The following is a 71,559-nucleotide window of genomic DNA, read 5'->3' on the forward strand; positions in this document are numbered from 1 at the left end:
TATGGTACCATTCTTGAACAAGTCTCAACAATAATATCACCCCAAATATATGCTTTCAAGGGTCTTTAATTCCGTATAGCGGGATAAGGATCGGATACATGCAGCCTTATTATTTAGTAGTAACAAAGACGGTTTTCGGGTGACCAATAATGAAAATTGAGAGCTACACTAATCGACTTTAGTGTCACTAGGTAAGGGTTGCAGTCGATTTAGCGAGTCATTTAACTTTGATTATATTTTAAGTTAAACAAGACTAAAAGAGTGAGTCTTTGTTTGATGGAAATGAATAACAAACTAGGTAGTGCAACTATTGCAGTCATACAACGGTCTTACATGATAATTTGTGATTGTATTATGTTACGCATTTTGCATAAATTTGTTGGGACTTAGTGAGAATCATTTTTTAATTAATTGTAGCAGATGAAGGGCAGGATGATGAGAAAAATACTGAGCATCACAGTTTAGGAGAGGTAGAGTCAGCAGAGCTACATTCCAAGCTAAGAAGGCTTGTTAATGGTAAGTTAATCACCATCACTACCTTTTTTTTTTTTTTTGTTCTTTTGAAATTCATATTTTCATGATAATCATTCTCATTCTCATAACTTTTGATTCGTGATTGGGTTGATAATTGATGTACATGTGTGAAATTTTGGAATCTACCAACTTTTTCAAGAAAACAACTAACACTATTTGGGCACCATTAAAGTGAGTGTATTAGATTCTCTTAAAAGAAGTGCCTTAAATATGATGGGTATAGCTTTTACTTAACCACATTTTATGCTTAACTTCCAATATCATTTTCATTGTTGTAAAAAATCATATAATCAAGTAGAGTGAAAGGGCAAGAAATTATGTAACATTGATCTTTCATTAAGACAAGAATTTGTAGTATTATAAAGGCGATTTAAAAGTCCGACCTATTATCAACTTATACTATCATTGAAAGTACAAAGAATTTGATATGTACTCCGTAGCTAGTTTATAAGAATAAGAACATCTCACCATAAGTTATCGTCTTATGCCATGGCTAGGTTACGAAAAGTTGCAACCTTATCTTTTACTAAGTCGTAGATCCGCCTCAGATCACCATATGGTTCGTTGGTTGTTTTTTTTTTTTTTTTTCTAATAGAACACAAAGGTAGTGGTAATATACTATACATTATTTGATTTGCGAGTTGTCATATGAAACCGTTGAGGTTATTAGGACAAAAATCATTCTGTATTGTTTAGGTTAATAATAGGCCATGGGAGTGTTTCTAACATGCAATTGATTTGGCTTATTGTTACAAGATTCAAGTGGATGAGTCTCATATCTTTTGTTGTATACTTGTATGGTGGAAGAATATCAGAAATATAAATTTGATTAAATGGCTAAAAACTGACAGCTTTTGAGCATGTGACATGTTAAGACTGTTATAGTCTTCTTCAATCCATTATTCATCTTTCTTGTGTCCACATATTTTTATGCTTCTTACTCCTTGCTTACTTGGTAGGCCATCTTCTGTCACTTTCTATTTGTTTTCATCTCTTTACAACTCTGGATCACACTATATTAACATTCGTCACAAACTCTTGTATGACATGATCTCGAACTTTAATAGTTTTTTTTATTTTGTCTAAAAATCAATTTATAGTAATTGTATATCCTTGTTCTGTTTTAGAATGATTTTGCTTCAAGCTGGGATTGAACCGAGCTGAACTGCATTGAAATTAAATTATCTTACTTTGTGGATCGGTCGTCTTTTTGTGGCCCATCAGTGCTGGCCAAAGTGCCAATAATGCTTAAAATACTGTGCGCATAATGTCGCATTTTTTGTCACTTGCTATTTGTAATCAAGGTTTGAAACACATTACCGCAATAACATTTTGAAGTGGTATATGCCAATTTTAATCAACCGAGATTAGATATCACGATGATAGAGTGGTATATATACCCAAAAGTTCACCCCATATATTTGAAGTAAGAGTATGATGGAAGTGCCGAAAGTTTACCCATTCATGATTCACTAATATTACTATGATAGACGTCTAGTCTAATACATGGTTGCTTAATGATGAATCAGGGAACGATCTGACTAATTTTGATGCAACCGGGATTTCTTATGACGTTGATGACTTCACTGAAATAAGTGTAATAAGCAAACCAGTCATATTCGACCAGAAATCTCTAAGTCTATATGTACCATCAAATGATGCAATCCAACCAGGCAGAAGGAAAGTCAAGCCATATCCAAGGCGAGAAGATCCGACTGCTATGGAATGGGTTACTCCCGTGGATATAATCACTGGAAATGCTACCCAAATCAGACCTCCATCATGTCAGATAATGCACCATGTACCTGCTTTGTTTTTCTCATTTCAGGGATTTGTAGAGAACCCGTTTCACGCCTTCAATGAGGTAGTAATACCGTTGTTTCTCACCAGCTGGCATTTCAGATCTCAGGTCCAGTTTGTGCTCACTGATTATCGATATGAGTGGTTTTGGAAATATACACGGGTCATTGAGAAGTTGTCGCGTTATGAGGTCATTGGCACAAAAGATAGCAAAATGGTTCATTGCTTTCCTGCTGCTGTTGTTGGGCTCAGGTATTTCTTCTTCGATTTGGTTTGTTTAAATACATTGGTCATTATTGTAAACATAAAAACGTATGATCATTCATGAGAAATAGAGCAGCGGTATCTTGTTTAGTCGAGGAAAAAAACCAATGTATTCGAAATTCACGGGAATTCTATTTAAAATGGAAGAAATTGTTTATGCAACACGTAAAATCGTGGGACATTTTACTTCCTAGACCATGTGAATTTCTATGCTAAACCAAACGACCACATTCTGTCTGAAACCTGCGAGAATTTGAGAGTAGTTCTGGACTGCTAGATCAAATTAAAGCCCTCTTTGTATTCAATCTTGTAGGTACCATGAAAATCTCGCGGTGAACAGCAGCAAAGTTCCTCTAGGATACACAATGCAAAACTTCAGGCAATTCCTGTGGAAAACATACAAGGTGAAGGTAAAAACGGCATTGAATCTTGAAAAACCAAAGTTGCTTCTCATATCTCGCAAAGGATCGAGAATGTTTCTCAATGAAGACGAGATGGTGAGAATGATGGAAGAAGAGTTAGGCTTTCAAGTGTACAGAGCATTGCCAAATGAGACATCAGACCTCAGCAAATTCGGCTCAGTTGTAAACTCATGTGAAATAATGCTCGGAGCCCACGGGGCCGGACTCACAAACGGGTTGTTTTTACCTACTGGTGCGGTCATGATCCAGATGGTGCCGTTGGGTCTGAACTGGGCTTCGGATAACTATTTTGGCGAACCAGCTCCAGGCATTGGACTTAAATACATTAGGTACAAGATTTGGAGGAACGAAACCTCACTTTACGAGAAATATGGGCCTAATGACCCGATTGTATCGGATCCTGGGTCGATTTGGGCTAAAGGATATATGGCAGTTAAGAAAGCCTATGTTGATGAACAAAATTTTAGAATCAACCTAGTTAGGTTGAAGAGTGTCCTTATTGAAGCCTTAGAACTCATGGGACGATCTTCTGCCTGATTAGAGTGTGTATATACATTACATTTGTAAATGTAATTATATTCATTTTTCAATTGTTGCTTGGATCAACTTGATGTGAGCATGGATTTGGTCTTAGGATAGGTTGGATTGGAGCTTACACGTTCAAAAATTTTGTGTACAACTTTATCCCGTTGCATTAGAGACTAGTGCTTTAGTACTTATTTAAATTGATGGGCAAGTAGAACTGCCTAACCATCCCAAGTAAAGGTCACCATAATTGGGTGACTATCTATTTTTACTCTTAATTCCACTTTATTAATCTTGACCTAATTTCACCCTCCCATAAAGAAGGTCACACCTTAAGTCATCAACTCAATCATTTTCCATCTTCCAACATTTTTAATCATTTCCTACATTCTCTATTCCAACAAAACTCCTCTCTTATAAATAAGTTAATTTTATAAATTTGTAAATATGTAAATAAAACAATAATTACTCCAATATGTTAAGTATATTATTTTTATTTCGTACATTTGTAAAAAAATAAATTAAAATAATAATGTTGAAATTTTAAAAAGTGAAAACGAATTTATTGACAATAAATAAAGTTAATTGAAAACATGATTTAACATATAAAAATACCGCATACATAGGATAAAAAAACATGAAATTTAATTTTATGAGCTAAAATACAACAAAATAATAAAATGCAATCCAAACAAATTCTAGTTTCGGAAGTTTTGCCAAATATAATCAACGAGATCATTTTTCAAAGTGATATGAGTGGCACGATCATGAATCTCGCCATGAATTTCTACGAATCGTTCTTGAGCAGACCTTGTAAGACGATGAAATTCATACGGATCATCACTAACTAAAGTCGGATTATCTTCTTTGAACTCTGCGATTATGTTTTCATAGTTAAGATAGGTTTCTCGTTCATCTTCAACTAGCATCACAAATCACTTTTAATAAGTACAAACTACTATTAACTATTAAAAATCTCCATTATAAATATGATAATGGAGATCTGATGAATTTTAGTTAGATTCGTATACTATTTGGTGGATTAATGGGTACTTCGGCGAAGTAATAAGTAAATGACTAGGTTATCTAGTAACTGGAATGGTAAGTTTAATAGATCAATTATGAAACTAAGTTAGGAAAGACAATAAATAAGGTTATGTTATATACTAATGTATATATTTCAAAGGTACACCATATAATACTCCCTTCGTCCCAGTCAATTGTTGTCCTTTGGTTTTGGCACAAAGACAGAGAAAAGGGGAGGGGGCCAATTATAAGATGACAAGTGTACTAAATTAAGTGTGAATGATCAAATTGCTTGTAATACAACGGATTTTATAGGCTGGTACTCGACCGAGTATGGCCTACTCGGTCGAGTAGTGTGAGTCGTGTAGTCTATTTGGCAACTGCCGAGGAACACTCGGCCGAGTATGATGAATACTCGACCGAGTAGAGGATACTCGACCGAGTATACTCTATACTCGACCGAGTATCCGGTCTGGCAAGTAATATTTCAGCGGTTTGATTCGGAAGTAATTAGAGGTTATTGTAATACTACGGTTTTATGAGTCTCTGGGTACTCTATCGAATGGGCCTTACTCTGTCGAGTAAGAGTGTTTTGCAATTTAAAATAGTTTCTGACCTGTAGGGTACTCGATCGAGTAGCCTTAGTACTCGATCGAGTAAGCGGCACTCGATCGAGTACGTCAGTTACTCGATCGAGTAGCCCGGTTTACGGGTAATGTTTTGACGGGTTTTATTAATAATGCGGGAATGATATATAAGGCTTTCGTCACTTTTCTCAAAACACTTTTACAATATAAAAACCTTCAAGAGAAGATTAGAAGTTACGTTGAATCATCCTCGCCGCATTATTAGCAAATCCCGGAGCTAGAAGTGTCGGATCCTATCGTTCTTTATACCTTTGTGATCCGTGCGTCGAGGGTAAGATCTACGTACCGAATTTGTTATATTTAATTAAGTTTCGTTAAACCCTAATTTTGGGAATTGGGGATTTGTGTTAGTTTTGTGTGGTTAGTGATATATGTGATGTTATGTTAGGAGGAGGATTCGTAGAAGAGGCTTTTTGATAACAACTATTGAGATCGTCTGACTGTATTGCTTTCCAGGTAGGGTTTCCCTACTCAGTATTAGTCCCATAATGCATTGTTGATGTTTTGTGATTGTTGAATACTATCGTATTCGTATTGTGACGGTTGTTGGTTTTGATTGTTGTTTAATGGTTGTGATTGTTTGTCTCTGGTTCTCGAGATGCGTTCTCGGCTGAGTGGAGTCACTTGCGGGAGTGGCTTCACGCCCTAGTTTCGCCCTCCGTGGAACCCGCCACGGGAGGGGATGTGCACATTAATGGAACAAGGTTATCGCTCGGTATGATGAGCGGGGATTTGGTGGGTACGGTGCCGGTCCCCCATCGGGCGTGGTCGGGTCCAGTGGACAGTCGGTGACGGAGATTGATTGGAGTGGGTGTGATTGTGTGTGTGACCGTTTGAGATGCTTGTTTACTGTGTTGTTGGTTATATAAATTGTGTGATTAGTACTGACCCCGTTTGATTGTTTTAAAAACTGTGGTGATCCATTCGGGGGTGGTGAACAGTTATTGAGCAGGTATGATATGACGCGTATGGGATAACTGGGATAAGTCATCACGTGGCAGTTAGAAGTCTTCCGCGTGTCAGACGATGTTTTATAGCTTTGATAGTTTTAGCAGTAGACCGTCTGAGAATCTTGTATTTCTTTTTATCAGTTTTGGAGTTGGTATGTAATCACTTTAAACATTATTTACTTTTAAGTATGTTTCGTTATTGTTTTATGATTATCATTGCCTCGGGAAACCGAGATGGTAGCATCCTTATACTTGAGTGGTCCTGGTAAGGCACTTGGAGTATAGGGGTGTTACAAAATGGTATCAGAGCGACGATCCTGAAACCTGTAACCAATGAATCTAATGAACCTGGGGAGTCTAATTAAAATGAACCCGGGGTAGAAGTTGTAGGAGCTAATGCAAAGATTTGGGAGACGTCCTAAAGTTGCGAACTCGCCCTACAATTTTGAACTGGTCACCATGGGATATGAGTCGGGATCGCTATGTGTTTATCTTTTGAATTGTGTATCTTTGTAGCAAAGTGTGGAATAAATTGGTGGATGTATGTATATGGAGAATGGGGAATGTGTAGAGAAAGATGATAATGAGGTGATGTTATATATTATTGATTGAAAGCCTGATAGTTGTTTTATGATATGGCATTATAGAAATATAGAAGGAAAAAGTGTTTGATTTGAGTTATACATAGAGTTATGTATACATATATGTTGTTGGTAGTGTTGTGCGAATTTATATAGCTGAAAGTTTGAGTAAGAGCATGAATAATTGGTAGAAAAAGATGATAATTGTTGCATGATAATATGATTTCTAATAAAGCATTTTGGTATGATGGAAGAGATTTTATAATGTTGATTATGCTAGTAACATGTTAATAGGGGACTTGATGTCATGTATTTGTGATTTTGTTTACGAAAAGTGATAGAATAAAAGCATGTGGGTAAATCATGATTGGCAAGTTAAATAAATTATGTGCATGATGAATGTCGTTGCTTTGCTTTCGAAAAGGGTAACATGTGATTGGGACTACTAGTTTCATGAGTATTGGGTTGTTTTTGTTTACCTTGTTGTCGTTTAAGTTGTTTGGAAGTAAAATCAAGTAGTTGTGTTTTTCGATTATAGAGAGGTTGTCTTTAAACTGTTATAACTTGAGATTCATAAATGATTTTAATGTGATTCCACTTGGAGGTGATAGCTTGTTCTTTTACGATTCTAACGATAGGTCACACGCCCAAAACGACCAAGAAACGAGTGAATTATGACCGTTTTACGAAAACTGGACAGTGCTGAGAAATGCGGGTACTCGATCGAGTAGCCCACACTCGATCGAGTGCACCTTGGTACTCGATCGAGTACCCCTTACTCGATCGAGTAGCCCTGGTAAAAATTTTATACGTGTCTCTGACTTTCACCTACTCGATCGAGTGAGTCATTTACTCGATCGAGTGGCCTGTACTCGATCTAGTGACCCCTATTTTGGGTCATATGCTTATCTTTTGACTTCGTTGCATATTATGTTTAATTCAAAGGCGTTATTTTGCTTCTTTATGCATTGTTTTACATGTATGTTGGTCTTGACGCGTAAGTTACCCAATCTTGTGGTTTAGTGAGTGGCACCTGTGGTGAGTATGAATTCTGTGGGAGGACATGAGTTATATGTGGTTGCGATAGATAGTGGAAAAAGAAAAGGAAGATCGTTATGGCTTAATTGAGACATAGAGCATGTTTTCTGAGATGAGATGAGATGAGTGATATGATTGTGTGTTGAGTAACGTAAAAGTAAGTGAATATGGGCAAGGGATGATGTGAGTCTAAGGAACGTGAGAATGAAAGGATTGAGAGTAAGGATGTGGATAGTGGCAACTTGAGATGTGTAAAGAATTATGGAGGGAGATGGTTAGGAGTCGTGTGGGTTAAGAATATACATAGTGAAAGTTCGTTTTAAAGGGGTTGAGAAGAGTGGTATATAGTGAACTTTGTGGAGACATGTCGCGAGGTGGATTTGTAGACAGTGAGTGATAGCAAGATCAGAAAAGATCGATGGTAAGAAAGAGGGAGATGATATCGATATAAAATAATGAGATGTGAGTTTTGGAGCAATGAGAAGGTAACCGGGGCACTAGGGAGTTAGATAGAAATAATGAAGAGTAGAACTACTAAGGGATTTTGTTGAGGGTAAACGAAAAGAATGAGGGGAGTTAAACTAGGAACATGTTCACCGAGGTTATGTGATATAAAAGTAGGGAATTGTCGAGATGTATGATACTATCACGAGGATTTGAGTTTAGAGTATATAGAAGTTCCAGGACAACATGATAATCATGAGTTTCGAGGAATTAAAGAAAGTAAAAGATGGGTAAAGAATTGGCACGATACGAGATTTTGGTGGTGAGTCGGGTGACTATACAATTAAGGATAGTATTGGGAAGAATGTTGAGGTAATGTTGTTGGATTTGATGTTCGTTATTTGGGATGTTAACCACAGATAGGACAGAAATCGTGATGTTTAGAGATGAGTGTAAGAGGTTCGATGCCCGGACAGTGGTAGTGTTATGGTTTGTGACTAGTGGTTAAGGGTGATGGTATATTAGAAAGGTAGCAATTCTAATGAGGTTGATTTTGTAGAGGCCGGATTGATATGTATGGTTGTAAGGAAGTATAAGATGTGGTTAGATGAGGCGGGTGCTAATAGTTGAATAATAATGGTATGGTTATACTTGGCATGAGGTGATGATTATGCGAATGGGGGAATATGTTATGAGGGGCATATGAGTTAAGCTCGGGCGACAGGTAACCTTTATCGAGTGGTAACTTACGTAATCAAGACTGACTAGTTGGATGTGATTACGGGTCTATGATGTGTATAAATGTTTGTGCGAGGTTCTGACCTCACGGGAAGTGGTATGGTGTGGTAGTTATAAAGCTGTTATCTGAATATCTGTAATATATGTTGGACACGGTAATTTAATTGAATGATATTCAAAAAGATAATAATTTGATTGATCTGGCATAATTGGTTATACTTGTATGTATTCATGATATATGTTATTCCGTGATATGGTAAGGGGATGATATTCATGAGGTTATTACCTGTTTAATTCATATAATATGTTGCATTGTGATTTAGTAAAGTGGATTTGAGTAAGTTTTTTTGGTCCGAGAAGTTATGTTGGGTCAGTGTTTATGGGATTGTGTCTGTTGTGATGTCTATCGGTGTGGTTGTGGTGCCTCGGGTGGTGATCCGGGCACGGTACTTAGTGTTGTGATGCGGGTATTTTCGCACTGCGGTGTGGCTGTTGGTGGCGGCGTTGCGATGCCGTCACCGGTTGTGGTGGAGTAGGCGTGATGATTATGATGCGAGTTTTCGAAAGTACATACCAGTTAAACAATAGATTGTTATTTTGTTTGTTGCTATTCCTTGTGAGTTTTGGTTGAACGTGTAGACTGTTGTTTTATTTGTTGATGTTTCTTACCAGTTTTAGCTTGGGTGTGAGGGTAGAGTATGATATGAAAGAGAGTTGTATATGTTTTCGTTGTTGTCATGTTATAGTGATATTATGTTGATGAGACATAGTTGTGAGAAGTTGTTACAGTAATTTTGATCTTGTTTTAAGATGAGGCATCGGTAGTCATAGTCATGGCAAGTGATTCGTGGAACATGTGTTGTAATGATCTGAAAGCGGCAGGTGGTTCATAATCTTTTGTTGAGATAGTGAGTGCAGAGTATTGGGAATTGGTGTCATGTTAAGTTATGTATGAGTTTTGCGGTAATGAAAGAAAAGAACTTGAGGATCTAGTGTGAGTGTACGTAACAAGTGTGGATCGTGAGTTATGCTTTTGACGATGGGAGTTTTATATAGTTATATAGAGAGGTATGTCCTGTTGCGGTAATGTGAAAAAGTTGAAGTTTTGGGTTAAGCTAAAGATTTTGAGGTATAGGTTAGGTGGTGTGACGAGTGAATTGAAGTATGAGAATTGTTTAAGTAAGAGAGCCCTAGATATATGCATGGCGAGTGTTTAGAGTATAGGTGGTTATTTTTGACATGCGGTGGTGATGAAGATAATGAAAAGATATAGCTAGGGTTTAGTATTAGTGAGTTACGAGGACGTAACATTTGTCTTAAGAGGAGTAGGATGCGATAAAAGAGATTTTGATGGTTGTGCATATGGTAATATATTTGGAAGTTTGAGTCTTGATGTAGAATAAAAGATTGATTCGTGTTGTGGGTGATTTTATTAAAGGTCATGACCGTTCTTGTAGTAGGGTGATGTTTAGGAGTGTGAGAATATTTCACTAGTGTTGACAGTTGGATGATGAGGTTATGAGTGTGAGTAAACTTCGAGGACGAAGTTCCTTTTAAGGGTGGTAGAATGTAACATTCCGTTTGATGTCTATGAGTGTCTTGATATGAGATTTGGTAGTGGATGATATATTATGGAGCTAGCAGCGTTAGAGGATGGTAGTTGGTAGTGTGTGGAGTTAGTGTCGGGAGACTTTATGATGTAGTTGATACGACATCGTGAGCAATGTGTGGAGGTAGGAATAGTTGGTGGAGTTGGTGTTAAGAGTTCATGGTTTCATGTTTTATAAGTTGGGGTTTTGTTTTGAGTTCTTAGTAGCTTTGTTGCGTCTTGACTGAGTTAGTATGTTTGTTTTTATGTATGGGTTGAACTTCGGGGACGAAGTTCTTTTTAAGGAGGGAAGACTGTAATACTACGGTTTTATGAGTCTCTGGGTACTCTATCGAGTGGGCCTTACTCTGTCGAGTAAGGGTGTTTTGCAATTTAAAATAGTTTATGACCTGTAGGGTACTCGATCGAGTAGCCTTGGTACTCGATCGAGTAGGCGGCACTCGATCGAGTACGTCAGTTACTCGATCGAGTAGCCCGGTTTAAGGGTAATGTTTTGACGGGTTTTATTAATAATGCGGGAATGATATATAAGGCTTTCGTCACTTTTCTCAAAACACTTTTACAATCTAAAAACCTTCAAGAGAAGATTAGAAGTTACGTTGAATCATCCTCGCCGCATTATTAGCAAATCCCGGAGCTAGAAGTGTCGGATCCTGTCGTTCTTTATACCTTTGTGATCTGTGCGTCGAGGGTAAGATCTACGTACCGAATTTGTTATATTTAATTAAGTTTCGTTAAACCCTAATTTTGGGAATTGGGGATTTGTGTTAGTTTTGTGTGGTTAGTTATATATGTGATGTTATGTTAGGAGGAGGATTCGTAGAAGAGGCTTTTTGATAACAGCTATTGAGATCGTCTGACTGTATTGCTTTCCAGGTAGGGTTTCCATACTCAGTATTAGTCCCATAATGCATTGTTGGTGTTTTGTGATTGTTGAATACTATTGTATTCGTATTGTGACGGTTGTTGGTTTTGATTATTGTTTAATGGTTGTGATTGTTTGTCTCTGATTCTCGAGATGCGTTCTCTGCTGAGTGGAGTCACTTGCGGGAGTGGCTTCACGCCCTAGTTTCACCCTCCGTGGAACCCGCCACGGGAGGGGATGTGCACATTAATGGGACAGGGTTATCGCTCGGTATGATGAGCGGGGATTTGGTGGGTACGGCTGCGGTCCCCCCTTTGGCGTGGCTGGTCCAGTGGACAGTCGGTGACGGAGATTGATTGGAGTGGGTGTGATTGTATGTGTGACCGTTTGAGCTGCTTGTTTACTGTGTTGTTGGTTATATAAATTGTGTGATTAGTACTGAGTCCGTTTGATTGTTTTAAAAACTGTGGTGATCCATTCGGGGGTGGTGAGCAGTTATTGAGCAGGTATGATACGACGCGTATGGGATAACTGGGATGAGTCATCACGTGGCAGTTAGAAGTCTTCCGCTGTGTCAGACGATGTTTTATAGCTTTGATAGTTTTAGTAGTAGACCGTCTGAGAATCTTGTATTTCTTTTTATCAGTTTTGGAGTTGGTATGTAATCACTTTAAACATTATTTACTTTTAAGTATGTTTCGTTATTGTCTTATGATTATCATTGCCTCGGGAAACCGAGATGGTAGCATCCTTATACCTGAGTGGTCCTGGTAAGGCACTTGGAGTATGGGGGTGTTACAGTTATATAATTTCGATAATCAGTTTCTAAACATCGTTTTACAAAACCTAATCAAACGTACGACGCTTTAATCACTCCCAATCTCTCATCTCTGTGTGTGTGAACAATCTTAGCAATCACATTCAATCCTTCATCCTTTCGTCGGCAAGTCTTTATCCCCATGTTTTTTTTTTTGCTAAAATGTAAGAATTCTCATTAATGATCAAAAATCCGCATTACACACTACTCAATGAACACAATTTTAGTGCTAATATTACATCAAATGCACTCTAGACAACCAAAGCTTATCATTATCATTGATAAACTTAGGACTCAAAACTCTAATCCTAATATGGATAGCACGCCAAACTTGCGCAGCTATTAATTCAGGTCGTGAAACCTTAAAGAATAGCCTAGCCTCATTACGCTGGTTCTAGATCAGATACCAAGCTGCCAGAAGAATAGCAGTGGCCACCTGTTTCTTCAGCCTGCTCCATCTCTTCTTCCTGATACACTGCAATTGATTAGTAGCATCTAGCCGAGCACCCAACTTCACAGCCAGAAAACTATAGATCTTATGGCTGAAGCTGCACTCTTGAAACAGATGGGCATGACTCTCAGTAGCAAGAGCACAGATACAACACTTGTCATCATTAGAGATCTGCAATTTAAATAACTTTTCCTTCAGTATTAGAGCGTGACTACCAATAAGCCAGGCAATGAAGCAATGCTTAGGATGAGAAACAGCATTCCAAACAGATTTATGTCAGTCAACCACTGGCCTTTTTTCTCTCAACCAATAATAGCACGACTTCACAGAATAGTCACCAACACCTATACTCCAGACTCCATCAGAAAACCCTTCCTTGATAGTATCTCTAACATGACAAATTTTCCTCCAATGTCAGCTGGTATCAGAGGATGGATTATAGGATTGTCAGGACTGCCCCTTTAAATACACATGATGCACCCACTAGACCCAAAGCTTATCAGGCTTCACTGATAGCCACCAGACCAACTTGCCAATAGTAGCAATATTCCAGATTGAACTGACTCTAAGACCAAGTCCCCCTTCCTTTTGAGGAACACAAACCTTATACCAGGCAAGTAAAGGAGCTTTATTATGCTCAGTACTCCCTTCCCACAAGAAATTCCTGCAAATGGCATCTACTCTATTTATGACTCCTTTAGGCAACACAAATAAAGAGGCCCAGTAACTAGACATGGTAGAGAGCACTGATTTAACAAGGACAAGCCTCCCTGCAAAAGAAAGTTTCTTAGCTCCAAGACACCTGATCCTCTCCACTATTTTATCAATGAGTACCCCACAGTCACTCTTTTTTAACCTACCTGCTGTAATAGGAACACCTAAATATTTAAAAGGCAGGGTGCCTTCTTTAATACCAGAAACAGACAAGATATCCTTTTTTAAATCAGATGGAACACCATTGAAATAAGCACAGGACTTCCGAGGGTTCATCTTAAGCCCTGAAGCTCTGGAAAAGGATTCATAAGCCCTCGGCAAGACCATAATAGACTGTGCATTCCCTTTACAGAATAAAAGTAAATCATCTGCAAACATCAGATGAGTAAGCCTCATAGGTTTGCAAAGGGGATGAAAATGAAATGGCAACTTCTCAGTAGCATAGTCAATGATTCTTGTGAAATATTTCATACACAGAGTGAAGAGTAGTGGGGACATAGGGTCACCTTGCCTCAGACCTCTCTTCCCAGGAAAGAAACCAAAGTTATCCCCATTAAGACTGAGAGTATAAGTAGCACTACTCACACATTCCATGATAAGCCTACTAACAGAAGCTGGAAAATTAAAAGCATCAAGGATCTCAGCTAAAAATTCCCAACTAACTGAGTCATAGGCTTTCATCAGATCCATTTTAAACATACAACGAGCAGAACAAGACTGTCTGTTGTACAATCTCACCAGATCTTGACACACCATTATATTTTCTAGTATACTTCTCCCTTTTATGAACCCTCCCTGATTCTTGCTAATCAACTCAGGCAAAACAAGAGCTAGTCTGTTGCACAAAATTTTGGAGATACACTTGTAAAGAACATTGCAGCAGCCAATTGGTCTAAATTGATGAACATAAGTGGGCATCTTGCATTTAGGGATCAGGGTAACAGTAGTAGCATTCAACTGCTTGAGAAGTTTACCAGAATTAAAAACATCTTGAACAGCAGCACAAACTTCATCACCAATAACTGTCCAGGAGTCCTTAATGAAAGCACTTGAGTAGCCATCGGGTCCAGGTGCTTTATGATCAGTGATTGAAAAAATGGTTGCTTTAATCTCCTGATCAGTCATAGGGAGTACAAGAATATCCTTAAGACCAGCATCACACACCCTACCTCTCTTGATGATATGAAAGTTAACTTTGTCAGTGTGGACAACAGTCCCCAAGAACTCCTTGTAATACTTTAAGAAAGCATCTTTAACAGCCTGGGGAGCAGAATGTTCCTGTCCCTTAATATCTTTCACACTCATGACCTGATTCCTAAGAACACGGCTCCTTATGACTCCATGGAAATACTTGGAGTTATAATCTCCATCTTTACTCCATGCTAATTTGGCTTTTTGACTGAGAAACAAGTTACAGTCTGCTTGTAATTTCTTGTACTCCTCAGCAGCTTGATTCTCCATGGTCAACATCTGATGATTACTAGGATCATCAATGAGCTTGGTCTGAATGGCCTCAAGATTCCTTAAAGCCAAAGCAGCAACATTTTCAATATCAGCAAAGTGATCTTTGTTAAATTGTCTTAGATGGACCTTTAAGCTTTTTAATTTCCTAACCACTTGAAACATCTTAGTACCCTGACATTGCACAGTCCACCAGCCAATTAAATTGGGAATAAAGCTTTTATCCTTACCCCACATGTTGTGATATTTAAAAGGCCTCTTGAAATTATCAGACTGATCAGAGCTCTTAATAATGCAACGAGTATGATCAAAAGTTCCTTCAGGAAGAAAATGGGCATACAAGGAAGGCATCTTCTGACTCCACTCACTGTTAATAAGTACTCTGTCTAGCCTACTGAAAACTCTGGTGCTTGCATCCTGTTTATTATTCCACGTGTAATAGGCCCCTTGGCCAGGGCTATCAACTAGACCACAAGCATCCAAACAACTCTGAAACTCATCAATCTCTGCATCAGTACTAGTACCACCAAGCCTCTCAGTGTGAGATAACACACAATTAAAATCTCCAGCTGCCATCCAAGGCCCATTAATGACAGATGCAAAGTTGATAAGCTGATTCCATAAACTTCTTCTATCAATGGAATAAAACTCTAAGAACACGAAAATGGACAGAAAATAAGCTAAAAACCGTGAATCAAATGCTAAGGATCGAGTGAATTGGATATGAAATAAACCAAGCACAAAGCCAAGGTTTAAGACTAAGAGCTTGTTCAAGCACCTAGCAAAGAACTCACTCAACCCCTAGCACTAAGCATAGGAGGATCTTCTAGCACAAAGCAAAGAATTTAAGAGGAAAAACTAGGTTTTCACTTGTATTAATGTTCAATCAAATCTGAAGTTCTCAAGTGTTTAGCTTGGTTTATATAGACCAAGGCTTACAATCTTGACCCTTGATTACTAGTTACATCTAAGGGCCACAAAAATAGCAGCTAAAGACCAAGAAAAACGGCAGCCAAGGACTATGACAAATATGAAATGAAAAGGACATAAAGCAAAGAAAGTAAACTAATAGTCCAAACTTCCTTGTTTGTAGCTCAACTTCTTATTTATGATTATATGGACTGAAATGGGGCTTGAGGAAACCGTGTAAGAGTCCTTGTTGCAGCCATAAAGTCCCTTGAGCTTTGTTGGTTCAAAAGAGGAAGGTTGATAGCGACATAATGCACAAAAAACTAAGCTTGTTCCAGCCATGGTTCTGATTGCGCGCGGTTCAAAAAGCTTGGCAAACTCTATGATAGGAACGGCTTTGGGATATAAGTTCCTACACAAAAACGTCCCAAACTCACCAAAGATTAATCCCATGCTGGAAAATGGCACGACTTCTTAGACGTAATTCATGTTAGACCTCAATCTAGTGCAAGGTCCAAAACCGGGTGAAATGTGGCCTTTCTCGGTTTGATTTGTTTCAATCTCCCCTTCTTGAAAAGGATTTGCCCTCAAATCCTCGAGCTTATCCTCCTCAATCTCTTCATAATAAGGACTTAAATCCCCAACATTGAAAGTTCCATGGACTCCATATTCTCCGGGAAGGTTTATCTTGTATGCATTGGACCCAAACTTCTCAAGTACTTCGAATGGGCCATCAGCTCTAGGCATGAGCTTATTCTTCCTTTTTTCTGGAAATCTTTCTTTCCTCAAGTGTATCCAAACAAGATCTCCGGGCTCAAAGATTTTGGTTCCCTTAACACCCTTGGATTTGGCCTTGTGAGCCTCATTAGCCTTCTCAATTTGCTTCTTGACTTGTTCATGGACATGGAGCATTTGTTCAACCCTTTTTTTAGCATCATAATCAATGGTATTTCTTTTGATGGGTGCCAAATCAGTAGGCATCATAGGATTCACGCCATATACCACCTCAAATGGAGACTTGCCCGTGGTTGTGGAAGGGGCTCGGTTGAAGGCGAACTCGGCTTGAGCTAGTTTGAGGTCCCAATCTTTCAATGATCTTGCAACCGTGCACCTAAGGATCCTCCCCAAGGTCTTGTTGGTAACTTCCGTTTGCCCATCAGTTTGGGGGTGATGGGAGGTGCTAAACAAGAGCCTTGTTTTGAGTAGCTTCCATAAGGTTCTCCAAAAATGACTCATGAACTTGGAATCCCTATCCGAGACAATGGACTTAGGAATACCATGTAGCTTGACCACTTCTTTGAAATAGAGCTCGGCCACACTAGTTGCATCTTCGGTTTTCTTGCAAGCAATGAAATGAGCCATTTTGCTGAATCTATCCACAACCACCATGATTGAATCCTTCCCTCTTTGAGTTCTTGGTAAAGCAACAATGAAATCCATGCTTATGTCTTCCCATGGCTGATTTGGAACCAGCAAAGGAGTGTAGGGGCCTGTTTGGAAATAGGATTTTGATTGTTGACAAGGAGCACACCTCTTGATCACATCTTGGACATCCCCAAGCATCTTAGGCCAATAGAATTGCTCTTGGAGTATGTCATAGGTCTTTTGAATGCCAAAGTGCCCGGCAAGACCATTGGAGTGAACTTCCCTTATCAATAAGTTTCTATAAGGTCCCCTAGGCACACACAACTTGTTCCCAAAGAATAAGAACCCATTTTGAACCAAGTACTTGCTCTTGAGCTTGATTTGGCCAGATTGAAGAAGCTCCCATTCTCCTTTAAAATCCGGATCTTCCACATATAATTCTTTCATGTACTCAAACCCAAGGACCCTTTGCTCCATGAAACTCAACATAATGAATCTCCTAGACAATGCATCAGCCACTATGTTATCTTTCCCCTCTATGTACTTGCTTGAGAAGTTGAAGGATTGTAAGAACTCCACCCATTTAGCATGCCTATGATTGAGCTTGTGTTGACCATTAATGTATTTGAGAGCCTCATGATCAGAATGTAGGACGAATGGTCGTGGTTTCAAGTAGTGACTCCAATGGGTTAAGGCTCGAACAATAGCATAGAACTCCTTATCATAAGTTGAGTAATTGAGCTTGGCACCACTCAATTTCTCACTAAAGTAAGCAATTGGCTTGTGCTCTTGAACAAGGACAGCCCCAATGCCAATGCCACTAGCATCACACTCAACTTCAAACAACTTATTGAAATTTGGCAAAGTAAGAATAGGAGACTCACAAAGCTTCTCTTTGATAATATTGAAGGATGATTCAGCCCTATCTCCCCATTTGAACTCCCCTTTCTTCATACATTCGGTTATAGGAGCCATAAGTGTGCTAAAATCTTTGATGAACCTCCTATAGAATGATGCCAACCCATGAAAACTCCTTACATCCGTGATATTCTTAGGTATAGGCCATGATTTGATTGCCTTAACCTTCTCTTGATCAACCAATATGCCACGGTCAGAAATGATAAAGCCCAAGAATTGGACTTCATTTTGCATAAAAGAACACTTCTCTAGCTTGCCATACAACTTGTGTTCCCTAAGAGTTTCAAACAACACTTGCAAATGCTTGAGGTGCTCTTCCCTGGAAGGACTATAAACCAAGATATCATCAAAGTAAACAACCACAAATCTGCCCAAATAAGGTCTAAGTACCTCGGTCATGAGCCTCATGAAGGTACTTGGTGCATTAGAAAGACCAAATGGCATGACAAGCCATTCATACAACCCATGCTTTGTTTTGAATGCGGTTTTCCACTCATCTCCTTCTTTGATTCTTACTTGGTGATAGCCTTGCCTTAAATCAATCTTTGAAAACAATTGAGCTCCACTAAGCTCATCCAAGATGTCATCAAGCCTAGGTATGGGAAACCTATACTTGATGGTAATGTTGTTGATAGCTCTACTATCCGTACACATCCTCCAAGACCCATCTTTCTTTGGCACTAAGAGGGCCGGGACAACACACGGACTAAGGGACTCTCTCACAAAGCCCTTGCTCACAAGTTCTCCAATTTGTTGTTGTAACTCTTGAGTAGCTTTAGGATCACTTCTATAGGCAGCCTTGTTTGGTAATGTAGCCCCCGGAATGAAATCAATTTGATGCTCAATGCCCCTAAGAGGAGGCAAGCCACTTGGGAGCTCATTTGGGAACACATCTTCATAGGATTGGAGGAGCTCTTGGACCTCCTTAGGAAGTGAAACATTCTGCCCAAAAACCACATCTTTTGCAATAAGAGCATAGACATCTTCATCACCCTTTAACTCTTGGAGCATCTCGGCCTCATTGATCAATAATACCTCTTTTGAAGGCTCAAGCATGGATGGTGGTGTAGTATGCTTAAGGACGGGTGGAAGTGGTGTTAGAATGACCTTTCTTGAGCCAAACTTGAAGGTGTAAGTGTTGTCTCTCCCATGGTGTACCGAATCCCTATCAAACTCCCAAGGTCTCCCAAGAAGAAGATGACAAGCATCCATAGGTAGAACATCACAAAGGGCCTCATCCGAATAGTTCTTGCCAATGGAGAAGGTTACAAGGCATTGCTTATCCACTCTAACTTCTGCCCCCTTGTTAAGCCACCTTAATTTATAAGGACTAGGGTGGTCTTGTGTGGGTAAAGATATCTTTTCAATGAGAGTACTAGAGGCTACATTGGTACAACTCCCTCCATCAATGATAAGATTGCAAACTCTTCCCTTAATGGTGCACCTAGACCTAAAGATTTGTTGTCTTTGATCCATTTCCAAGGGTTGGGGTTGGGTATGCATCACTCTCCAAGTAACCAAGCTAAGACCCGCATCCGGCATAACCACATCATCCTCTTCATGGTCCGTTCCCTCCATTTCCTCATCACACACAAGAATCTCATCATCTCCCCAATGAACCACTTCAAAGCTACTAAGGGCTCTCTTGGTTGGGCATTCTTTGGCAAAGTGACCATAACCTTGGCATTGGTAACATTTTTTGAGAGGCATGGTCTTTTTTGTGAGGTTTCGGCTGCTTTTCCTTTGTCAAGTATGGTGGTTTTGTTTTGAGAGGGTGGTTCATTAATTTTGAAACTGGTTGGGGGTCTAAAGGTGGCGGTTTTGGTGGTTGGTTTGGTGGTTGTAGCCTTCCCTTTACCCATTTTCTCAACCCTTAAAGCCAAATTAACGGCTTCATCAAAGGACCATACTTGTTGCATTCTAACCCTATGAGCAATCTTAGTATCTAACCCTTCAACAAATCTAGCAATTTTCTGTTCGGGCTTCTCATTGAGTTCACATTGCAAAGTAAGTTGTTCAAAGTCTCTAAGATATGACTCAAGTGGTTGTTGGTCTTGTTTAAGTTGTGTGAGCTTAATGAAAATGTCTTGAGTGTACTCTTTAGGTATAAACTTCTCATTAAGCTTCTTTTTCAGTTTTAACCAAGACTTAATAGGTTCCTTACCATCCCTTCTTCTCTGATTTTTAAGTTCTCATACCAAAGGGAAGCATAGCCTTTGAGTTTCAAGATTGCAACTTTAAAAGCTTTGCCATCAGAATAACCTTTAAACTCAAAGACTCTTTCAATGGTCCTAAACCAATCTAACAAATCCTCGGGGTTTAAACTACCATGAAAATCAGGAATTTCTACCTTTAAGTCTTTGTTGGGCTCTCCATGAAAGGCCTCGGCCATGGACTCCTCCGAATCAGAAAGCTCTTCCTCCTCACGGCCACCATGAGCTCGTCCTCTACCCATGAAGCCACGGCCTCTACCCCTGCCTCTAGGTGGTTGTCCTCCTCTTGGTGGTGGTGTTGGAATATTAGCCATGATAACATTGAGAGATTCTAGCAACAAATCACATTTTTCAGAAAGTTGAGTAACTTGTGTTTCAATTCCAGCAATCCTTTCTTCACTCATGGTTGTTTTTTTGTGTTTTTAATGTGGTTAGGGTATAATGAACTCACAAAGAAAGGATTTTTTGTTGTTAACCAAAGCTCTGATAACCAATTTGGAATAAAACTCTAAGAACACGAAAATGGACAGAAAATAAGCTAAAAACCGTGAATCAAATGCTAAGGATCGAGTGAATTGGATATGAAATAAACCAAGCACAAAGCCAAGGTTTAAGACTAAGAGCTTGTTCAAGCACCTAGCAAAGAACTCACTCAACCCCTAGCACTAAGCATAGGAGGATCTTCTAGCACAAAGCAAAGAATTTAAGAGGAAAAACTAGGTTTTCACTTGTATTAATGTTCAATCAAATCTGAAGTTCTCAAGTGTTTAGCTTGGTTTATATAGACCAAGGCTTACAATCTTGACCCTTGATTACTAGTTACATCTAAGGGCCACAAAAATAGCAGCTAAAGACCAAGAAAAACGGCAGCCAAGGATTATGACAAATCTGAAATGAAAAGGACATAAAGCAAAGAAAGTAAACTAATAGTCCAAACTTCCTTGTTTGTAGCTCAACTTCTTATTTATGATTATATGGACTGAAATGGGGCTTGAGGAAACCGTGTAAGAGTCCTTGTTGCAGCCATAAAGTCCCTTGAGCTTTGTTGGTTCAAAAGAGGAAGGTTGATAGCGACATAATGCACAAAAAACTAAGCTTGTTCCAGCCATGGTTCTGATTGCGCGCGGTTCAAAAAGCTTGGCAAACTCTATGATAGGAACGGCTTTGGGATATAAGTTCCTACACAAAAACGTCCCAAACTCACCAAAGATTAATCCCATGCTGGAAAATGGCACGACTTCTTAGACGGAATTCATGTTAGACCTCAATCTAGTGCAAGGTCCAAAACCGGGTGAAATGTGGCCTTTCTCGGTTTGATTTGTTTCAATCAACAAGGTCATTAAAAGCATAAACCATAGAGACAAAAAATTGAGTAGTAGAAGCAACTTCAGTAACTTTCATGTTGATGCATTGAGCAGAAAATTCATAGAAATCAAGAACAAAAATAGTTGGATTCCATAGTATCCAAACTCTACCTCCTTTGTGCCAACTATTATTAGTAGCTATACTCCAACCATCAACCATTAAGCTATTTATAATATTTAGAGACAAGGCCTTAACCTTTGTCTCAAGGAGCCCAAACAGACCTACCTTATTCATATGCATGAACCACTTAACATGTTTTTGTTTGGTATGATTATTCAGACCCTTAACATTCCAAAACCCAAGGTTATGCATTCCTCACCACAAGGTGAGGAACACTACCACTTATCCCAATGTCTACCTTGGGTGTAGGAGTATTCAAGGTTTCCAGAAAGGTATGTTGCCCAAATCTGTGTACAGTATACCCTTCTTCACTGATATCTTGTCTACTAAGTCTCCCTATTGCAGTAGCCTTAGCAGGAGCAGGAGCAGGCCCCATAGAATAAGTCCCAGAGGATTGCCAGACCACGGGGGTTTGAAGTTGTGTTTCAACAGGGGTAGTTGCTGCTATAACTACAGCATGGGGAGAATGGACAGGAGTCTTGACTGGTTTATCTTTCTGAACATTCTCAGTAGATTTGGTCTTAGGTTTCCATACTTTTGCAGCAGGTTTCTTGGTATTAGGCACCACTGACTGTGTCTTCTTAGTTCTCCTACACTCAGCAGTAGTATGCCCAATACCTTTACAACCAGCACACACCACAGGCTTCCATTCAAACTCAACATCAATAATAACGAGATCACCATGTTCATCTAAAAACTTAACTTTATCAGGGAGAGGGTCACCAATCATTAATTCAATCATAACCCTAGCATACCCAATCCTAGTTTTATCCTCTGTAGCCAAATCACACTTGATAAATTTCCCAATTAGTCCTGAGATACGAGCAAGACCTTTACCCCAGAATTTCAGAGGGAGTTTATGTAACTTGACCCACACAGGTACAGATTTAACTTCATGCTTAAAAAGTTCCACATCAGAGGTCTAAGGCTTAACTATGAGGGGCTTATTGTCAAAAAGGAAGTGTCCTTGCCTTAAGACACCATCTTTAGCAGCCTTTGAGAGAAAACGTACCATGAACACACCATTAAGTAAAAAGGAAAGCTTATCTACCTGATGATTAATCCATAGTCTCCTGATGTAGCCTTCAACAATGTCCCAGGGAGGGTTAGCTCCTAGGATAAAGCAAAAGACAGAGTTCTTCCAGTATTCAAGCTCGACCTTCACCTCCTCAGCAGTAAATTGAAGTAAACCAGAAGGCTCCTCCTCAATGACTGGCAAAGACGTGACATTGTTGCTATCCCCTGCCTCCTCTGTTTCATCTTCCACCAAGACTCAAGATTCAAAGCAGGAATTCCGACAACTTCATGAACGACTTTCTCCTTAAGAACATCCGCACTTGTAGGTCCTTGGATAGTTTTGGTTAGAGCTGGAAATTCTTCATTACTAGCATGAGAAAGAAGATCGAATTTATTGTTACAAACAATTTCTGAATTTTTTTGAGTTTTTGATGAATTTTTTGGTGTTGTTTTCGATGGGGATTTCGCAGCAGACATTACTGAAATCTAGGGTTTCTTTTTTGGAATTTCTTAGCTTTTTCTCTCTCTATCTCTAACCATCTTTATCCCCATGTTTGTTGATGATTAATTTTAGGGTTTGCCTTTAATCATGAATTGGGGGAAATGGGGTTTTGCAATTAGTAATTGTGTTATGTGATAATTGTTTAGGCGAGGACTTCGTAGAGGAGCCGTTCTAGTGCTTGATTCTCGTCACTGTTGATTGTTGCTAAGGTAGAGTTTCCCTACTCAGTTTCTGTTAATTGAATTAAGATGTTATTGTTTTGTGTTTACTGTATCTGCTGATCATCGGAGTGTTGGTGTTGTGATGGTGGTTGTGATGTTGTGGTGTTGTGATGATTGTGGTGGAGTCACTTGCGGGAGTGGCTTCACGCCCTAGTTTGCTCTCCGTGGAACCCGCCATAGGAGGGGATGTGCACATTAAGGGACAGGGTTATCGCTCGTTGATGAGCGGGATTTAGGTGGGGATTGGCTGCGGTCCCCCACTAGCGGCGAGGATTACCTGTTGCGATGGGTAATCTGGCAGGGCTACACATTTAGGTGTGTAGTTAGTTAATGTGTGAGTTCGGGAGACCGGAGATGGTGGATGATCAGCTGGTTACCTTGTGCTTTTGTCTTATTTTGATTGAGCAGTACTGACCCCGTTGTTGTTTTATGAAATCTGCGGTGATCCATTCGGGGATGGTGAGCAGGTTGTGACAGGTATTGCATTTGGTGAACTTGGGGCGATCATGGGAGAGTCATCACGCCAGATGTAGTATCACCATCATGAGTCTTAGCGCCTGTTTTGTAGTTGTTAGCATTCGGATTCACTTTTATTGGTTTTTGGAACTTTGTAGCCTTTTTACAATTACAGTATTTTAATAAATGTGTTTGGGACAGTTGTTTTTGATATGTACTAACCTCGGGCAACCGAGATGGTAACAGCCTTTCATGCTAGGGTAGTCCTGGTAAGGTATCTTGGTATGAGGGGGTGTTATATTGCTCATCAAATGCAATCCTAAAATAGAAAGGACAACAATTGACTGAAACACCCCAAAATGGAATAGAACAACAAATGACAAGAACAGAGGGAGTATAAAAAATGTAAGGGTATAATTAGACCTGGCAAAAGCAACCTGACCCGATTAACCCGACTCGAAAAGACTGACCCGAGACCCGAAGTGACCCGAACTACATCACCCTAATGTGACCCGAAAACCCGAATTGACCCGACCCGACCCGAACATGACCCGAGCTTGCTTGACCCGTAACTAACCCGACCCGATCTAATCTGAAACCGCCAAACCCGAAAATAACTCGACAAAATATAACTCTAATTGAACCGAAATGACTTGAAATGGCTATTTCTCTATTATTCATTCACCCGAAAATAACTCGACCCGAAACAGACCCGACCTGCTTGACCCGAAACAGACGCGACCAACAAACCCGAAACAGACCCGAAACCCGAAATGAGCCGTCCCGACCGGAATTAACTCGAAATCAATGAAAGACCCGAACTAATCCGACTTGAATTGGCCCGACCCGAACCCGACCCGTTGACCCGTTTTGCCAGGTTTAGGTATAACATAGAAAACAAAAAACTCGGGCATACATCGTAGAATATCTCTATTATCCATGTATGAAATAGTACCGGACAAGGGTTACCTAAAAAACCATAAGATAGAATACAGAGTATAAAAATAACTTCAATTAGTCTCACTTTAGACGGGTATATCCGTCTAAAGTGTAGACGAGTCAAATATGTCATCACTTACATAATAAGACAAAGTGGTGACATCCTACCTATTGTTTCTCTTATTATGAAAGTGGTGTGATATTTAGCCCGTCTACAATTTTAGACAGATAGTGTCTGTCTAAAGTGAGAATTTGTGAAGGGTGTTGATTTTGGCAGTACGTATTTTACTCATCGCAATACGAGTTTGACAATTTTAGCCTTCATATCTCTCAAAATTACTTGTACTGTATCAGGAGAGAGAGAGGAAAAAAACAAATCAACAATGTAGTACAACCCCAAGTCCCTAACCACACAACCGTTGTACACCGCTCAACTGCCACCACACAGCTTCCTGCCACCGGCGACGTTGCCATACTCATTGGATCCAGTCGCCCACAACCGGCAACCTACTCGGTCATCCCTCGCCGGACCAGCGACCCAATCGTCATCCTCACCGGATCGCTCATTATTCACGTTCTCTTCTCCCTCGACCCTCATTCCTGGCGGCCAAATGTCGTCTACCCATAGTCGACCCAACCCCTTCCCTCCATCGGTGCACCACCCCCTTCCCTTCCCCCTGCCATCCTCCACCCACGCTGCCCGGCATAAACCAACAACATTAAAAAATTCAAGCCCTAAAGAAAGCAAAAAGAAACTCATAAAAATCATAAATAAATTACTCCCTCCATTCAACTCAATTTTGCAAGTTTGATTTATCACGTTTGCCAACACAGCTTTTACGCGATAAATATCATTAGCTGCATATTTGCAAAAATTATAAAAGTTAGATATTTTTAATGTACTCTTAAAGACGAATCAAATAAGATCTCACATGAATATATTTTCACTTATGTATCGAAAGAAAATTGAAGTTGAATGTCTGTTGTGAATAGTGCGCAAAAGAGAAACTTGCAAAGTGAAGTTGGATAGAGGGAGTATTAATTTGATCACTAATTTGTATTTTAACCTATCAAATCTATGTTTTACTTTTCAAATTATTACTCATAAATCAAGAAATTTGATTAGTTTTAGGGTTTTTATGATTAGGACGTGAGAGAATTAGTTGTGGAATTTTTTTATTAGATAAGGGTAGGCAAATGGAAAGAAATGCGTAAAAAGTAATGCAATGAGTAAAATTCGTACTGCAAAAATAAACTAGGTTTGTGAAATACTCCCTCCTATCCAGAACAAAGGTTACAGTTGCTTTATCACACTTGTCGAGGCACGTTTTGTAACGTGCATATCTTTAGTTACACATCATTAAAAATTATAAAAAATTGATATTCTTATAGCATTCATGACGATAAATCAAATAAGATCTCACATGATTATATTTTGTCTTATAGATTAATAATATCAAAGATTCCCTACGACCTTAAATAGTGCCAAAAAGCAACTGTAACCTTTGGTCTGGATGGGAGGAAGTAATTTATACCGATTAAACCTGACACAGCAGGACAATACGACTATATCACTCCACTCTGATTCACAAGTTTGGTACCAGAAAACCCAACAATAATTAACCACCACCACAACTAACTCAACCCAAAAAGAAACAAAATTCCGGAAAAATGGCAGCTGCAGCAATGGAGGGAGTAGCAGTTACAGCACTCCGGTCGGTAATGAACCGGGTCCGTCAAGCGGCGGAGAAAGCCGGTCGAGATGCGAATCGGGTTCGGGTTGTTGCGGTTTCGAAGACAAAGCCAATATCTCTCATTCGCCAACTCTACGACGCCGGCCACCGCTCCTTCGGTGAGAATTACGTCCAAGAATTTCTCGATAAAGCTCCTCAGGTGGGTCCCCCCTTCCCTATTAAGGTTTTGAATTGGTAATCACGGAACCAGGATTTGTAGTTAGAGGCGGAAATTTTAGGGGAGAACTGTTATTGCAATTATGTAAATTAGAAATATTCTCTTTCCGTCTCGATCATTTGTTTGACTTGTATATTCAATGTGAGTGGGTGTTTTAATCAAAAGGTAAACAAATAATTGGGACGGAGGGAGTAATTTTTATTGTTTTGGCCTTGCTAGTCCTCTTAGTTCCGCTACTGATTGTCAGAGGAATTGTAGTTAATTGAGGGTGAATTGCGTTTGCAGCTGCCGGAGGATATAGAATGGCATTTCATAGGGCATTTGCAGACTAATAAAGTTAAATCTCTGTTGGGTATGTTCCGTTTGTATTGCCTTATTTGGTTTTGGTGCATGATAGTGTAGCTAATACTTACTTAATAGCATGTCGAGTTTGGCCGATACTTTCTCACAAGCTGCAATTCTGATGGTTATTCTATGCAAATTCGTAGTACGTTTGTTTACCTTTGTTTAAAATATCTCTCATGTGGAATAGAAAAAGGTAAAAGGTAAAAAAAAATGACTAGAACGGAGGGATTACTAGTTATGAGATATAGTGTATACTACCAGAGTACCAGTACACGAGAATACTAATGTTAGAACGCTTTGTTTCATCATGAGACTGTAAAGGGAATCACCGGTTAATATTTTTGATTATTTGGTGGCTTGCTACTGAAAAAGATGAAAAATGAAACAAACTTGATCCAGGCCATTCTTTTTGGATTCGATTGCATTAGAAAATGATATGGAATGAGTGGTAAGAATGAATGGCTTTGGTTGGCGGAACACAAATATTGTATATCAGTGTGTCAACAATTGCGAATGTTGGTCCATTGGTTATCACAGTTGCTTACGATAAACATGAGATAAGTAGACAAGAAGATGCACGCATTGAAAAATTAGATTGAAATGTGAAATTGATTATACTCCTAATATTTACTACTAATGACTTCTAACATCCAAAGTGTAAATACTAGTTACATATAACATACAAGTATATAACTCTAAACAAATAAAGACTATATGTGACTAGCTTATCAATAATGTTGGGGTTACATTCCCAACACATATTCTCCCTTTTTTTCAGTCAAGTAGCACCATATAAGTATCAAATGATGGATCGAAATGAAGACTTAGAAACATGTAGCGGATGAAACTTGACTTCACTTGTAACCACTCTGTTTGACTTGACTTCTAACCTGTCTACCTCACTAGGTTAAATAAGCTACTTCTTTTACAGCCAATTGGTTTTGGTTAAGAACCTCACTTGACTTGTACGTGGTCTGCCTTTCTTGCTTCAATTAATTGCCTGCTACGGCAACACCTTCCAGTTTTTCCTCTCTACTTATTCTCGCTCTAGAGATTGAATAGTTTTGCTTGCTCTGGGCTGTGAAATGCCAATCCTTACAAATTAAGGTTCTATATGTACCAAAAAAAAAACAAAAAAACAAATTAAGGTTCTATGTTTGTGATTCATTACCTTCACATTTTGTTTTGGTTGCTTAAATGTTTCACAGTTCAGTAAAAAGTTTTTCTGGTTATTTCCGTGTAGCTACAGTGCCACAACTAGCCATGGTTGAGGGTGTAGATAGCGCAAAGGTACTGCTTCTATAATACACTTATTGAAGATAGACTTAATTGACATCTTGTTTTAAGTTGCTAAATGTTCATTGTCATTTGTTGCCTTGCTTTCAGATTCAGTTTGGTTGACTAACCTGAGAAACCTTTAATTATGAACAGCTAGCCAGCCATCTTGATCGTGCAGTGTCAGCCATTGGAAGAAAGCCCTTAAAGGTCTTGGTGCAAGTGAATACCAGTGGAGAAACAAGTGAGTCAATGAATACATTACTGTTTTCTCTCTTTTTTTTTTTTTAATTGGCGGAAGGAATTGGTGGGAAAGACGAAAATGGTTTTATCTGATGTCTAATAGCATTAGGAATAATGTTATTTATGCAGCTCGAACTTTTCACTTTTGTTTAAGTACCTGTTTCAGACACTCGACAGTGTTGACTGGGACAAACATTTCATGTTAGGCCGAAAAACTTGAATTTTCTTTTGCAAAGTAGCCAGGTGTCACTAACATAACATTAAGAGAAAAGTAGCTACAATAATACGGAAGGGTGTAAACGCGACAATTACATGAAAACATTTGTTTAAGTTTCAGACTTTAGTAATTCGTAATCTAGGCCATTTCCTGATGGGTGATGGCCATATCAAGGTGATCTGAGTACGGTCACAACATTCACAAGGACTGTAGGAGCATCATGGATGTTGCAATTTTTATTATCGGTGTGCCAAACTTCATACCTAAGCACAGGCAGTCAATCTTTCGAAGTATATGGGACCACATTTATGATTTATATGTAGTTTCGTGCCTGCCTGCAATTTTTGAGACATTCTTTACCAGATTAAGATTTTCACAGAAGAGTAGCTAGCTAACTCCCTGCTGTATCAAACAGTCATTTTTTTTCTCCAAAGCCCTAATCCCAGGAAATTAGGGGTTTGGTCCTTGAGTCTACTGCATCGTTAAATCACCCAGACCTGTGGTGAAGCTTTGAGGTAAGTTTGTTTTGTCTCACACTTGTGTTTGATTCAAGTATGCAAATAAATAAGGTGGGGTTGAAAACATGTAAATCTAGTCCAAACATGTCGTTACGTTAAACGTTATTACTAGCTTTTCCGTGAAATTGTGAACTTGTGAATGTGCTAGTATGGCAATGCCCTCGTTGTTAACAGAATAATGTCATGTACATTTCTGGAACTTGCATTTTCAAGGTGAGCTGTTGTTATCTTGCATGCTCTCACTTGCAAGCTCAAATGACCGGCTCTTACAAATCAATAATTCCTTTCGGGTTTTTTCCATGTAAATCCTTCTTGCTTTTGAAATTATATCTGTTGTGATATTACGTGGCGGGAATACTAATACACCCAATTGTTATGGTACTGTTACAGCAAAGTCTGGAGTGGAACCACCAGCATGTCTAGAACTTGTGAAGCATGTCAAGATGGGGTGTCCCAATCTTGAGTTTTGTGGCCTCATGACAATAGGGATGCCCGATTATACGTCCACCCCAGAAAATTTCAAGGTGATTATATGCAGTCTGCCATTTACTTGTAGCTTGTATAGGTCATCATGATTCTAGTTGTCAATGCCATTTGCATCACCATAATGCCATATGTTTCTTTTGAGGAACAGGCGAGAAAATCCCTCTATCTGGAGAAAATTTTATGTTGTTACAGTAACATGTTTTTTGCCGGTGTTACCTTACCCTGCTCAGCCGATACAAAAAAAACCTGTTTTCAATTTTTTTCCATAATCCTCTGAACTTCCCCTAATTTAGAGTGTATTGGTGGGTCACAAATGCGATATGGTGTAGGCATTGTACCCAAAAATTGAATAATAGTATAATTCTGTGATCTATGGAACCAGGAAACACAGAGGGCGTGGAATTGAAGTATGGAGGAATTTCCTGTGAAATATGTCCAACTTAGGAAAGCCATGATTTGTGGTGGGACGAAAAATGATCCCTATTCTTTTCTCCCTCTCGCCTTCCGAAACACAAACTCACCATTCCTTGATTTAGGATTATGATGGTATAAAATCGCAAGGGCTTGCCCAAACTGGATGCAATTCTTTATTGTGAAAGAGTCCTTTGTACGATTATCGACACAACTTTCATGATCAATGATTTTGGAAATGGTGTACATCCGACCTCTTATTCACGCCCCCAATGGCCAGCCTATGGCAAGAGTGGCAACAACAGTAAAAAAACAACCAGTTGTGTCTCATAGCAACCATGACCAGGGGCTACGTGCTGCCATGGGATGATTAAAAGATTAAAATAATTGGAAGACTAGCTTAGGGTGGTCATAAAGGTCAGCCGTCGAGTTTTTGGAGACATATTAGGTAGGCTGGAGATGGTCGGCGTATTGGCTGAACAAGAAACCAATCAATAAATAAAGTACAATACTTGGTCCTATTTGTTTCTTTGTGCACCTCTAGATTTTCTGTTTAATTGACTTTGCTAATGCTACAGACACTTTCAAGTTGTCGAGCAACAGTATGCAAGGCACTTGGCATTGCTGAGGATGGTTGTGAACTGTCAATGGGAATGTCGGGTGACTTTGAGAAAGCGGTAAGGAAATATCTGAGGTTGTTTATTGATCCCTTAAAATGATGTGATCTATAATGTATTTGTTCAAACTTCTGCAGATTGAGATGGGAAGTACTAATGTCAGAATCGGGTCTACCATATTCGGACCAAGGGAGTACCCGAAAAGACAGTAAAAAGAGGATGATGCTCTGAACTCTCTTGTACTGGTATTGTCAAGTAGATATACATATACATATACATATACATATACATATACATACATACTGACATACATGAGTTGTATATAATTTACACCCCTAATGAACCCAATTCAACTCAACCACGAGTATAACATTGACCGAACAAGACCAAACCCAATCAACCGACCTGTTTTAACATGACCCCTGATTGACCCTAATCTACCATTATTGGCCACCCTCCAAATCCAGTACTTTTGGTATTCTGCTGTATTGGTTAAAAATATTGACTCACCAACGAGTGGTTGATGGTGAAGAATATTATTGAACATAAAATGTGAATAATTATTTGGAATAGTAATTTAAGTTTCAATGTTAATAGATCGTCAATAGACTGATTTACAAATCAAATGATTTTTTTTTTTTTTTTCTAACAGGAACCAGAATGACAATAAATAGACGCCTAGACGGGTGATAAATCAAATTCGATCGGTCAAAACTTTGACATATTTATTAACGTAAACTCGACAATACTTGGATCATACCTGCAAAACTAGAGATCTTCGAAGAATTTGTAATTATTCCGGACTTCATCATCATTTCTTGCCCCATCACATATAAGCTTACAAATTACACCCTCTTTAACATTTTTATGGATTTTGACCCAACGATACCAGGTCAACACCCTGGAATCTCATACCCACCTCATTTCTTTTTGAATGTTGCGACTTCTATGGCCATTCCGGCATTCTGAACTCCGGAGTCGTCCATTTGAACAGATACTAAAGCGTCGCCTGCTGGGGCTTTTTTGGGGGGATCTTCACAGCTGTACCTTTTATTTTAATCTCTTCGAAATAATTCACATTTTTAACTTTAATAAAAGGAAAGACTAAAAATTAAGGGCGTTGATTTTCACGGTACGTTTGTAATGACAAAAACAAATACGCGGTATATAGAAATTTTTGAGTATTAATTTGTAACAGTGACTGCATTATATAAGGTTCTCATATAGTATTATAGGAGGCTTAGGAGCTCAAATAGATGTTGGATCCACTCTCTTCTTTTGTTTCTTGTGAATGGCTAAGAGGTGATCATGAATCGTCTGCTCAAATTTTGGACGGTCAGACCCGTTATGTCCGTTCAAACCTGGCTCTCACATGAAGGGTAGCTAGTAAGATACATCCAACGAAGATGTAATGTAATAGTTCAGCAAATTAACAACAATAACAAAATTTTCAAAACTCTGGTCACCCAACAACAAAATCATTCAAGTCAAATATGTTCGTCTTTGTTATAAAATACGGAGTTCATACTGCCAAAGAAAATCGCATTTTATATGTTCAACGAGTTTTTCAATCGAGCTTGTTAATGTGTTGGTTTTACTGATGATACGGTCCTATACTCCTAGGCTTCTAGCAGTAACATTTTGTGAAATTTTATGTCTTTGGGAGTTGGTATATCTCAGGATAAGTAGGGGCCCATAAGCTATCAAATTCCTACCATGTATAACGCAATGCAACACAAGGCAATTAGAAACTAAGGAGGTATGGCTGCTTCTGCATCAAAATGCTTTCTTCAACGTCTGCCATGCAATTCTACTAGTACATCTTTTCTACTGAACGACATTTACAAGTCTTCGTATGTATGCCCATCAACACCACTCAGATCAACAAAGCGAGCCGTGGTTCAAGCGCAATCACGCCCAACTTGGCTTCCTGGACTAGACCCTCCTCCTTATCTTGATGGAAGGTCAGCATTTCAATCTATATTCAATTTTGGTATAAGTTCGCGTACAAAAGAATACAGGAACTCTCAAACTAATGTATAAAGGTTTTGATGTTGAGGGGTCATTTGGTAATGATGGACTGCCAAAATAGTTTAGGCATAATGTACACATTGTTGCCTCTTGTATGGTGAAGTATCACATTATTGACACTAGACCCATCTACCCGTTATTGTGACTTGCAAGGCAAGGCCAGTAACTGATCCGACTCTTGCCATGTGTGCCTATGTGAGTCGTGAGTGAGTCCCTGTAGTTCAAGGGTGTCCATATGCTAAATATGTTATGTGGCTATGTGATGAATCGTGAGATAGAGTTTGAGTACTAGATTGCATAATGTTGGTTTTTATATATCAAGGGCCAATTTTGTAATTTTGGTTTGGAACCCCCAAAGTGGGAAAGGGTACTGAGTGAATAGCCTAAATTCAATACCTGTTAGTATCTAAACTATTGAAGGTCTGAACTCTGAAGTAGTATTTACTGAACCATCTTTCTTTGATTGTGGAAATGGCTGTTTGGTTAGTTTGGCTGGAGACTTTGGATTTGACCCGCTTGGGTTGGGAGAAGATCCGGAAAGCTTGAAATGGTATGTGCAAGCTGAATTGGTTCATGCCCGTTTCGCTATGGCTGGAATTGCTGGCATTCTATTTACAGATGTGAGTTGTGCTCCCTCCTGAATTGACTGTACTATTGTTGCCATCATGACGTTGCTAATGTAGGGGTGAGGCTGCAATGCTACATACATTGATCTCTTCTTTGAGACATTGTGGTGGTAATGTTTGTTGTCGTTGTAGCAGACTGAAAAATGAATTGAATAATGAATGCAATCTGATAGTATCTGTGTAACTGTGCTCCTGCATTGGCAACTGAAGCTTAACACAAATGTACTTGACCATATGCTAATTGTCGAAAAAAATGTTATAATCAGATTTGAGATGCAGGATAATGAAAAAGCATGCATAATCTGCTAGTCTATTTGCTATGCATTGCAGTTGCTTCGTACGACTGGAATCAGCAAATTGCCAGTCTGGTATGAGGCAGGTGCAACAAAATTTGACTTTGCAAGCACAAGGACCCTCTTAATTGTTCAATTGATCTTGATGGGGTAATGTTTATGCTCTCCTGCACTTTGATCTGCATAATATCTAATCACAGATTTTACAATACACCATTCTTTCTTTTGGTATAAAGGGAGTCACGAGGCTAGTTTTAATGCTATTCTAATACTCCCTTTAGTCAAATGGAGACAATATAGGCTGTAACGTAGGCAGTAGTTCTGTAGGAATGTAATTTCTGATGTTGTTTCTGTTTTACACAGATTTGTGGAAACTAAAAGGTACATGGACTTTGTTAATCCTGGCTCACAAGCAGAAGGTCCTTTCTTTGGTATTGAAGCAGCATTTAAAGGGCTAGAACCAGGGTGATTTCTCTCTTCTTTAAATACGGCCTCTTTAGTTCCAGCAGGTCATATGTCATATAATTGTCCTTTTTGGAGAAGCAATAAAAAGGGATTATTGTTATTTTTTATTATACAGAACATTGATATTTTTAGCTGAACTTCAGAGTTCAGAATGCAAGAAAGCCAGAATTACCTGTGTCTGACGGTCTTACCTACAACTATTTATTCCTTGATTTGTAAAAATACAGGTATCCTGGAGGTCCTTTGTTAAATCCACTTGGCCTTGCAAAAGATATAAAGAATGCTCATGACTGGAAGCTCAAAGAAATTAAAAATGGTCAGTCGTAATTTTTCGTATTCTTCAACTTCATTTTAGTTCCTGAAATACATTATATGGTTCAGTATGGCTCTCTAGTTATTTCTACAATGTATTGGAGTAAGCCTCCATCACCATTTTTCCCTGCACAAATTCCTAAAAGGCTTTGATATCTATTCACTTTGGTCTAAATGCAACTGCCACAAATCATGAGCTCTATGGGATGGGTTGCTACTTGCTAGACTGGCTACCATTAAATATTTCATCTTGTTTTTTTTTTTTTTATTTTTTTTTTCCGCACCACCTGATTAATTTGGATTTGAGTTAGGTAGGAATACTTGGCCGGGAAAGCTTTCCTTCCCGAGTTTTAACATTTCTGCATTCTAAGGGACAAACTGATTATTCCATATGAACTCTTTACCAGTTGATTTTAGCGATCACAGTTAAAAATGTGAGTTCTGTAACATTTTTTTTTGTTCTGCAGGACGACTGGCAATGGTAGCGATGCTTGGAATCTTTGTGCAGGCTTCTGTAACGCATGCCAGCCCAATTGAGAATCTTGTACAGCACCTCTCTGATCCATGGCATAAAACTATAATTCAGATAATCTCCGGTTCCAGTTCTTGATGAGTTTTTCAAAAGAAGCAATCTTCAGATCAGAAACTTAATTCTACATGGGTCAATAGCTAATTTCTTATGTCATGTAAGGGCAACTGATGTAAAGTTGGATTTTCTTCTTCAACTACAAAAATTGTGGGAATATAAATCTTTTTCCTGTGAATTTAGTTTCAGTACTATTCAGTACGTTTATTCATTTTAGACACTAATTGCTGAAACTGATAGATAGCAAGTTACCAACCAAACAAATCTGGACTTACGTTTAACATAAGCAGAAAACATGAACAAGAGCTATGCAAAATCATGAGAAATCTTGTTGTACTCATCTCAGTGAGACAAATTCAGATCATTTGGATTTTGGACCATGTTTATGAGACACCTAGTACTGTCTGATACTACAAATTCAGATCATTTGGATTTAGGAATATGTTCATGATAATTCTTGTTATCATCTTTGTTTTACAGATCTTCAGACTCCAACCATCAGCTTAAGCTTTTGGTTGAGATGGTTTCTTGACAATCTTAGTGCTCAAATCCGGTGAATGATCCAAAAAAAAGGAAAATGGTGCTTCTTTGGAAAATGGAAGAGTAAAAAATTTCATGTTTTGTCCTAAAATGAATTTCCGAGTGTCCTAGTTCTCGAAGTGCCATTGCACTCCGACTGTGGCTCAAATTTCAATTTGGTAAGATCAATATCATGCACGATTCACGGTTATTGATGTTAGGAATTTATGTTGCAGGCAAGTTACTGCAAAATGTGTATTTTCACTTCCTGCATCTTTATTAATTAATATTGTGATTTCTGGTCCAAAATGACACTGAGATAAGTAGGTCCCCTATTTATTTCATTCACCACCACTTAAATATCCTCTGGTCATATTAGCCCATGATCTTCAATACAAAGATAACTAAAATAACCAATTTATAATACAATAACATCACATATTGAACCAAACTTGAGCTAATTGTACACAACATGGCTACTATATCAGCATCTCTGTCATCTTCCCTCATCTCGTCGAAACTTCAGCAATCATTCAGTGTTAATCCTTCAATAAAATTCACACCCTTGTCACCCTTCAATTCATGCAGCATTTCTTCTTCTAATTCCTCTTTATTCTCCTCTGTTACCTCCCTGCATTCATCCAGAAACCACGCTCTTTTTCCTACGCTTTGCAGAAAGAGCAATGTCGGTAGCAGCGTCAGCATCAATGCAAGTACTGGGAGTAAGAAAAAGGTTCTTATAGTTAATACCAACAGTGGAGGGCATGCTGTGATTGGGTTTTACTTTGCGAAAGAGCTTCTGGGTTCCGGTCATCAAGTCACAGTCTTTACTGTTGGAGATGAGAGTTCTGACAAAATGAAGAAGCCCCCTTTTAACCGCTTCTCAGTATGTTCAGTATCTCATTCCCTACAGCTTATTGTTTCTTTGAATTATAATTGGTGATACAATGTCATAAGTGTGGTTGTAGATTGAAATGTGTTTAACCAAGTGTAATTCACTGTTCACTGACTTTAGAGCATAAGTGTGGTTGCAGATTGAAATGTGTTTATCAGGTGATAAAATGTCATAAGTGTGGTTATTGTGTAAGACGGTCTTTTATATATAAGTACACTCATTTATTGATAGTAATAAATGAGTGTTTATTCAATAAAAGAACCGTCTTACTCTGTAAGACAGTCTTGTTCTATAACTTTTATTTGTTGATGATTTGATATGCCTCACTGTTGAACAGGAAATTACAAGTGCTGGTGGCAAAACTGTCTGGGGAAATCCAGCAGAAGTTGGCAAAGTAGTAGGAGAAGAGTCCTTTGATGTCGTTTTGGATAATAACGGCAAAGACCTTGAAACTGTCAGGTAATGCATTCGTAAACCCTACTGTCTGACACTTGTACCCGAGTCTGAGTAATATAATGTACCAGGCATTTTACGCACATTCATTGCATGGACTAACAAATCCAGCTTTTGTGCATAGGCCGGTGGTTGACTGGGCAAAGAGCTCAGGAGTAGAACAATTTCTATTCATCAGTAGTGCTGGGATCTATAAGCCTACTGATGAGCCCCCTCATGTCGAAGGAGTTAGTATTCGATTCATTGAAGACGCTACTTTTTTCCAATTCATCATCTCACATTATAAAATTTCATGATTCTCTGTGTTTCACTTGGTGCAGGATGTTGTTAAAGCTGATGCATCTCATGTCGCAGTTGAAGAATACATTTCCCAGACTTTCAGTAGCTGGGCATCATTCCGGCCACAGTATATGACCGGATCAGGAAACAACAAAGATTGTGAAGAATGGTTTTTTGACCGTGAGTTTATAGTACCGTCTCATACATGTTTTTTTCAGTTAAAACATTTTATTCAGGTTTCTGATTGTGAACTTTGGCAAACAATTCAGGAATTGTTAGAGACAGGCCAATTCCAATCCCGGGCTCAGGAATGCAGCTCACTAACATCAGCCATGTGAAGGACTTATCATCAATGCTAACTCTAGCAGTTGAGAACCCGGCTTCAGCAAGTGGCAATATCTTCAACTGCGTAAGCGACAGAGCAGTGACCCTTGATGGTATGGCAAAACTCTGCGCTCAAGCTGCTGGACTCCCCGTCAAAATTGTACATTATGATCCCAAGGCGATAGGAATAGATGCCAAGAAAGCATTTCCCTTCCGTAACATGGTAAGAAGACCTCCATTCTTTTCAACCAAGTTTTGAATAAGACCGTCTTACAATCTGTGATTGTGATGTACGCGCAGCACTTCTACGCGGAGCCAAGAGCAGCCAAGGAAATCCTAGGATGGAAGTCGTCTACGTACCTTCCTGATGACCTAAAGGAGCGGTACGAGGAGTATGTAAAGATTGGGAGAGACAAGAAAGATATCAAGTTTGAGTTGGATGATAAGATACTAGAAGCACTCAAGGCACCAGCAGCAGTGTGATCTTCATGGTCTTGTCACCTAAACTATGAGTTAACTTCTAAGGATGCAAATTTTGTGTATAATTCATGTACCAAGTATCATTTTTTAACATCATTTATGAATACACTATACAATACTACTATTTTATTCATACAATTTTCATCACCTCTATACAATTTTCATCATCTCTATTTTACTTTATCGATCAATCTATTTAAATATTTCGAGTCATAAACATAAAATGTCTATTGATAAAATTGCACTAGAGATTAAACAAAGCAACTGTTTAGATTTGTAAAAATTGTTATTAGGTTGGTCTTACTCAAAAATATTACTGAGTAATTATTTATGCAATAAGTCTCCCTTAAGACGGAGGTATCCGTTTAAGCTTAGACCAAAACGGATTAAATATTACCCCATTTGAGCATATAAGACAAATCGGCGGTTTTTCCCTATACATTCTGGCTTTTGCTTTTGCTTTATCCACATATTTGACTCATCTTAAACTTAAAATAGATATACTCATCTTAAATGAGAATTTGTGTTATTTACGTTCAGGCATCAATAGTGATTGCCTTGTTAAAAACCTTTATGCTTAATAAAAGGTTCCTTTGTCATGTTATGATTCAACGTAGCAAGCAAAGTAAGCGCTTTTTAGGATTAAATTGTCTGAATCAATTTAATTGGAAATTAAATCGAATCGAACTTAATAGAATTGAATCGAATGAATCAATCGAATCGATCTAAACTAAACTGAACTAAACTGAAATAAAAAATAAAAGATTATAATAATAATAATAATAAAAAAATTGATACCAATAATAATAATAAACTAGTATTGGTGCCCGGCTTCGCCCGGGCTACCTCTACTTACCATTAAATTTTTTTTCATTAAATAAAATTACTTAAAGTTGTATAACCCATACATTTATAATTAATATATTTTTCTATGGCATATCCTAAAATTACGATGAAATAAATTTTGAGACAAATTTACTACTACTGCTATTAATATTTTACTCTTATTAATGAAACAATAGTAATAACATTTCACTATTTGCCTGTAATCATTGTTACTTTCAAGTCTCTCTCGCCGTAATTATTATTCTTTGTCACTATCTGCTTTGCATTAATATTGATAATTTCACTACTCCCCCCGTAATTATTGTTATTTTTACTATTGCCGCATAAATATTGATTATTTCACTACTCCCGTTGTTTCTACCACTCTCACTAATCTCGCTGATAATATTGTTACTTTTACTATTCAAATGAGTGATTACTATCATATAACTATATTCAATGTTACTACAATTCTTTTCTTTACTGACGAAATTACAACTACTTAGGCATGCAATTTTAAGAGGATTATATATTTATATAAATATATTACATATATGCATTAAATCAAATCAAAAGAATTATGCAATATTATATATTATGGAATCTAATTTGAATTATTTATAACCTACTTATATTATATTTTTGTATGTTAAATAATTAACATCTCTATACATCTAATAAACTATAAAGTTTAATAAAATTACATAGATTTTAAATTTAATATATATTTACGATGATAATAATTAATACCATGAGTGTGCATGTTTATACTAATTAATTATTTTATTTTAAGGAAATTGTCCATCTTCTAGTCTTCTATAAATATTTAGGAAAATTACCAAACATCTTCTTTCTTTTAGTCTCCTTGAAATTGACCATCTTAATTAATTATTTTATTTTAAGGAAATTGATCATCTTAATTAGTTATTTTATTTTAGGGAAATTGACCATGTTTTAGTCTCTTACAAATGTTTAGGAAACTACCAAGCTTCTATATAATTTAATTTAACCCAAACTATATAATATTTGCATTGAGATCCCTGAATCGGGTCCGTCACACGGTGCTAGTGATTTAAAACTATATAGTATAATTAATTTGCATAATTTTCTTTAATTACATTAAAGTCCCTTGGTTTCTGGATTTAATATATAGTATTGATTACATTAAAGTCCATTGATTTCTGGATTTAATATATAGTATTGATTGATATTATAACACTATTATTCATTATTCGTTATTATTAATATATTAATATTAATTATAATCTAATATATTATAATATATATAAAAAAATAGTAATATAATAATAAATATAGTAATAATAATAATAATATATTAGTAATATAAATGATAACATTATTAATAATAATATAATATTAAATAATATAATATATTAATTATAATAACTAAAAAATAAATACGATAAGTATAATATAATATAAATATTATAAATAATTTTAACAATTAATACAAATAATAATAATAATAATAATAATAATATTTGTAATATAATAATAATAATAATAATAATAATAATAGTAATAATAATAATAAATATGTTATTAATAATATTAATCAAAATGAATATATTAATAAATAATAAATATAATATAACAACGACGACAACAACAACAACAACAATAATAATAATAGTAATAAAAGTAAAAATAATAATAATAGTAATAAAAGTAATAATAATAATAATAATAATAATAATAATAATAATAATAATAATAATAATAATAAATATTAATTCTTTATACTACTAATATTGTCATTAATCATAATAATATAATAATAAATAAATATATTAAATATAAATAAAATAATAAAAACAATAATAATATAATAAATATAAAAGAATATATATTAATATAATAATAAAAATAATAAATAGATTAATATAATAATAATGATAACAGTAAGAATATAAAATAAGAATAGTATTATTAGTATTGAAATGAATCGAACAGAATCAATCGAATCGAATGAACTAACTAAATCGAATCGAACGGAATGAATTGAATGTTTCGAATCGAACTTATAAGAACTAAAATTAAGTCTAATAGAACAGAGCCTAATTCCACAACATAGAGTTTTCCTATCATTTTGTTTTCATAATTTGGCTCTGCTGTGGATTTTTTGTCCATCGCCTTATACTAAAAAAATAAGAGATTTTCAAATTTTTCCATTTAAATGAAAACTACTCTATAATTGGGCTTCAATGCTTCATTATGTAATTATCTACAATTGGGCCATGTTGTTTAATTTCATTTACTCCCCCTCATTCAAAGTTCCAAACCAAAGCTTACATTCTCTCTTCGGAGTCCAACTTCACAAATTAAATTTTGACTGTGAATACTATCTAAAGTATAAAATTTTGATAGCCGAAATTTAAATATATATAGATTTGTTATGAAAAAAAATTACATAAAGTGTTATTTTTTTTATAAAAAGTGACAAGTATTAAAAGCGTTGAACCTTCTTTTTTCTACCTCTTAATACTAAACATTATTAATAGGAAATTTTATAATTAAATTTTAATTGAAGTTAATACTATTAGTAATTGTTAGTTTCTCTAATATATCTATCTAGAAAACCGGGCATTTGCGCGGGATCTATATTAGTTAAATATCTAACAAGATATAGAAGACAACAAAATTATTATTTGATAATTACTCTAAATATGAGAAATGACACTTACAAAATGAGATTATAGAAAAATAATTGTTACTTAAAATTATTTGTAACAAAACATCGTAATTTAGGACATAGTAATTTTATACTCTGTTTACTAGGTCTATCAAAACTTAACCCGATCTGTTGAGTAACTCAAAAACCGCCCGTTTTTAACTCTAATATAACATAGAAATTTTGACCTTCCTGAAGCCCAAAAATGCCGAACCAAAAATTAACCCAAATTAAATCCTCGGTCGGAATGATTTAGGGTTAAGTAGGGTTGTCTCCTGTGAATAACATAAATTTTAAATTGTTTGACTCTTAATTCCCAGGGGACTTCTTTGACAAGTCTACTCTGTATCTAGACTCAGCAAAGTTGACCCGGTCTAAGAAGGCTGACCCGAGACCTGAAAGCAACCTGATATTGCCTAATCCGATTGTAACACAAAATCCGAATTGACCTGACCCGGCCTGGTTTAAACTCAACCTGAACATTGATTGACCTAATGTTGACTTGACAAAAAATTACCCAACCCGTAATTAACCAGATGCAGAATAATCCCAATTGAACCAAAATTAAGGGCATATTAATAAATACAAAATATTGTAAGATTTTTGTGTGTCTTATTAGTATTTATTAAAGTGTTGTCCATTCAATGAGAGCGGAGATGAGAGCTCTTCTGACCGGGTTGGAGTATGCTCACACTCTCCGTATCACGAAGCTTCTTGTTCTTATGGATAATAGTTCATGTGTAGACTTCTTTCGAGATGACCAGCTTTTAAGCCATGGATTACGCCCCTTGGTCCAGCGTTGCAAAGAATTAATTAAGAGGGTTAATTTTATGGACGATGTTTTAATAACTATTAACGACGTTTTCATTCCAAAAGACGATAATGCCCCTTGCACATTAACACTATTTTCTCTCTCTAAACATTTTTCTCTCAGATTCTAGTAAAAACCAATTATATTAAAAAAAACCAACAACAACATCAATTAGCATGACGGAAACTCGAATCACCGGTATGTAAACAAATAAAAAAAGTTAGAAAATAACCCACATCGACTAGAAAACTTAAAAAATTTAAGAAATCGGCAAATAAAGGCAATAAACACGGTTTAAAAAAAATTGACGAAATCACGAACGAAATGTTGAATTTCAACATTTGTCCATGGAGCAAACCGTGTGTTTTAACTTTTGACCATGGACCAACCTCAAAACCCTACGTTCAACCATGGAGGAAAGTTGAAATTCAACTTTCGACCATGACATCAACATTGAATCCCAACGTTTGCACCATGGATGAAAGTTGAATTTCAACTTTCGTCCATGATGTTCTTCCCCAATTCGACACTAACTCGACACAACAACCACAAAAATCGACACAAAATTTACCATATTTCGCCAACAACAACACCACAATTACCAATAATAATGAAATCAAAAACATACAAACTAATTAACAAGAAAAAACTAAACCTAATTCAAAAACTAATTCAATTAAATTGGATAAAACCTAAAAAAACAACTAATTCAATGTTGGTGGCGGCAGTCTGCGTGTTGGCGTGTGGTAGTCAGCTAGGTGGTGGTGGTGGTGGAAGTTGGGTGAATTTTGGAGGATTTTGAATTAAAGAGAAAAGAGTGAGATGTGGGGGGCAATACCGTCGTTTGCACTGAAACGTCGTTGATGCTTACTAACCGGGTTAATTAAGCTAGACGGATGGTCGGTATAGAGAGGCCAATCGTGCTGCCGATTGGCTTGCTAATGAAGGAGTCACTTCACTTCCATCAACTACCATTTTATCTGTTCCACCTTATAGTTTACGTTCTATTCTTCGTGAGGATGTTCTAGGTGTTTCCTTATCTCGTATCGTAGCTAGCTAGTTTTGCGGCTCTACCCCTCTTATGTATCAAAAAAAAAAAAGTGTTGTCCATTCACCCAAAATGGCCATAACCCGATGATGAACCGACCTGAAATCACATCGGTACAAAATGACCAAAACCCAAAATAACCCGCCAACTTGACATCCGAATGTGACCCGAAGAAAATGTATGACAAATTCGAAATGACCTGACCCAAACACGACCTAGTTGACCCATTTGCAACCTCGACTCTCTACTACGTAAACCTGGCAAACGAATCAACCGGATCAAATGCGGGTTGGGCCAGTTCTGGTTGAGTCATTTTCGAGTTTGCAAGAATTCAGTTCAGTCGGGTCAAGTCGAGTCATTTTAGTTTCAAATCATTTTCGAGTCTATTATTATCAAATTTTTTAAAAGTAATGGTTAGTTCGTAGTAATAAAATTCAGGTCGAGTTATATTTATTTGAATCATATGAACCACGCTCAGGTCATTAGTTTCAATGTCATGACTTTGGGTACAAATCGGATTATTCGGATTGAATCATTCCAAGTTTCTAACATAGTTAATTTAGCCCGGTTTACCTCCCAGTTAAATCTCATCCCAAATTTGGAGTCTATCCAAACGGCCATTAATAACCCCAATTCCCTCCATGATGTTATCTCCACTCCACATCCCAAATTCACAACCTCACTCTCCCAACTCCCACATCAATGGAGCTCTATTGCTCTACCTTCTCCTTAACACTTCCCTTCCATGCCAATCCCTCTTCTTTCTCCTCTCTTTTCCCTACTAACTTCTCTTCTCCTTCTCAATCAAACAAAACCCTTTTCAATTCCCTCAATAAATCCCTCCAATTTTCACCCTTTTCCCGCCAATTCTCCCCTCTTCAAGCCTCATCGCGGAAGGCTTCAACTGCCTCCACCGCCGATGTCGAGAATGACCAGCTTCCTGCTGATATTGACATTATTGAGACTCAAGAGCCCAATTCTAGAGTCAAGCTTCTATCTTTTTACTTGCATTTGTCTTCTTTTTCATCTTTTTTATTTCCTTTGATGAATTTTCTTATGGGTATTGCTTAATTAGTTCATATTTTATGGTAATTAAAATGGGGTTGTTTTGTTTTTCCTAAATTTTACTCCCTTTGTCTATGCCATTTGTTTTGCTTTTATGCTGATTAAACTTACTGAGATTATAAGGGGTAATTTTTAGAAAAATAATGTAACTGTTTTATTTTACAATTTTAACTGTCTTTGTTTCGTTAGCTAACTGAATGAAAATATAACATCATTGCAGGTGAAGTTGAGTGTGAATGTTCCACAAGCAGTATGTCATGATTGTTATAAGAGGGTGATGCGCGAACTGTCGAAGCAGGCAAAGGTTATTCCTCTTGTATTCCTTCCGAAAATAGAATGTAATCATTATGGTAGCTTGTTAATGTGGTTAAGATTTATTTATGCTTTTTAATTTGTTTTAGGATATTCACACTGATGAATTCAAATATATAAGCTTTAATACCGTGTCTGCTAGTCGTTGGCAAAGAAAGATATCGGTTTGGCCTTCTATGAAACCATGTCTGCTAGGCAATGGAGTATGTCATTATGGTTGCCTAATTTGGTATAATTATGCCACATACGATACATTTGCTATAATTTTAATATACTGTCTGGTGCTTCTGATGGTTTTATCAAATCATCTAATAAACCAATTCTTGTTTGAGTTTAATTGTTCTTATCTGCTGCTTCTGATGGTTATACCAAATCATCTAATAACCTATTATACGTTGAGTTTATATGCACTTACTTGTCTGATGCGATCTTTGTAGCTTGTACATAAATCCTGCTTTTCAGTCAATCTTGTGGACTAGTACTAATGATAAAAGTTGCTCTTCTAATGTTTGCTAGATTCCTGGATTTCGCCCCGGAAAGCCTATTCCAGATAGCATTCTTCTTAATCTTGTTGGGAAGGAAAATATTCAAAGGTCTACTATTGAGTCAGTACTGAAGAGGACCCTTCCGCATGCCCTGTCATCAGTAAAACCATTATCCCTTACATCTGTCATGAGACATTATATTCATCTATTTGTAAATAAATATTTTCCATTGATAAGAGCACACTTCTATTTTTGTTGTTGAATTTTACCAAACTTTCGGTTTGAGATCATTACAATTATAACACCGAGATATAATTTTATTTTCTGTCCCTTTTTTTGTTGTTGTGACAAAGGTGAAAGGAATAGCCTTACAAGATTCAGTTCGAATCACCACGGACTTTTCAGACATGGAGGATGCATATATTTTGTCAAACACCTTGAGGTAAGTGACACTGTTCCGAGACCATAATACACAGGCGAATTATCAGTTATATGGTAGCTGTAGTCTTGACCATAGTCAGTTGAAAATGTCACGGAACCTCAAAATTGCAACTTGGAACTAAATGGCTAAAGCTTTGAAGCCCATAGCAACAAATTAAAAGGCAGTAGCAATCACATATAGCATTACTTTCTTGCTAACTGTACCGAGTGGTTATCAAAAATTAAGGAAGTTGTCTCTGGATTTTGAATACTTTATAATTGGGATTGGATGTCAAAACTGATAGATGAACCATCTCAACCAAAACCTTAAGGTGATGGTTGAGGCCCAACTATTATAAATATTCCTATTACACTCCCTCACTCAAATGCCCGTTGAGCTTGAAGAGTGGTTAGTTGTGCACCGGCTCTGATACCATGATAGATGAACCATCTCAACCAAAACCTTAAGGTGATGGTTGAGGCCCAACTATTATAAATATTCCTATTAAAAACTTGTTTGAAAGCGTATACCTCTCCAATCCTTACCAAACTACCCATATTTCAAAATACGTATGGAGTTTGAAATATGGGTAGTTTGATACTTTGGTGTGGATTGGGGGATTATTTGATTAGAATTCCAGAGAAAATGCTTTAGTTTAAATATTTCCTACAGCTTGTTGCGACTTCTACACACACTTACGGATTGTTAAGTGTAACTCATACATTCTTTTGTGTCTCTCAAGGTATGATGTGGTCGTTGATGTGTTGCCCGAGGTGAAATGGAATCCCGAGAATGGGTACAAGAACTTAAAGATTGTTGTTGAAATTGACAATGAAATAACTGCTGAAGTAGCTTGTGAACGTGAGCTAAGACGTCGCCATAAGACATTAGGGCCTTTGAGAATAGTCACTGACAGAGGGCTACAGGTAATATCCGAATTCGTGTTTCACACACACTAAGGAAAGCATATATGTTATCAAAAATATACTTGAATTAGCATAAGCTGCTTTACAAGCAACATGGTTGTTATTGTCAAGCTCGCTGAGTAGTTCATGAATTATGTTATTGCTATAGTTGATCACAATGACAGAAAAATTTCTACCAGTTCACTCTATCTAGTTTTTTAGACTAGGGAATATGACTCTGTCTACTGGGTTGTTTTATGAGAGCCTTGTACTGCAACAAGGTATCAAAGTCCATAACTAGATCTTTTTGAAATGTTATTCAAATGCATGTCATCGTTCATAGCATGACTTAGTTGCTTGGATTATTTTTAGTTGAAGATGGAAAATTTTGTGCCTGTTCGTCCTTTTAATTTTCATGCAATTGAATTGTCATAGGACGGTGACGTTGTGGTGGTGGATATATCAGCTTCAACTCTTGAGAAAGATGGAGCAACCGCTCAAAACATACCATCTGCTGAGAGTAAAGGTTTTGCTTCTGTAACTTGCTGATATGAAGATTTTATCATTTGACAACATTCATGTGAAGACGTTCCTCAATGTGTGGAAATCTTTGATTTAACAATGGATGATTTGTTTTAACATTCCATTTGGCAGCTGTCTAAAACTGATACTTTGTTTGATGGCAGTTACATTTGGATAACAAATATGGAGTAGAAACTATGGAATCACCAAATATCCACCTTACGTTAATACACGGAAGTTGATAAAAAGAACTACACTAGTTTTACCTGTGCTTCTTTCTTTTGTAGGTTTTCAGTTTGATACAGAAGACAAGGACACTATTCTCCCTGGTTTCCTTGATTCAATTCTTGGAATCCAACAAGATGAAACAAAATCATTTCCACTTGTGTTTCCTGAATGGTGGAGACAAGAAGATCTTCGTGGAGTACAGGCTCAGTTCACGGTGAGTGCTTTCTGTTTGGAGATAATCAAATGGAAAACTAACTTTTCTATCTATTCTCACATGCTCGCTACAGTATCATCAATGTGTATATATGATGTTACTTGGTGAACATTGCATTTCCCCTGCTTAGAAAAAAAATGTACTCCGTAGTAATTAGTCAATATCAAGTTGATTCCCTCTTAAATAAGTAGCTTGACTTCAACCTTTTTATTGCTGCCCTATTTGCTTGGCAAATGGGGCAACTCCAAGGAATTTGAAGAACTATAAGAGTTGGAAAATCTTAAACCATTCAAACTGCAGGTACATTGTAAAGAATTGTTTTTCAGAGATCTGCCAGTGCTGGATGATTCTGTTGCTGATAAAATTATTCCCGGATGTTCTACATTGGCAGAGGTAAGCTATATAAGATACAAGTAGTGGATGCTACATGCTAGTCTTGGGGGAATTGTTTTTGAGTTTCGCTCTCCTCATTAAGATGCTGCATTTACATAGGTGAAGGAGGCCTTGCTGCAGAGATGTCAAGAACTAGAGCAGACGGCCAAAGAACAAGCAACAGATAATGCGATTTTAGATCAGCTACGAAAGGTGTTACATATTTACTTGCAATCCTATGTTGTATAGAACTTTTTTTCGCAGCTTGGGGACTCTTTGCTTCATATAATTATTTACTTACCAGCAAAATTTGGTAAATCTTGACTCTTACGAGTATAATTTACTACAAGGTTTGGAAGATTTGTGTATTTTCCCTGAGAAAAGCTGCAAAAACAGTTTAAGGGTAGGGTCAAAGAATTAACCTATATGCACCCGGCCAAAAACAATATCAGAAGAAATACCAAAAGCCCGATACGTGCATCATTTATCTAAGCACTGATAAATCTCTCCTGTTAATAAGAGAAACCTGATATGAGCATCTTGTCCTTATGATTAACCCCTGTAAAGTCAAATGAAAACATGCATAGTGAGAACTGTGAAGCTCTTTTTTTTTTTTTTTTTTTTTTTTTTTTTTTTTTTTTTTTCAGTCATCAAGGCCTACCTCCTGTCAAGTTCAGTCACGAGGTTTTGTATTCAGTCATCCCTGCTTGAGTGCTTGCTGTACTATTAATCGACTGTACTAGCAACACCTATTATGTTATATCAATGGCCTTAAATATAGTACTCCGTATTTTTTTTTACCCTTATATCGGATGGGTTTCAGGAAAAAAAAGAAGTGCAGATATAAACATCTTAATATGAAATTTTTTTGTCATATGCAGATGGTTGAAGTTGATATTCCTCAGTCCTTGTTTGAGGAAGAAGGTAGGCAGATGTATGGATCAAAACTTCTAGAGGTTCAGGTAATCTCCGAAAATATCCTAAACCTCCTATTCCCTTGCCACATCTCACGACACCATTATCAGGTTGTGTGTTCTAGGTCTATCTTTTTGGATTGTGGCCAGATTAGCCTGCTTATACCACATGTTGTGGCCTGTACCAGTCAAAATGAATCGTTCTCACTCCATTCCGTTTACTTTGTCATCCTTTGACTTTAATAATGACTGCTACTTTCTCGTATAATACAGTAGCTACTGATGGGTAATTATGGTGAAGGTAAGATGTCTAGGAGTTGATAATATGGACATATTTTCATGGTGGTTGTCTTCATCAGACTCTGAGTGTCATTCTATGTTTCCAGCTTGATTTTTCATGTTGCGATGTTTCATTTTGGTTAAACAGGCTAAAATGAAGCTGAAGGACGAGCAGTTGGCATCTCTAACAAGTCCAGAGGCAGTAAAAGAATACATCGAACATGAGAAAGAAAATATCTTAGAAGTGATAAAACAGAATCTGGCTGTAGGAGATATATTTAAACGCGAAGGTTTACAGGTAAAATTTTTCTAGAAAACTGTAGTTGTACATGTGAGGTCAACCCCATTACCCTATAATCATATACGGTATGCGCAAGGATTTGGGGTTGGTCCAACCCGCATGTCTCCCACAAGGCTCATTCTGTTTTTTGAGTTCATGTATCCTGGTACCTGTTGCTTAGAAGTCGTATACTTGAAAAACAAAATAATAACAATTTATGTTGAAATACGAATGTAGGTATCAACTGATGAGGTCTTCAAGGAAGTCAAGAACTCCATTGAAGAATTCAAGCGCCATAAGCAAGAATATGACGAGGAGCGTATCAAAGAACAGGTTAAATTTATACTTGAAAAATTTTGCCATCTCTCTATTTTTGAGTAGTCGGTGGAGGGCATGTAGTAACCAAGTGCCAATATTTCATGTTATCTAGGTTCAAGAGGTTTTGGAGGGAGGAAAAGTGCTGGAATGGCTACGGGAACATGCTGAAATCGAGTACATCACTCGCTGAAAAGAAGCATAATCGTTTGTTTGTTCTCTCTCATGCAGCGTCTTCTAGCAAGATACTAGGTTTCGTTGGCTGATCACTAGATGCATTATGCAGTTCCGCATGCTCTGCCATAACGACAATATCCCCATAGTTAACGGTGAAGAAGACATCTGGAGTCATAGATGTCAAAATGACAGTCTGTGACACTGAATGATTTTGTAGTTTAATGTTGAGATTTATTAATTTTCATGTATATAGGAATAGATGAGGCTTTATTTGAGCTGAAATTGCTGTTTGAAAATAACTTGTTCCCTCTTTTTAAGTGGGTTTTGTGCAGCACAATCTCCTATGGAGTATATAACTTCCTTGATTGGATACTCGCTCTTATTTCATTTTCTCAGTCTTAATCATTTATTCATCTTTTTATTTTTAGAATGATTTGGATGTGTAAATTAATGATTGTCTTGCATACAGGAACAATGCTTAACTTTTATTTTTTTTAAGTTCATTTAGTCGTATACTGTAAAAAGAAAAATATTGAAGAGACGATGAAATGTATGAGAATGAAGCAACTGAGCATGACCGTAGAAACTCAAATTTACGGCTTCCATCCTCTCTGAGCGATCACCAGCAGAGCGCTTACTTGGTCACATTCAACGCGCTGATGAACACTTGAATCGCCATCCTCTTCTCCTGTAAGCATTGGGGGTTAGAAACTAATAATTGTTTTACATGTAAAACCATATGTTAAAACACACTTGTACCCATATCACACTCAAAACTATCATCCACGCGACTTTCCAACACCTTATTCTTACCTAACTTTCAACCATACCCAAGTATTTTCGGGAAGCAGTCTCCTAGCTACCTTTTCTCATAACCCGTCTCATTAGCAAGGCTCGGATGTTTCATATTCTCAACAATCTGGCCTATTAGTGATTAATTATGTATCAGCTTCCGCAAAAATGGAAGTGTATACGATGATCCCTTTTGTAGCTCAACATACCACTGCGTTAACAGTTACCAGCCTCCACTGTAGAGTCTAGAAGATAGCAGAGGCACAAAACGCAAGCAGGTTTGTGATCAGGGTATTGGCATTCAACGAGGTACCTGTAGCAGCATGAGTGACCTTATCTCAAACACCTGCTTTTGTTATTTTGCCAAAAGTAAGTGCAGTAGATATCCCAATTTGGGAACGCGCATGGTTGCATACTGCTGAGAGTACTTATGGTTATCTTTTTATTTCATCCAATACTTGAGCAACATCGTTTATTATTCGTAACATTAGACAACTTTTAAGGCATTTGCAGAATTCTTGTTTGTTTTATCCAGACACAACTACTTATGCTGTGCCCATTTCTGCCTCAAAATGATTGCCTCAACACTCTCACCTGGATATATTTACCCTTTGCTTTCTAGGACCTGTCTTGCTTTACCTTATAGAATTACCTTGAACATGCAAGAATATTGTGTATGGAACATAATTGGTTAACTTCTGAAGAATCAATTTCTCGTTTCTTTTACTTTGTCATGTATTGTCATTGTTGACGCTCGTATGCTTTTTTTTGCATTCAAAATGTTCAGCCTAATTTTCTTTATGCTCTATTCCTATGTTACTCAGACTCGTTTACAAGTACCCGATACGGGTGCGTGTCCAAGTGTCGGACTCGGCTATTTTTTTGAAAAATATTCATATTTTGGTCTAAAATGAGGTGTCCAAGGGTCATATCTATGTCTGAGTGTCGAGTGTCGGATACGGGTACACGAGGAAATTAGAAGTGTCGGAGTAATCCAAGTGAGTCAGTAAGATACATGGGTTGGCACATACTCCATAACTTCTGAAGAATCGATTCCTCGTTTGTTTTAGTTGTCATGTATTGTCTTTTTTTTTTTTTTTTTTTTTTTTTTTTTTTTTTGTTTTTTCTATTTGGATTGTCCTAAACGATTCTCTGGTTGCTGAATATGTCGGAGACGCTTATTTTATTTTGCTTTTATTTACTCTTGTTACGACCTCTCAAATAATCAAATTAGGACAATGATTGGGATGTTTATTAGGTATAGAAATGGACACATCTGGTGCTTGAGGGTGCTGTGACCTCCTGTAATAGCCACGGAGTATTATATGAGGACGCCTTGGGGTGGAAATGAGGCAAACAAAACAAGGAATAATTACCAATTACAATAAATAACTGGATTAAAAACTCACATGTTGATTTTTAATTAGTCGCTAACTGGTGCCGCGCTCCACAATCCCACAAAATACTCCTATGCCATAGTTGATGCACAAAACTAAAGAGTTCAAAGCCTTAAACATGAAAACTTATATAAAACCGTTGTATAGATATAACAAACTACTTTCATGTTATATACCTCATTTTATAAATGAGTTAATGACTTAGTTATGTGTATACAACGGTCTTACATAAGGCTAACTGAAATGAAAATACCATAGCGGAGATTTTTGGAATTAACATAAAGAGAGTGAGGCAACTATGTGAAAGAACTGAAGCTGTTCTAGCAGCTCCTTGGCATGGCTCATGCCTCTATGCTCCACTCTTGTAAACAGCTCGCTGCTAAGGCGGTCTCCTATGTGAGCATCTACGAGCACACCACAAACGCTGCGACAACTGGTGGCTAAGGCTTGACCAACTTCAGCTTCATTGTCTGGTTGGCTAACAACCAAAGGGCTTCCTCCTCTGAACAATTCAAGCTTGTTAATGGCAAATGAACCGTTGGACTCCACTACTTCTCTGAAGTCTTGTAAACTTGGTGCATATACTGGGATGTTGAAACTGTCTCGTTTTTCACTGTTGATAAGCCCCTACAAACAGTATCCAATACAGTAAATTGGTCAGGGGATGAATTGTACTTTGTTCCATTTCACAATATTTTCAAAATTCCTCCCACACATTTTGAAAAACCCGGGATGAATTGGGATATTCGGAAAAAGTATATAGTATTGGAAATGATTTTTATTGTCCTTGTGAATGTTATGGGCATGTCACATGATCTTGTGGTTTATAGATTACTGTTTGCTACCAAATTCAATCTGGTCGCTAATTCGCAACCAATTGTCAATTAGTTGCTAATTAGCAACTAACTAATGAATTCTTGCTAGGGTTGGTTGCTAAGTGGCCTTTTTCTGGTAGTGTTGGTCTCCTTCCAATTCTTTAAAATTGTCCCATCTACTAAAAAACTTTCACAAAGTTTTAAAAATAAGGCAATTTCAAAAAGGCGGAAGAAATAGAATACATCACCTTAGCCTTACGAAAAATGCAATAAAATAAAATGTACTACTACATCTTTTTCTTTATGTCATTCTGTCTTGTAACATTACTTTTCCGCTACAAACCTTACAAAATGTTTTTTCTTCATTCTTTACCGTCGTAGAAAAATACACTAACATAATGTTAAGACTTTATAAATTTTACTACTATCTCCGTTTCAGTTAATAGTTTATATTTCTTTATTTTCCTCAAAAATAAAAAACAAGTATAAACTATTCATCGGTATTGCAGAGTGATATTTATTAGTTATGGGACATTCTTCCTCAAGATGTTAAATGAAACTATGAGGTAGACAAAATGATGGATTAAAAGGATATTCATGTAGACATATTATTATAAGGTTATCCAATAACATCCAAGAATTGTGATTGATGGTCCTTTATAAAAAAGAAATGTCATCAATTAAATCTAAAGAGTTGACACTATGATTTAATTAGCGAAGTGAACTATTTGAATATAGTATCCAATAACCATAACTATTCAATGTTTCTAACCAAGCTATTATCATTTCAATTATTCAACATGAAATAAAGCATGAAAAGAATAGAATTATGATTTGAAATTTGCTTTTTTTTTTTTTTTTATGGTGGGGATCATGCATGCCTATGCAAATCTATCCAACTTGCCTATCTAAGAAAGGAATGAAATGGATTATTGTGTGTTCTTTAACCAAGTGAAAATGTTGTAATCATGGTTTTACTTAATTAACTTAATCATAGAAATTAAGTGGTGCAATCATGGTTTGTTTAATTAGCATAGATATGGTCTTATAAAAATCAAAGTAGATGGGTTTTTTCTAATTAGCATCATCATAGCATAAATGATGTACTCCCTCTGTCCCGGTCATTTGTTGTTCTTTTCCATTTTGGGGTGTCTCAGTCATTTGTTGTCCTTTCTATTTTAAGAATGAACTTGATGAGTAATTTGATCATTCACACTCAATTTGTTCCACTTGTCATTTAGCTATTGACCCTCTCCTCTTTCCTTGGTCTTTGTGCCAAAATCAAAGGACAACAAATGACCGGGAGGAAGGGAGTAATTATGTCTTAATTAGCATAATTAGTTATTGAAATGAAGTTATTATGGTGTAAAATGGTACAATGTCACTGGGTGGTACTGAGTTCAACACCAGATATTTTAATAATATAATAATATATTAATAAAATAACTAACTCCGAGTATGGTGGTACTAAACTCGATATCATCAGGTGACGTTCTCATTTCTTATAATTATTATAATATATCATACGATAAATCTTTGCAAATGAGCCATTACTAAGACTTAACAATGAACTTATTATAAAACCGTGAAAAAAGAATTTGAGTTTTCTTGATTAACATAGTTATTAAAGCAACAATAATGTTGGTAAGTAAATATACCTCTTGAACAAGGTCATCCCATGCATCTTGGAAGTGAGTCCCAAAGAGGAGACCAGCACCACCTTGGTCAGTGGGGTCCAAAGAAGTCCTTCCTAAGCAAACAAGGAACATGGAACCACCTCTCTTTAATTCAACAGACCTTGCTTTCAAGAAAGCAGCTAAATCTGTTTGAAATTGTTTCTTGTAAGCATTTGCAGTGCTCTCATTTGCTCCATGGATGCACACTCTCCCTTTATTGTATGCCTTTGACCTCTTGTCCAATACATTCTCTGGAATCTATGGACATCCATGCAAAAGCTATTTAGTTTATATGTGAAATCAAGCCTAGCTAGTTTTAGGCATGCTTAATGTACCACGTTGTTGTACATCCAACCAATGAGAAAATCGGAATTAATAAGAAGTCCCATAACTAGTAAACTAACAATGTAAAATTTAAGTGAAACTAAAAAAAAAAAAACACAATGTTGCTTATTGATTAGAGAGTATTATCTAAAACGGCTAATAGTTTTCCATACTAACCTAAAGGTGAAATGGCTATGAAAAACAAATGGGAAATTTGTTTTTTTGTGAAAATTGAAAAGAATTACATGTTTTTCAAAAGTATATTCACACTTTTTCACGCAAATATTTTGAGAAATAGTAATTTTGTTTAATTACCATGTATCCTTTAGACACATGTTAGAGAACTTTAATTTAAAGAAATATTTCATATTATATATCCATCTCAGTCAATAGTTATCATTGTTTGAAACTCTCTTGACATATTTCGAACAATCATAATTAAACAAACGAAGGTATATATAAATATCATGAAAATTTGACGTAAGATATCACTATTTCATTTTCCAATGTACTCCGTAATATTTATCGTTTAATTTCGTATTCAAGTCTCGTTAACATGCAGGTCATGTTAGTTATGTACCTTAAAAGCACATGTTAGAAAAATCGTTTAATAATTTCACGTACTAATTCTCATGTATGTAATACAAATTGACTAATCAAAGAAGAAATAATGCAAGATAAGAAGTGCAACAAAAAGTAAAATGATGGATTAGGTAGCACCTTTGAATTTAAATTAAAATTGATAGTGTCTTTATGGTGAATGTCAAAAAAGTGTGTTGACATTGGAGAAATTCTAGTTCAATTAATTCATGGTCAATGGCATTGAAAGCCTTGTTTCTTGGAGAATTTTGAGAATTATCATGCATTTTGTGGCTCATCTTTGTCTTACCTGGCTTCTCTTTACCCTTATAATTTTCTTTTACTACAGTAAGATACTCCTAAATCAAACCCAATATTTTATAAATAAAAAACGAATATATTGTATTTTCAACATTTTTTGCCGACTTTTTTGCTTTTTTTACGGCTAATTTGGTCTTTGATTTTATTCGAACTTTATACGCTAGGGCAAGAATTTGAGGTTAATTCATTTCATAGTTATGTTTGATTGACATTGGTTAATAGGCTATGTTTTATACACAAATTCATACACTCCCATTTAATTGCCACTATAATCGCACAATATGTTTTTTTTTACAAAAAAATTTATGGTCCATCTTATTCATCTATTACGAAAAAGAGCCCAACTCTTAACACTCGGCACATTATGTTATTCACGTATAATATTAAAATCCCATACACTTACTTCGTTCTAATTATTTATTTATTTTATTTTTATTTTTTGTGAGTGATATTTTAATCAAAGGTTAACAAAATATCAAAATAAAGGAAGTATAAAAACAAGAGTACACTTTTTAAGTTTTAGTAGTAACAAAGCGTCTTGCTTGTGACGGGCTAATCCCGTCACAAGCTGAAGACCTCTCACTCATCTCTCATGGGTATTTTGTGAGAGGAAATGGTATCCGTCACAAGCTTGTGACGGATATCACCGTCTTCAATGAGATTTTGTGTAGTAAGAGTATCTCCTAATTATAGTCCTAACAATAAGGAAAAACTCTTTTAATTCGTGACCTAGTGAATAGAACATCTCTCACTACTAACTAATTTGAGTCTACCCATTAAGTTATCTTTATCCCGATGGAGATTGCTCCAACTGTCACGCAGGGGATACTCCTAGTTAAGGGGAAAAAAAACTAACTAATTTTGGTAAATAACTTAGGTCAATATGGTAGTGGCCTGGTGATACTTTACTGACATTAATACTTTGATGTAACCTCATGTTCATATAAAAAAAATGTAGAAACACTAGTAAATAAATTAATCCGGCCGTATAAATAGAGTACCTGAGATAGCCAATGCAAGGAAAAGGCAGAGTGAAAAACATCAATAGACCTGGCCGGAAAAAGCCGCCGGTAAAAAGAGCCGGGAACGCCAGCAGCAAAATACGAGCGGTGCTTATCAGACGCCAAGCACTCCTCCATTGTGCCACCACCCTCACCAACATAGCAATAATTTGGAAGGAGTTGAAAGAGGGTGTTGAAGTCATTGGAGGGCAAGTCTGAAAAGAAGGCTGAGAACTCCGGCACCACACTTCCCGATGCCTCGTACCGCTTTGCCACGTGGTTGATGATCACATCGACGATGTATATGGTGTTGGACCCACTTGAGCACCCTAGGTCCACCACTACAAAGGGTGTGTCTGCTGATCCTATGTGCACCTCGTCTAGGGCTTCCTTTAGCAAATGTAACATTGATTTTGCATGCCTTGCCTACATTTACACCACCCATGTATGCAAACTATAAGTAAATATGTTAATTCAGAACAATCGTTTGACACTAAATTAAGAGAACATAATCTTAATAAAATAAAAACAAAGGCATGTCATTGGTTAGGGTGTACGAGATTCTTGTACACCCGGTGGACCTTAGAATTTTTGCTAAATTAATTAGTACCGAGTATAAATTTATCTATTTATATTAACAAAAAGTATATTTAAAAAGTTGTCTATTAAAATGTAATGTAGTTTTACACTAATTTAACACGTCTTAACGTGTAGTCGAGGAGGATTCTCCCAAGAACTAGGACGAGTTTTGAATTTCTTATTTGATTTTTTGAAAAATCGAATTAATTTTATAGTATTATTAGTTCCTACTCCGATCACAATTCAATCACGCCATATATATGTTAGTGTTAATTTTTGTGGAATCTAAATTAAATCTAAGTGGAAAAGAAAACGTTCAAAATTTGAAATTTCTAATAACAACAACTAACAGAATATATTATATTAATTTAAACTGATGGAGATTTTGGTTTGTTAAGTGAATACCTGGGCTTGAGAGTTATTGGCATAGCTAGCTTGGCCGTTGCCACCTTTCATGCACAACATCTTTTCAAGCTTCATATTTGTGACAACAACATTTTCTCCCTTGTGTGTAGACATTTTATGAAATATTATTGTGAATTGATTGATAAAAGATAATGTATAATTGTGTATATTAAAAGGTGAATATTTAAGTAAGTAATGAGGAGAAGCTAAATAGGAGTGTGTGATCTATATATAGTGCAGAAGAGGGGAATAGAATCATTCTCCGGCCTCATCTATTTGGAGGACTAGGCCAAATCATTTTTTACTATTTCTTTTCATTTTCTTTTTTTATTTCGTTTTGTTGAGATATATGTACATATGTTAAGATTTGCCATACCAGAATCTGGGAATACTAATATATGGTAGAGAATAATATGGTGATTTTCTAACATAACATTATTCTCTACGATACATTTCTTTATACCGTATTCCCAAATTTTGATATGTCGATATCTTAACATATTGACATTATCTCGACATGTTTCCATTTTATTTTATTTGTTAGCTTTTTTAAACCCATTGAGAATAATGTTTGTAATTTCATTTTTACAATTTAAATCCTTTCGATAGTTCGTTCTATTTGTTCATTTCCGTTTTGATTTATTCTTTTTACGTGTATTTTCTATTTGTGGAAGAGATAAATTGTTTCTAATATTTTATTTTGTATGCTACTATTTTTTCTCACATTTTGATTTCTTATATTTTTCAAGTTGCACATCGTAATTTTATTTATTTGAAAATCTCAAATGTATTTCATTTTATAACAAAATCATACTCCATATAAGAGCAAATTATAATATGCATGTTACACATGTAATTTCTTTTTTTGTTCATTTTTTTATTTTAATATTTCCTTTTATGATATTTTTTTTTCTATTAATGAGTAATATACCATTTTGTTTTTATTTATATCATTTATTTTAACTTTGATTCATTATTTTTGGTTTTTTCATTACTATCTCGTTTTTTAATTTCTCTTTATATTTTGTTTTACTTGTGTGTATAATTATAAAAAAATCGTTTTTATTTACCTTGTTTATCTTTTTTAATTTCTTTTACTTATTTTTTAAAAAATCTATTTTAAAATTATTTTTTATTTTTTTAATAATTACGAGTTTATAATATTTTATTTTCTTCTAATTTTCATACCTTTTTATATTCAAATTTTGAAAGTTTTAATTTTTTCTCTTTTTAATCTCCTATATATAAAAGTTAAGTTTTTTCAAGCTTTTCTAATGGATCCTTGAATTTAGGGGGGAAAAAAAATATTCATATAATCATGATGGGACCCAACTATCACTATAATTTCTACCATCAAATCACAAATACCGTTGTATAATAGTATTGTACAACCACCTCAAAGTTATTGAGTTCTCGCAATTGAGCTATTTTATGAAGTTGTTGAGCTTAATAATTGTTCTGTTAAGCTCAATAACTTTGTACCATAGCTTGATAATTTTGTTAATAGAGCTCCTTAACTTTGTAACGCCGCTCAATTACATTGAATAAGTTGTATATACAACCAGTTGTATAATACATTAAGTGCCATCAAATTGTGTGTAATTTTTATGTACAAAGCAACGAGTGAATCAATATTTTAGAGTACATATTTTATTTGCCATTAAATTAGTTATATATTTATTTAATTTCTAATATCTCTATATGGTATAGTTTTATAAATATTTATTTCTAAGGTTTGTTTACCCTTTCAATTTTCATATTCACAAAAATACATATCAAAATATTAATAAAAATAATGACTTTTTTATAATATTAATCAATTTAAAATAAAATAAATTTGGGAACGATTTTTTTTAAAACGCCATTAGTTTTACGTTGGTTCCTGTTTATTAAATATGTTGTGTATCTTGCATTATCTCATGCTATTGCATCATGCTTTTTTTTCCTCCAATACTTGTGCATTTTGCCAAATTATAAAATATTCAATCCCGTGCAAATTTTGCACGGGCATAAAACTAGTAGTTGGATAAAGTCGTGTCTGACATCTAAATTATGTTATACAAATTATATCCACACATTATACCCATATGGCTCATTCAACGTATTCAGATCATCATTTATTACACAATATATATATTTGAATCATATCAAGTATCCAATTTTGCTCACCCCTTATCACCGTATACAAAATATTAGTCAATTTGTTTCACATGCATCACATCATATCATAAATATAAACACCACAAAAGAAAGCAACAATCTAAGAGTCAAGAGTGAAGCTATTCTACTCTAGCAAAATCATAGTATCATTGATATTGTTGCTCCATAGAGCAACATAACTTTAATTTAAATATGTAGCATTTAAGGTTTACAATTACGGGGATAATCCGTTAAATTAAAAATATGTTAAATGATAAATTAAATACGAAAAAAAAAAGAACAAAATTGACAAAAGAAAGAGAGGAAGTCAAATGCATGAAGCTAGGAAGTAAAAAAGGAGGAAAGCAAGGGCAAGATTGACGGCGGATTTTAGTCGTATAATAAGTTTTCTACATAATAAGTTATGGAAAGTCCCTTACTACTCGGGCGTCTCCTATTAGCACTACGTAGTGTACTCCTAAAATACCTTCATTCACTTTAATCATGTTTGTACGAGAGATATGCGCCTATTTGCTTGTCTCATATATTCGACAAAATCATCAACTTCTTCTACTTATCCCTTCATTTTGCATTTTCGTTAAAATGCATGTACATGATGTGTGGACTAGTGCAGTGGTGGAGCAAGGGGGTTAGCAGGGCCACTTGCCTTCGCTGTAAAGTGAAAACTTCGAAATTTTTAGTTATATTTTCGAATTTTTTTAAGTTTTGCTTATGACATTACTTGTTTGTTCCTGCTAAAATTTTTCGGCCCCAACTGTAAATCTTGGTTCTATTACTGGTTGAATAATCATGATTCATGAACAAATTGTCAAATGCTCAAGTTTTTACTAGTAGTTTTCTTTTTCGAAAAGGTTTTCATTAGTTAGAGAAAATACTCTGAAGCTCAATTAACTGAACGATTTCAATTGATCTTAATTAGTGAAATTTCCCGTTGTAAGCTTGATAAATTTTTATATTATCTACATGCATGCATTGATGCATGCATGACAAATCTGTATATCATATGAAATTATGATGTCTTTGCATAAGTCTATTCCAAATGAAGTCTTTTTTATATCCAAACTTCCAAAGTAATATCTAAAATCCAGAATTTACACTAAAAAAACAAAACATTAAGTGTACAGTAGGTTTCATGAGAGACCGTCTTTCACTAATTTAGTGAGAGATATAATAAGGAAAAAAATTCAGTGGATCTCTCACTCTATCATGTAAGAGGTCTCTCAATAACACGCTATTGAGAGACCGTCTTTTTGGAGTTTTTGTGTAAGTGTATATGTTACTGTCGAAGAAGACAAAAGGTAAACTTTAATTATTCAGCATTGTAAAGAGTGAGCTTAAAGAGAAATTTGTTCTAAAAATAGCAAGGCATAATATACGCACTAATTATACAATGCCGTTATTTGACTGACCTCTTAGGAGACAAGTCTATAGTATAGAGCTTTCACTAAATAACACAACTATGGCACTATATAACACAATCATATTCCCCTATTTTAATTTCTATAATTAGCCCATCCATTTTTATTGTCACACTACTTATAGCATGGTAAGGTTTCATATATTGTCACTTTATGGTACCCCTTTATCATCAAGATACAAATTTTTTTTGATACTTCTGGTACATAATGAATATTATACGATGATATATATTTATAAAACAAATCTATTAAAGTTGGTCTATATGAATGGTAAGAACTCCTATCTCTTAAATAAATACCCATGCTCTTGGTCAACACCAAGGAAAAAAATCTCACAAATTTATGCAAAATAATACATGGACCTCTCTACAAATGATGTGTATTTCGTACACATGCGAGTTTATTATTTCTATCTTGCATCTAATACTGCGGAAAAAAAAAAGAGTGGATAGTTGTTGAACTATGATGTTTTGATGATGACAAGTACAAGTATTACTTTTATTATTAGTTTTCTGGTGTTACTAATGTGTGTTTCCCAAATGTACGGTTTTGGATCTATTCACATTCACATTAAATAATTTCATTACTCAAGACTTGTTTTATGCTTACAACTGTTTTCAAATAAGAATTTATATTTATGATTATATTTGAATATCTGATGATAATATCTTGTGGATCTTACTACATTTAGTTTATTAATGTGTGCCCTTAGGACACTAATTAGAAAAACCGTTATAACAATCACTACATACAAAGAGGTATGACAACTTGCAATTTTAAGGGATAAAAAAGTGAAATAATTGAGTGAATTGGTAATTTAGCTTGAAAACAGTGAAAATGATGCATGATTGAAGCAGAGTGAATAGTTAATTAGATTACTAAGTTGATTAAATAGAAAATAAGTAGCTAGTTTGACAAAACCCTTGATTAGTTGAATAGGATTGATAATTAATGGGATCATTGACTTAATAATGAGGCCGTAATGGTAGTTAATTCAGGTTTTACTGTTTAGTCTTGACAATGCCCCATTAATATTATTGTCGGCATACTTTATTTCTTTACTCAATAAAAAAACATCATATTTATCACGCTCGTCATAGGTTAGACGTCCTAGTCATGCATGGTTGCTACCAAATACTACTCCCTAACTCTCTCTAAGATGACCGTTTTTTTTGTTACATCATATGACCGAGAAATTTTTATTTTAGGCGGTCTTATATAAGATTTTATACTAATTTCGTATTTGATACTTATCTATAAATAAACGGGTCATGATATATACTCTTGTATAAATCAATTTTACTTAAAACTAGCATAAAACGACATTACAACAACAACAACATCAGAGCCTTAATCCCAAAATGATTTGGGGTCGGCTGACATGAATCATCCTTTCGAACCGTTCATGGGTGAACGCACGCCTCAAAATGCGAATAAAAAAGGGAAGATAAAAAACAAAAGGGAGAACGAAAATGTAATGGAAAGTCAAGGTGAACTTGAAAAGTCAATTAATTAAGAGAGATGAGTTGACTGAGTATACCCTTTCACATAAAGTATATAAGGTTCGTTAAAATAATAAACCCTACATAATGATATGTGAGAATGTGATACCAAGACTGATACAATCCTCTCACATATACAATGATTACAATCCATTTTTTTTTCATTTGAAAGGATCATCATAAGAGCGATTTTAATGTTTAACGGGACTGATCGATAAACTTTAAAAAAGTTACTCACCGGCAAGTAGAGAAATTAGCAAAGGCAAAGGCAAAGGCACAAGTGAAATAGACCAAAGGGAAGTAGAAAGGCACCTTTGGAAGTCTCTCTATAAGAATTGAGATGTGGTGAGTAGGAGGGCCTCAAGAAAAGAGGGGACATGCCAACAATGGACCATTCAAAGGCTGAATTTCTTTGTTTGTCGGTCTAAGGATATGTCTTGTAATGAGTTTGCCTTCCTTTCTCATTTTAATTGTTACTTTAGACTTGCTACCCGAATATTTCTCTTTAGATGATAACAATGTTTCACTTCAAGTGAATAATGATCGACTCTACTTAGAAATTAGAATGGATAGTCTATTTTTTTTTTTCTTAAGAAAAGTACATGATATTAAATAAAAAGAAGATTCAAATACATCATGTGGACGGGCCGGGAGAAAGCGGCTCGACGGCCGACATAAAGTCAATAGTACTGTTACGAGATATCGAGATATCTCGAGATATCGACATATTCATATTTAGGAAATACGGTATCGAAATATATCGTAGAGAATATATTGATATTATATCATATATCGTTTCCGTTAATAGGAGATCTTAAGTCTACTATATATACGACATCTTATTGTATAATAGATACACGAACAATTATCAATAATACGATTTCCTTTATGTGTATTCTTCCCCTCTCTCCGATTCTAATATGGTATCAGAGCCATTGTGACCAAGAGGTTACGGGTTCAAATCCTGACAGCCTCCAATAACTCACGAAGTGGAAATCCAGCACATGGTATGAGGGGGCATGTGCATTAACCATTCTCCGAGCCCAATGGGCACTCGAGTGAAGGGACGTAATAGGAAATAAATATAATTGTTGGAACTCAACCATCACCTTAAGGTTTTGGTTAAGATGGTTCGGCTATCATGGTATCAGAGCCTCATGCTCTTGAGGCCTAAAACCGATCTTCTGTTGCCCTGCCGGAGGGACTAATGAATTATGGTGCCCTCCGACGGGAGTTTATCGTGATAATTTATTTTATTGTATAAAAAAAAAATCATTCGTTGATGGTGGGTGATGTACACCATGCGAATTCTATGAGTTCTCTGATCTATCCATTGATTGGATTTGAGTATTTGACGGATAATTTTTCGTTTTAGATAAAGTTGGGTTCGAAAAATTGCAACGTTCCTGACCATGAAATTTCGACGAGTCCGAAAAGATTAACGTTCTCGTTTGCCCGTCTAATTATTTTTGTCAAGTTCGAAAAATTGCGACGTTCTTAACCACGAAAATTCAACGAGTTTGAAAAGATCGACGTTCTCGTTTCGTTTGATTTTCGACGGGTCCGAAAAGCTACGACGTTCCCGTCCGATGATTTACAGGTTCGAAAAGATTGACGTTCCTGTAGAATATTTGAAGCTCCAAGATCGAAAACTGAAGAATCAGACTTTTCTTCCTCCTCACGTGGCAAACCCATGGAAATTTTGACAAATTACCATGGGTTTGAGGGGGGATGTTACGAAATATCGAGATATGCCGAGATATCGATATATTCATATTTAGGAAATACGGTATCGAAATATATCATAGAGAATAATATTGATATTATATCATATATCGTTTCCGTTAATAGGAGATCTTCTACTATATATACGACATCTTATTGTATAGTAGACACACGAACAATTATCAATAATACGATTTCCTTTATGTGTTCTTCCCCTCTCTCCGATTCTAATAAGTACACATACGAACTACAAACGAAGGAGCATAGTCCCAATTAAAACGACCATTACAAGAGCTAGTATCGTCTAAGGAGAATTTGGCAAGTACATCCGCAAGTCTATCAGCAGACCTCTTCTCAAACATTATCTTCAAATGGTGTGAGCCCTCCAAAGTTGCCTACACTTAAGGATAATATTAGTACAAGGACCACAAGGGAGGGTCTTACTCAAAATAGTAATGACCGCATTGAGGCACGCAATCAGAGGCGATAACAAACTTGTATGCGGACTGGTCTATACTTTGTATAATACTTCAATGTTTTTCAGAAAGTTTTAAATATACTCTATAAGATAAAGGAATTTGTGCAGTTGAACTATATTTTATGTAAGGCGATTTTATAATAATATAATCTCTTATACGCTATTGAAAGATAGCCAACTAAAGAGTTAGTTTTATGTAAAACGATTTTACACTAATATAATTGTAAAACGGGCTTAAATACCACTGCATTACTGGATAAAAGTGTTTACCAAAAGATCTCATTTTACGATAATATTGTGTAAAACCGCTTTACACAAGTACTTGTATAGTTGAAATTATTGGTTGTCGAGATAACTGATGATTTTATATATTTAATAGTTAATTAATGGTTGAGCTTTAGCCCTCGCTATATTTTAATTTAACAGGCTTGGTCCACGTTGAACCATGTCTTAATATGCAAACATAAGCTATTAGGTTTAGGTTTACATAGGAACATGTACCTCTAATTAAGTCAGAGCATATCGATGGCATAATTAGTCAAACCTCATGCATATAAAACAACGAGTATTGTAACAAAATGTAACGTATTTGGGAGGTTGTTACAAAGTTAGTTAACTAGCTATAGCTCAGCAGTTCGTAGCTACTGTAGAAATTTGTATTTATATACTTACATGCTATTTTACACAAAAGTTACTACAGAGTAATACATTAAAAATAACTCGATAAATAAACCTTCACCAAATTCGACTTACATTTCCTAATATGGGTCTTGAGTTTATTTAATTTTTACTCTAATGGCTTCCTCATTGTTAGGAATGTCGCCTCGACTATTAACTCACATTAGTATGATAAAGACTATCTGGACCCCAAATCAATAAAAGGATTATACATCTAATGTACTACCTCCAATTCTATAGTTTATGAGCATTCTAATAAAGTTTTTGAGTTTTATTTTAAATTTTCTGAGTTTTACTATGAAGTTTATGAGTTTATTTACTTAAACATAAAGCTCTAAAAAATTACAATAAAACTCAAAAATATTACTATAAGTTTAGTTAAATTTGAGTTTTGACGGAAAAAATATTAAAATCTAACTTATAAACTTTAATATGCTCAAAAAAATACACATATATGCTCAAAAACAAATAAAGTTTGAGTTAATAAGCTCAAAAAAAATACATATATGCTCAAAAAACAAAAAAGTTGGAGATAGTACCTCCGTTGTATCTTCCTTTTTCTCCAAATCTGCATGAATTGGTTTTAAACTCCTTTTTAAAAGGACTCGTACAAATAAAGTAGTGAACGGGCTCTATCTTCTAATTTTCTACCCAAACACTGGATCACCAATGAAATTTATTCATAATGCATGCAATAATAAGTTTAGATAGGACCTCTTAGTTTAGAGCATATCGATGACCTCATTGGTGAAATGTCTCATGCATGCCAACAAGTGAACAATGTCGCCAAAATTTTGGGTACTGTGGCCATGAGATAAGGAGGCAAATGTTTAATAATTTGAAGATTGATTCAGTCCCAAGTTATAACTACGGAGTATAATAAATTAAATGTTGATTGATATCCGAAGAAATTAAATCAAACTTATTGGCTTTTGTATAAAAATCAAACTTATTGGCATTAAGCATTCATCATAAAGGCTTGTAAGAGACAGTTTCTCAACATTAATTGTTTAAAATTCTATTGTCTTGCAAAATACAGAGTATTTTCATTTTGGGGGTTTGTATTATTGATAAACGAACAAAATAGCACGCTTAACAAATAACAATAATGATCATAACAGTATACCAAGCTAAGATATACTACTCTCCGTGTTCCGATCATTTGTATACCTATTCTATTTTAGAGTTTCTTATTTGTTTATTTACCTTTTTTATATTAGGAAGGCTTTTTTTATAGTTAATTTAATCATACATACCCGTTATGATTCACTTGACATTCACTAACCATCACTAAAGATGGTTCCCACTCCTCCACTTTATTTTTGTGCAAAAAACAAAGATAAACAAATGAGTTGGACGAAGGGATTACTAAGTAAGATATCCAAACCTAACTCACAAAATATATCATTGTGTTTTTATTCCGGATAGTCAAAATATACGAGACAATGTCGTAGAACTTGGCACCAAACAACTCCGAATTTACTTAATTGTTGACACCATTCCAATCAAACAAATCGATCAAAGCGCAAAGAAACTTAAATGTTGACACCATTTCAAATTTCCAATCAGAAAATTCACCTGTAAATACTTGACTTCGATAGTTCCATTGGGAATTGTAGATGTGCATGAAAATCAGGGTGCACCATCTTTCTATTAGATTATAGCAACCAAATTTAATGCTATCTTGATTTGGATCATAACGTAGTCTAAGCCTATGATGGTAGCACCAATAACGTACGTTCCAAGTAGTAAAAAGTCCTTATCTAATCAAATCCAAATTTAGTTGGTAACTTAAGTTGGTAAGTTGAAGGAAATTGATCGAGTTAACTACACAACAAGGACCCAAAGTATTGATTGATATAGCTATAAGGACCCAAACTATCAAAAGGGAGATATAAGGACCTCATGACTCTTTCCGTCAACTTATCTGTTAACTACTTAATTAACTCCTAAGTTCTATCTATGTTCTAATTTCTATACCATTTCTCTATTAAAAAAAAGCTGATCCATATAATTTTGAAGCAAAATAAAATTAACAAATTAAAAATAAAAACAATTCCCTTTTACTAGTATAATTCCTTTCTCTTCTTCTCCCTTAATATTCTTCTCTGTACTTTCACACTAATTTCTTCCTCTTTTCAAGACACCATTGTTCTACCCAACACATGATCATAGTATCATACCAAGCTTAAAATGATAGAAATGACGCTAAATTCATTGTAATTACCAAACAGAAATACGGAGGAAAGCGCGATTTCCTGAACCCTTATTTTAGGGCCGATGATAATATTTCGCTAGTACAATATATGAGGGTGATTTGAACACGTAACTTATTATCACGATACTTTCGTCTTAACCTCTAGATTAACACCTATTTGAATGCATGTATTGGTGACTTTCTGATAGGATTTTCTTATTTCCAAGCAAGGGAGAATTCCATGCTCCATGGTATTCATAGGCATGGTTTTAAATCGCGGTATCGGTGTCACGAATGGCCCTTCACTATGCCGTCGCACTGCTAGTCGCGGTCATCACTGTGATATTTATTTTACAAGCTTTTGTAGATATTTTATCATCTATTATACAATTTTTCAAATCTTCTCATTACAAAATTTGGCCAGTACTACTTTTAACTCGTTTAACTCGGGTTCATCGCGGGCTTTATCTGGCCGAGTTGGCTGATACATGTTATAAATCGGTCGTCTCAGCCGATAATTTCCTATTTTTAATTTACCCGATACATCTTGGAAAATCTCGTATCGGCCGCCTACAATACCAATACATCTTGGCCGAGATTTTAAACCATGTTCATAGGACATAGCCATAGGTTAACGTTTTAGTGGGCTAGTGTCTTCACCCAAGTGCCCAGTGGAAATATGAGCATCCTAAATTCGATGATCTAAGTTTTATTTATTAATTTTGTGAAACACTTCATAATTATACATGGATTTTATCCTTCTTCATGTTTTTCTGGTTTTATGGCGCTTAGTTTTCACTAGGTAATGGTCTTGTGAGTTGTTATTTTGATTTGTTTTTGCATTTAAAATAATCATAACGTGGTTACTGAACAAGTCATTGAGCAAACTAACGGAATATTTGACGGAAAAGTTAGTGAGGTCCTCATACCTTCTCTTTTATAGTTTGAGTCCTTATCGCTATGTTTATCAATCGTCATTGGTGGTCTTATAGTGTAGTTAACTCAAATTAACTACACAACAAGGACCCAAAGTATTGATTGATATAGCTATAAGGACCCAAACTATCAAAAGGGAGATATAAGGACCTCATGACTCTTTCCGTCAACTTATCTGTTAACTACTTAATTAACTCCTAAGTTCTATCTATGTTCTAATTTCTATACCATTTCTCTATTAAAAAAAGCTGATCCATATAATTTTGAAGCAAAATAAAATTAACAAATTAAAAATAAAAACAATTCCCTTTTACTAGTATAATTCCTTTCTCTTCTTCTCCCTTAATATTCTTCTCTGTACTTTCACACTAATTTCTTCCTCTTTTCAAGACACCATTGTTCTACCCAACACATGATCATAGTATCATACCAAGCTTAAAATGATAGAAATGACGCTAAATTCATTGTAATTACCAAACAGAAATACGGAGGAAAGCGCGATTTCCTGAACCCTTATTTTAGGGCCGATGATAATATTTCGCTAGTACAATATATGAGGGTGATTTGAACACGTAACTTATTATCACGATACTTTCGTCTTAACCTCTAGATTAACACCTATTTGAATGCATGTATTGGTGACTTTCTGATAGGATTTTCTTATTTCCAAGCAAGGGAGAATTCCATGCTCCATGGTATTCATAGGCATGGTTTTAAATCGCGGTATCGGTGTCACGAATGGCCCTTCACTATGCCGTCGCACTGCTAGTCGCGGTCATCACTGTGATATTTATTTTACAAGCTTTTGTAGATATTTTATCATCTATTATACAATTTTTCAAATCTTCTCATTACAAAATTTGGCCAATACTACTTTTAACTCGTTTAACTCGGGTTCATCGCGGGCTTTATCTGGTCGAGTTGGCTGATACATGTTATAAATCGGTCGTCTCAGCCGATAATTTCCTATTTTTAATTTACCCGATACATCTTGGAAAATCTCGTATCGGCCGCCTACAATACCAATACATCTTGGCCGAGATTTTAAACCATGTTCATAGGACATAGCCATAGGTTAACGTTTTAGTGGGCTAGTGTCTTCACCCAAGTGCCCAGTGGAAATATGAGCATCCTAAATTCGATGATCTAAGTTTTATTTATTAATTTTGTGAAACACTTCATAATTATACATGGATTTTGTCCTTCTTCATGTTTTTCTGGTTTTATGGCGCTTAGTTTTCACTAGGTAATGGTCTTGTGAGTTGTTATTTTGATTTGTTTTTGCATTTAAAATAATCATAACGTGGTTACCGAACAAGTCATTGAGCAAACTAACGGAATATTTGACGGAAAAGTTAGTGAGGTCCTCATACCTTCTCTTTTATAGTTTGAGTCCTTATCGCTATGTTTATCAATACTTCGGGTCCTTATAGTGTAGTTAACTCGAAATTAACTACACAACAAGGACCCAAAGTATTGATTGATATAGCTATAAGGACCCAAACTATCAAAAGGGAGATATAAGGACCTCATGACTCTTTCCGTCAACTTATCTGTTAACTACTTAATTAACTCCTAAGTTCTATCTATGTTCTAATTTCTATACCATTTCTCTATTAAAAAAAAGCTGATCCATATAATTTTGAAGCAAAATAAAATTAACAAATTAAAAATAAAAACAATTCCCTTTTACTAGTATAATTCCTTTCTCTTCTTCTCCCTTAATATTCTTCTCTGTACTTTCACACTAATTTCTTCCTCTTTTCAAGACACCATTGTTCTACCCAACACATGATCATAGTATCATACCAAGCTTAAAATGATAGAAATGACGCTAAATTCATTGTAATTACCAAACAGAAATACGGAGGAAAGCGCGATTTCCTGAACCCTTATTTTAGGGCCGATGATAATATTTCGCTAGTACAATATATGAGGGTGATTTGAACACGTAACTTATTATCACGATACTTTCGTCTTAACCTCTAGATTAACACCTATTTGAATGCATGTATTGGTGACTTTCTGATAGGATTTTCTTATTTCCAAGCAAGGGAGAATTCCATGCTCCATGGTATTCATAGGCATGGTTTTAAATCGCGGTATCGGTGTCACGAATGGCCCTTCACTATGCCGTCGCACTGCTAGTCGCGGTCATCACTGTGATATTTATTTTACAAGCTTTTGTAGATATTTTATCATCTATTATACAATTTTTCAAATCTTCTCATTACAAAATTTGGCCAGTACTACTTTTAACTCGTTTAACTCGGGTTCATCGCGGGCTTTATCTGGCCGAGTTGGCTGATACATGTTATAAATCGGTCGTCTCAGCCGATAATTTCCTATTTTTAATTTACCCGATACATCTTGGAAAATCTCGTATCGGCCGCCTACAATACCAATACATCTTGGCCGAGATTTTAAACCATGTTCATAGGACATAGCCATAGGTTAACGTTTTAGTGGGCTAGTGTCTTCACCCAAGTGCCCAGTGGAAATATGAGCATCCTA

General features: G+C 36.1%; 6 protein-coding genes across 8 annotated transcripts in view; 5 read left to right on the forward strand and 1 right to left on the reverse strand.

Annotated features, from left to right (window-relative positions):
- Positions 1 to 3,626, forward strand: part of LOC141617529 (xylan glycosyltransferase MUCI21-like) — a 4,132-nt gene extending 506 nt beyond the window's left edge. Inside the window, exons 2-4 of one of the 2 annotated variants that reach the window (XM_074434723.1) lie at positions 421 to 516; positions 2,064 to 2,586; positions 2,912 to 3,626. In XM_074434723.1, coding sequence (XP_074290824.1) covers positions 421 to 516; positions 2,064 to 2,586; positions 2,912 to 3,557 — 1,265 coding nt within the window. In that variant the 3' untranslated portion in view covers positions 3,558 to 3,626. Of the gene's footprint in view, positions 1 to 417; positions 517 to 2,063; positions 2,587 to 2,911 lie in introns of both variants that reach the window. The other variant, XM_074434722.1, reaches the window with a different exon arrangement.
- A 22,844-nt stretch (positions 3,627 to 26,470) lies between these two features.
- On the forward strand, positions 26,471 to 31,760 carry LOC141617535 (uncharacterized). Of its 2 annotated transcripts, none has more exons than XM_074434728.1 (8): positions 26,471 to 26,804; positions 27,108 to 27,174; positions 28,411 to 28,457; positions 28,599 to 28,686; positions 29,811 to 29,944; positions 30,896 to 30,994; positions 31,072 to 31,179; positions 31,587 to 31,760. In XM_074434728.1, exons 1-7 carry the CDS (start codon positions 26,583 to 26,585, stop codon positions 31,144 to 31,146), a joined length of 732 nt encoding a protein of 243 aa, XP_074290829.1. In that variant the 5' UTR covers positions 26,471 to 26,582; the 3' UTR covers positions 31,147 to 31,179; positions 31,587 to 31,760. The 2 variants fall into 2 exon arrangements, with proteins under 2 accessions (XP_074290829.1, XP_074290830.1); XM_074434729.1 differs by having other exon boundaries at positions 28,417 to 28,457.
- Positions 31,761 to 32,624: 864 nt separating this feature from the next.
- Positions 32,625 to 35,458, forward strand: LOC141617534 (photosystem I chlorophyll a/b-binding protein 5, chloroplastic-like). Its single transcript, XM_074434727.1, has 6 exons — positions 32,625 to 32,898; positions 33,453 to 33,585; positions 33,922 to 34,034; positions 34,248 to 34,349; positions 34,577 to 34,665; positions 35,129 to 35,458. Exons 1-6 carry the CDS (start codon positions 32,696 to 32,698, stop codon positions 35,269 to 35,271), a joined length of 783 nt encoding a protein of 260 aa, XP_074290828.1. The 5' UTR covers positions 32,625 to 32,695; the 3' UTR covers positions 35,272 to 35,458.
- Positions 35,459 to 36,144: 686 nt separating this feature from the next.
- Positions 36,145 to 38,348, forward strand: LOC141617533 (chloroplast stem-loop binding protein of 41 kDa a, chloroplastic-like). The gene is made up of 6 exons (XM_074434726.1): positions 36,145 to 36,652; positions 36,999 to 37,120; positions 37,239 to 37,341; positions 37,435 to 37,573; positions 37,663 to 37,940; positions 38,018 to 38,348. Exons 1-6 carry the CDS (start codon positions 36,239 to 36,241, stop codon positions 38,198 to 38,200), a joined length of 1,239 nt encoding a protein of 412 aa, XP_074290827.1. The 5' UTR covers positions 36,145 to 36,238; the 3' UTR covers positions 38,201 to 38,348.
- Positions 38,349 to 44,155: 5,807 nt separating this feature from the next.
- Positions 44,156 to 50,464, forward strand: LOC141617530 (trigger factor-like protein TIG, Chloroplastic). The gene is made up of 13 exons (XM_074434724.1): positions 44,156 to 44,557; positions 44,859 to 44,942; positions 45,467 to 45,595; positions 45,789 to 45,877; positions 46,599 to 46,782; positions 47,197 to 47,287; positions 47,571 to 47,725; positions 48,026 to 48,118; positions 48,218 to 48,310; positions 48,979 to 49,059; positions 49,439 to 49,588; positions 49,808 to 49,903; positions 50,001 to 50,464. The coding sequence occupies exons 1-13, from the start codon at positions 44,276 to 44,278 to the stop codon at positions 50,076 to 50,078; spliced, it is 1,605 nt and encodes a 534-aa protein (XP_074290825.1). The 5' UTR covers positions 44,156 to 44,275; the 3' UTR covers positions 50,079 to 50,464.
- A 1,754-nt stretch (positions 50,465 to 52,218) lies between these two features.
- LOC141617532 (indole-3-acetate O-methyltransferase 1-like) lies at positions 52,219 to 58,273 on the reverse strand. The gene is made up of 4 exons (XM_074434725.1): positions 57,952 to 58,273; positions 56,968 to 57,393; positions 54,725 to 55,000; positions 52,219 to 52,878 (listed from the first exon to the last, which is right to left on the reverse strand). The coding sequence occupies exons 1-4, from the start codon at positions 58,063 to 58,065 to the stop codon at positions 52,525 to 52,527; spliced, it is 1,170 nt and encodes a 389-aa protein (XP_074290826.1). The 5' UTR covers positions 58,066 to 58,273; the 3' UTR covers positions 52,219 to 52,524.
- Between the last annotated feature and the right edge of the window lie 13,286 nt (positions 58,274 to 71,559).

The sequence above is a fragment of the Silene latifolia genome, chromosome X, assembly GCF_048544455.1.
Source record: "Silene latifolia isolate original U9 population chromosome X, ASM4854445v1, whole genome shotgun sequence".
NCBI lineage: Eukaryota > Viridiplantae > Streptophyta > Magnoliopsida > Caryophyllales > Caryophyllaceae > Silene > Silene latifolia.

Bases quoted from the DNA above. Each gene is read 5' to 3' on its own strand.
- LOC141617535 (XM_074434728.1), top strand. From the start codon at position 26,583: ATGGCAGCTGCAGCAATGGAGGGAGTAGCAGTTACAGCACTCCGGTCG. The intron at 27,175-28,410 runs GTATGTTCCGTT...ATTTCCGTGTAG, and splicing joins TAAAGTTAAATCTCTGTTGG to CTACAGTGCCACAACTAGCC. The intron at 29,945-30,895 runs GTGATTATATGC...CTAATGCTACAG, and splicing joins CCACCCCAGAAAATTTCAAG to ACACTTTCAAGTTGTCGAGC.
- LOC141617534 (XM_074434727.1), top strand. From the start codon at position 32,696: ATGGCTGCTTCTGCATCAAAATGCTTTCTTCAACGTCTGCCATGCAAT. The intron at 32,899-33,452 runs GTCAGCATTTCA...CTGTTTGGTTAG, and splicing joins CCTCCTTATCTTGATGGAAG to TTTGGCTGGAGACTTTGGAT. The intron at 34,350-34,576 runs GTGATTTCTCTC...GTAAAAATACAG, and splicing joins TTTAAAGGGCTAGAACCAGG to GTATCCTGGAGGTCCTTTGT.
- LOC141617533 (XM_074434726.1), top strand. From the start codon at position 36,239: ATGGCTACTATATCAGCATCTCTGTCATCTTCCCTCATCTCGTCGAAA. The intron at 37,342-37,434 runs GTTAGTATTCGA...CACTTGGTGCAG, and splicing joins AGCCCCCTCATGTCGAAGGA to GATGTTGTTAAAGCTGATGC. The intron at 37,941-38,017 runs GTAAGAAGACCT...ATGTACGCGCAG, and splicing joins CATTTCCCTTCCGTAACATG to CACTTCTACGCGGAGCCAAG.
- LOC141617530 (XM_074434724.1), top strand. From the start codon at position 44,276: ATGGAGCTCTATTGCTCTACCTTCTCCTTAACACTTCCCTTCCATGCC. The intron at 44,558-44,858 runs GTCAAGCTTCTA...ACATCATTGCAG, and splicing joins CTCAAGAGCCCAATTCTAGA to GTGAAGTTGAGTGTGAATGT. The intron at 49,060-49,438 runs GTAATCTCCGAA...TTGGTTAAACAG, and splicing joins CAAAACTTCTAGAGGTTCAG to GCTAAAATGAAGCTGAAGGA.
- LOC141617532 (XM_074434725.1), bottom strand. From the start codon at position 58,065: ATGTCTACACACAAGGGAGAAAATGTTGTTGTCACAAATATGAAGCTT. The intron at 55,001-56,967 runs GTACTCTATTTA...GGATGTCCATAG, and splicing joins CCTTGCATTGGCTATCTCAG to ATTCCAGAGAATGTATTGGA. The intron at 52,879-54,724 runs GTATATTTACTT...TACTGTTTGTAG, and splicing joins GGGATGACCTTGTTCAAGAG to GGGCTTATCAACAGTGAAAA.